This window comes from Papaver somniferum, chromosome 2 (assembly GCF_003573695.1).
Source record: "Papaver somniferum cultivar HN1 chromosome 2, ASM357369v1, whole genome shotgun sequence".
NCBI classification, from domain to species: Eukaryota; Viridiplantae; Streptophyta; class Magnoliopsida; order Ranunculales; family Papaveraceae; genus Papaver; species Papaver somniferum.
This window is the reverse complement of record NC_039359.1, coordinates 55377724-55449812: the sequence shown is the minus strand read 5'-3', so window position 1 is coordinate 55449812 and position 72089 is coordinate 55377724. Positions and strand designations below refer to the sequence as shown.

Genomic DNA, 72089 nt, shown 5'->3' with positions numbered 1-72089 from the left:
GACTGATGCAGGGCATACTACAATTCTAGAAGATTCCGCTTAGAGGTTTGGCTTCCATGGTTTCCTAGTTTCAGTCTTTCTTATTTTTAGGATTCTTTTAGATTTCCTTTTAGTTTTATATTTCCTAGTTTAGTTATTCTTCAAGCCTATATAAAGGCTAGATTAAGTCTTGTAAGATCCATCTATTACTCAATCAAATTATTAAACAAAAAACATATCTTTCTCTTCTTGCTTGAATTCTCTTCTCTTCTTGATTATAGCAATCTAGTATTGCTTTCTTTTACCTTGTTCCACATTAGGGATTCAACATGATGTTCTTTCCTGAACATGTATTACCCAAATCCACAAAAAGGGTCCAGGAAGAAACTCTTGTGGTTGTTCTACATAAACCTATTCATGGAGTTCTCCATTCAAAAATGCCGATTTGACATCAAGTTGATAAAGTAACCAACCTTTTTGGGAATCCATAGCAATCACGGCTCTAATGGTGTCAAGACGAGCAACCGGTGCAAAAGTATCATTGTAGACGATGTCGGGTTGTTACGAGTATCCTTCTGCCACCAAACTTGCTTTGTTCCTTTGAACCGATCCATCCACATTGTACTTCACCTTGTAGATCCACTTCACACCAATAACTTCTTTGTCACTTAGCCTTTCTACTTTCTCTCATGTGTCGTTATCATTAATGACAACAACTTCTTCTTCCATGGCTTTTATCCATAACGGTTCTTTTGATGCTTCTTCAAAATTTTCCGGTTCAACCGTACAATAGTTACATATTTCATACACTTCACTCAACTTATGAATCTTCCTTGGTACCGATGGTGGTAATGTTGATGCACTAGTACTTGGAGACATACTTGGAGATGCTCTAAACCTTGCATTTAGAGGTGTTTGAGGTAGTTCTTCACATTCTTCTTCATATTCTTATTCACATTCTCCAACTTCATTTGTTGCTGAATTTTCTTGTTCATCATCAAGAATAACGGTACTCTTCTCAATTTTACCTTCTTCCCAATTCCATGAAGCACCTTCATCGAATAAGACATCACCGCTTGTGATCATTGTGTTGTTTTTTCAAGCTAAACAACCTATAACCTTTTGATTGGAGGCTATATCCAAGAAATATACATTTCTAACTTGATTCATCAAGCTTTGTTCTCTCCACCTTTGGAATTTGAGAATAACACACACTACCAAAAACTTTGAGATGCCTTACCGATGGTCTTCTCCCACTCCATGATTCAAAAGGAGTTTGGTTCGATACGGATTTTTTGGACACCTATTCATCAAGTAGACGGAGGTGTTAACGACTTCGTCCCAAAACTCTTTAGGAATACCCTTCTCATGAAGCGTGGACTTCGCCATCTCCATGAAGGTTTGGTTCTTTCTCTCGGAAACACCATTTTGTTGAGGAGTATAACCCACGGTTAGTTGTCTTTCCAAGCCTTCATCTTCAAAAAAGTTATCAAACTCTTTGTTGTTGTACTCTTTGCCTCTATCACTTCTCAAAACTTTGATGTAGTGACCACTTTGCTTTTCAACAAGGCTTTTAAACTTTTTGAAGATGCTAAAAACTTCAGACTTTTGTTTCATGAAGTAGACCCAAGTCATACGAGTAAAGTCATCAATAAATAAAATGAAATATCTATTACCTCCATGAGTTGGTGCCTTCATTGGTCCTCACATGTCGGTATGTACCAAACCAAGAAGTTCTTTCGCCTCCATGCTACATTTTTTGGGAATGGTTGGCGATGTTTTTTCCCAAGTGCACAACCTTCACACACTCCATCTTTGTGGTTGATATGTTATGGAAGTCCTTGCACCATGTTCTTGTTGGAAAGCATCTTGAGTCTATTGAAATTCAAATTCCCAAGCCTTTTAAGCCATAACCATGTTTCATCAATGGTTTCCATCCTCAATGCAATATTTTTTTTCTTTTCAAACACAATTAGAAAGCTTCTATTTCTCTCCATCTTGATTCTCTTCATGGCTTGTCTCTTGTTGTTGTGCTTCTTATCATAAATAGTGCAATATCCATCTTCAAAATGGACCGCGTACCTAAGTTCCACAAGTTGTCTAACATTAAGCAAATTTTATGCCAAGTCCGGAACATATAACACATCTCTAATATATTTTTCTCCATTGACAGTTTGCACACAAATGGTACCTCTTCCGTTAGCTTGAACCATATTTCCACCCCCCATCTTCACGAGAGAATTTATGGATGTATTCATATCAACAAACAAGTCTTCTCGCCGGACATATGAGTTGTACAACCACTATCCACAAACCACACTTCACTTTTGGAAGTCTCTATAGCACTTTGACAAACATAAAACATTTTTTGTTTTTCTTCCGCTCTACCTGCTTGTTCTTCATCTTCTTTGTATCTACAATCTTTCTCCGAATGTCCATATTTCTTGCAATTGCGACATTATGGTTTTCCTTTGTTCCAACAATTCTTATCCAAGTGACCATTCTTCTTGCAAAAATTGCATCTTGGAACATGAGACGAATCACTCTTTATATAGTTGTTGGAATTAGATCCTCATTTCTTCCATTTTCCTTTTCCTTTGAAGTTTGATGTTGATTCATCCTTGTACTCATTTTTCTTTGTTGCTGAATTTTTTGAATCCGAGTTGAGTTTTGATCGAAATGCACTCTTAATTGACTTTTCGGAGTGTCTTAACAACCTTTGATCATACACATTCAAGGAAGCCCATAACTCTTGTGACTTTAATGTTGATAAATCTTTGGTCTCTTCCAAAACCTCCACAATGGGTTCGAATTTTTCCGGCAAGCACATAAATATCTTCTCACCACATATCATCATATTTTTAGAAACTTCAACTACTTTAAATGAAAAATATCATCATATTTTTAACATATCATCATATTTTCTCAAAATATCTTCAATATGAATGTAATTTTAATTCTCTTACCTTCTTATTGCCTTCATACTCTTGTTGTGAAGATCCCAAGCTTCTTTAGCTTTATAAGAATGGATTACTCTTGGTAGAATGGTGTCTTCAACTAAAGTTGATTTTTTTGCATTTTTCCTCCTACTCTCCTTAAGTAAATCATTTTGGGTTTCATCTAAAGTTGAAGTATCTTCAATTTCATCATACCCATCTTGAACAATCTCCCACACTTCTTGAGACATGAACACGGTTTTCATTTTAATTGCTCAAAAATCATAATTTTCTCCATGAAAAAGTGGAATTGAAGGTTGTTAAATGTATTGATTTGAGTAGATACTACTTGTCATTGATTTGGTTGATGATTGATTGAAGAAATTGGGTTTTTTTTTTCTAGATCTAGTTTTTGAAAACTTTGAATGTTACTGATTTTTGGATTTAATGGATATAAATTGATTTTTTTTTACTCACCAAGATCAAATCTAATATATCTAAGCTCTGATACCAATTGTTAGATATTTGGTTGAATTTATGATGAAAATTTGAAGGATTTTGATTGATAATGGAGTGGGAAACTAATAGTTTCTACTCACTCTCTTTTTTTTTTTGATTAAACTCTATCCATCATAATTTCTCTGTCTACACATGGTCAATATAAGACCATAGAGATAAGATGACATGTGGACATCTATTGTCCATACACTTCTACCACTACTTATATTCTTACACTCATATTACATTTTAACATTACATTAACACTCAACAAATCTTCAAATTTAATAAATTCATCATCTTGGATTTCACTTAGTGATGATGATGTTATTGAATCATAATCTATAAAGAAGATCACCTGTGGGTCAAGCAAAAAGAGACTACCACCCATAGATCTAGACTTAGCAGTAAAATCCAAGTGCTTCACTGGCAATCGTATAAGTATTTCAACTTGAATCTCTTCTGGAATCCTTATGCTAAACATTTTCTTCTTCATCTCTTCGTTGAAGAATAACATTAGGGTTTCGGTTCTGCTGATTTTTGGAAACAAAATGAACAAAAATGGAAACGAAACGAAATGAAATCCACTTGTGAGGTGGAGTCTGCGGCTTTAGTCCCATATGACTAGACCTAACCAAGCGACTGGTGGTCCATCCAGCATTTTCTAAAACCACGAGTCCTTAGAATACCATTCAGAACCTGATCATCAAACAGGGGTGTCTACCAGATTTTAAGTGGACTCTTTTCAAGTGTAAGGGGATCCTAATGGATGGAGTTACAAAAATTCCCTTTCTCATTATAATTAAAGCTGAACTTAATTCATTTTTTCATTTCATTTTAATTTCATATTCTCTTTTTCCCTCTTTTCATTTACCATACCAGCCAAAATTGGTCCCCTTTCATCAAAACCGATTGAAAACTTGCTGATTAATTAGTCGTAATCATCTATTCAAAAATTCCATCGTCGACCTATCTCTGCAAAAATGCATAAGCCGAAGTCTACTCGTGTGAAATAAACTCATAAAAACCTAATCGAGATGACCCTGGAATTCGAAGCTTAGTTCAACACAAACTGAAGATAAAAGAAACCGTTAAAGAAGAAGTCACTAAAACTGCTGAAACCAAAGAAATGACGCGATTGAGAAAGTAAATGACAACTTAAACTCGCTCTAGTACTTCAATTTTTTGTTTGCATGCCTAATTAGGTTAGAAAATTAGAATTTGTGAATATGCATTTGCGACGTCGTAAGGGTTTTGATGCACGACCTTGCCAGCTTTTCATATTTAGGATTAGTCGTTATCTTCTTAGGTTGAATATCATGCCGACTTTTCATATATAGAATTTCCATATACAGAGTCGTCATTGTATTCAACCTTAATACCTTTCCGACTATACGTAGTTTTATTAGTCGTTCTTCCTTGAAATTTGTAAGTAACATACCGACTAATGTAGTTTAGATTCTTGTATTTCCTAACTCCCATATAATTATAGTCTGGCATGTTTTTAAATATAACCCTTCCGACTTTTATTTGTCGGAATAATATAGATTATAGACCTTGCCGACTAATAGTTGCTGCCCAAAACCCAGTTTCTCTGTGTATCTTTTATCTATCCGTCCTTAATATTTATTTTGGCTAAGGTGACGACTACAGTTGGGTCGGCACCTAATGTTATTATTGTGATGGACCGTAAAATTACGCCTTTGGCGTGTTTCCATGAAGAGTTAGAGATGCATGCAATATGCATCATCCTTGGCCTTATGGCCGTAACTCTCCCGGTGTGCCATGATGAAGCTACGATATGGGCCTTAAAGCTAGGCAAATGCAGGTCCATTTGACCTTGCAAGCATGCTAGTGGAGCATGATGCAGCTAATTTAGCTTCCACACCGTTCCAAACTTATCCTTTTCCGCTAAAGGGTTTATGGCCATAAGGCCATGGCTGATGCATATTGCATGCATCTCTAACTCTGCCTCAACGTAGGGAATTCATCAATGAGTTTCCTATATAGCTGACCAACCGTCATACCGCCGAGTCTTGTCCAGGCGTGAGCCTTGGACTTTGGCATAGGCTGCACCAAGCCCTTGACATTCCCTACCTTATCTCGTTTACCAACTCTACGTAGCTTGATAGGAAGTATGAGCATCCACTTGCTGGAATGCACCTAAGCCTAATGAAGCATGGCCACAATTACCTCTTGCATCGATCTACCAAGCTTAGATGATATGAGGGGCCAACGTGCCGCAATCATCTCTCGAATAGATGATATGAGCGACAAAGTGCTGGACTGGAAATGCTGCAACTCATTGCGGCTGCCTACGTACCCTTCCCTACTCTAAAGGTATCAATAAAAGACCGTAGTTCATCCACGAAGGGACAGAAGCTTAACCAACTCGTTTGCAAGGTCGTAGCCTAGCAAAAATGATAAGGGCCTGGTCCGTAGGCCATTCCGTCAATATACACAATGATTATCCATCATCAGATCCGTGACATGGAACAGTGATTCCTAAGCATCAAATTCCCTCTTCGCAAGGTTATGCAACTGTAAATGAGCCTTAGGCATCATTTATACTCTTCCGGCTAAGCTATGAAGCTTACTTGGTACATAGTCCGCATATGCACCTTCAACCAAGTACCCTCCCTATATATGTCTTAATGGAATTTCTACAAGTATGGAAAGGGTACCAAAATGACATGCCTGCTTCACTGTTCATCGCAATGATTATGCACTATTCGTTCTGGTTATTCCACAATGATTGTGCAATACTGGTTCTTCCTGTCGCATAATGATTGTGCGACATTCTCTTTGGTGTATTGCGTAATGATTGTGCAATACTCTCTAGGACAGCCCTCTCTGGTGATGCACAATGATTTTGCAGTGTTGGCTTTAAGCCAATAGCCTTTATAATGCGCAATGATTGTGCCGAAATTTCGAGGCCACCTACCCAACTGGCCTAATACATCATTTGATGCGAGGATTTGTTCCTTAGCTAAATGCCAAACATAATGTACTATTTTGGCGCGATATTGGCCTTAATCTAATCTTCCTCTTACCAACCGACGGAAGCTTTGGATGAAGCTTCATCTCAGACCACGACGCATCTTTTAACATGCGCCGTGATAAAAACACAGGGTGTTACATTATTCACCTCTTTAAAGAATTTTGTCCCTGAAATTCAAAACAAAAACTATTGTGGACAAACGCTTTGGCTTGGATTTCCTGAGAAAAAGTCCCATACCAGATGCTCAAAAATCACAGGTTTCTTCAAGTTACCATGAACAACAATTTAGACCTTCTGAGCAACCGTCCAATACCGCCTGCCCAGAAATCCAAAAGTGCCCACAACAATACCAAGAATCGCAATTGGCGAGTGCCAAGAGGATATCTCGACCAGGTATCCTTGATGGCATCCCATACTACCACTCAGGGATCCCTAAGGTTCACAAGTTGAAAGGTGTCATCGAAATGAAAAAATTTTAGCATAGTACTGTGTGGAACAATTTCGAATTGCCCACCGGTTTCCACTCGTAAATGGGATGCTAGCCGGGCCTGACAATGCACACCCTTGGCCAGCACCAATGTGTGGGAATGATCAATCCCATTGTCTAACCACCGTCCTAGACGGTCTTCCGGATATCCACTCGTAAGTGGGGTGCCACTTAGTCAAGGAAAACTCACAACACCCGAACAAGCTCAACTCGATTCGCAAAAGTAACTGGCATTGCAGTTACAAACTCTTTCCATGCAAAAGATGGCATACTCTCCAACTTTATTTCCCTTTGAAGGAAAAATAGTCGTTTGACGAGTTCACTCCGCACAGTCCCTAATGTTTCCTTTGGCGTGTTGCCCCGCAGGCCGTAACTCCCCCGGTGCGCCATGATGAAGCTACGATCCATGCCTTAAAGCTATGAAAATGCACGTCCATTTTACCTTGCAATCATGCTCGTGGAGCATGATGTAGCTAATTTAGCTTCCACACCGTTCCAAACTTACCCTTGTCCGCTAAAGGGTCTAAGGCCATAAGGCCAAGGCTGATGTATATTGCATGCATCTCTAGCTCTTCCTCAACGTACGGAAATCATCACTGAGTTTCCTATGTAGCTGACCAACCGTCATACCGCCGAGTCTTGTCCAGGCGTGAGCTTTGGACTCTGGCATAGGTCGCACCAAGCCCTTGTCATTCCCTACCTTATCTCGTTTACCAACTCTACGTAGCTTGATAGGAAGTATGAGCATCCACTTGCTGGAATGCACCTAAGCCTAATGAAGCATGGCCACAATTACCTCTTGCATCGATCTACCAAGCTTAGATGATATGAGGGGTCCACGTGCCTGAATCATCTCTCGAATAGATGATATGAGCGACAAAGTGCTGGACCGGCAATGTTGCAACTCATTGCGGATGCCTATGTACCAGTCCCTACTCTAAAGGGATCAAGCACAGACCGTAATTCATCCACGAAGGGACAGAAGCTTAACCAACTTGTTTGCAAGGCCGTAGCTTAGAAAAAATGGTAATGTCCTGGTCCGTAGGCCATTCCGTCAAGCTGCACAATAATTATGCATCATCGGGTCCGTGACATGGCATAGTGATGCCTAAGCATCAAATGACCTCTTCGCAAGGATACAAAACTATAAATGAGCCTTAGGCATCATTTATACTCTTCCGACTTAGCTATGAAGCTTACTTGGTACATACACCGCATATGCACCTTCAACCAAGTACCCCTCCCTATATATGTCTTAATGGAACTTATACAAGTATGGAAAGGGGACCAAAATGACATGCCTGCTTCATTATTCATCGCAATAATTGCGCGCAATAGTTACGCGCCACTCGTTCTGGCTATTCGTACTGGCTGTTGCACAATGATTGTGAAACACTGGTTCTTCCTGTCGCATAATGATTGCGCGACATTCTCTTTGGTGTATTGCGTAATGATTGCGCAATACTCTCTGGGTCAGCTCTTCCTGGCCTGATGCACAATAATTTTACAGTATTGGCTTTAAGCCAATAGCCTTCATAATGCGCAATGATTGTGCCGCAATTTCGAGGCCATCTACCCAACTGGCCTAATGTATCATTTGATGCGAGATTTTGCCCTTAGCTGAATGCCAAACATAATACGCTATTTTGGCGCGATATTGGCCTTAAGAAAATTTACCTTTTACCAACCGACGGAAGCTTTGGATGAAGCTTCATCTCAGGCCATGTCGCATCTTTTAGCATGCCCCATGCTAAAAACCCGGGGTGTTACAATTATCATCCCTGACGACTAAGCCTATTTGTTACTTAGTCGTTTCCTGGTTCAAATATTAACCCTGACGACTAGTTGAAAATATTTTCATTATTCTTGTTTAGGATGCAAAAGGTCAAGCAAGGAAAGAAGAAACTTATTACTCCTTCTTAAAAAAAACCTCGCGTTGGTGAAAAACTATTGACTGCAACGCATCGACGGGTATTCCTTGAGCCTGGAACGCTCAATATCCGTGATCGAAATGATTCTTAACCACCACCAGAACCAAGTGATTCAGATGAAACTCCATATGAAAACCAATCAATTCCATCTGGTAGAAGAGGTAATGATGATGATGATGATGTTGAAGTAACTCAGGCTGCTGGAGGAGATAAAAGTGATGATGATGATGATCAAGACATGCCACCAGTTGGAGGAGTTAATGATAATGGTGATAAAAATTATAGAGATAAAGATAATGATGGAAAAGCTGAAATTGTTGAATAGGATAAAGAAAAGGAAGAAGAGGGTGGAGAATAAAAATTTAAGGGTGATCATGCAACAAATGTTGAGGTTTAACAAAAACCTCAAGATGCAACTGCAACCGAAAAGAAGAAGATGGTTTATTAATAAACCTATTGATTCTAAAATGTCTCCCCCTCACTTGAAGAAGCAATAGAAAGATGGTGAGCCTCCACTAGGGTTATCAGAAGATGGTGGATATGTTCTTTTTAGATACAAAGACTCATGGGAATATGAAATCTATTCTACTCTCGTAAGTAGTCTCAATCTCACTTTGTGTTTGTTTAAGACATTCTATCTTAAATTTGTTTCAAATGTTTGGTACTTAGGATCATAAGAATGCCATTCGTCTTTTGAGGCGCCAAGCTTCAAACACGGTGATGAAGAAATGACCACTTGACATGGAATGTGACGACTGAAAGATATTTTCAAGAACTCCGGGATGTGGACTGTGGTGAAAACTTCAGTTGTTTAGTATGACAAATTTTGTCATATCTTTATTATGTGAGAGGTACTACGGAGAGACTGATACAATGTTATTCGCATTCGGTGAGATGGCGGTAACTCCCGATTATGCAAATCAAATTCTAGTCCTCGGGGTTGAGGAAAAATCCATCAAAGATGGCTATGATGAGGACATTTCTTGGGAGAATCTCTTCAGATTTACCAAGATCTGGTTCAGTTTGGATGAGAAGCAGTCAGAGTCTATGTTTTTGATGAAGCATGGTTATAGAAGAAGTTGAGAGACACATACTCTGAGACCCAAGAAATATATTATAGCGAAGGAAGTGTGGACTTCGTGGGAATCAATGCTACTAGGTAAGCTTATTTTTTTATACATCCTGGCCAACTGTATCTTCCCCCGAGAGTTTCGGAAGCTTGGTCGACGACAAGTATCTTCAACTATTGCATCTTCTTGATCAGATACATATGTATTTTTGGGGTACTTCGGTGGTTGGTTTCTTGAATGCAGAGTTGACAAAATCTTCAAGGGCACTCACTAAGAAAGTTAATGGAAATATACGTCTCTTTAAGATAATTATATTTTCTAAATCGTTTATATTCGCAAAATGCTTATAAGATAAGATTTCACTAAAATTTATGTTTCCATAGGTTTGGGTATATGACCTTCAGCTTCTTTGGTGAAATACAACCCCAACATCAAAGTCAACACTAGTCTTGTGCAGCACAAGCCAAGAAGACGCCGATACACTTTTAGTGGTGCTCAGGAGAAGGATATGCCTCAGCAGATTATCAACATGCGAGTTTCCTTGGACAAAATATTTGCGGATGAGGTAATATTCGATCTGTATAGAGAATATACAAATTATAGAATACTCATAGGAGAAATGATGTTGCATTTTACTACGGCCCGTTAGTTTTATTCCCCGGGAATTTCAATATACGATACATACCGGGTAATGAGACAAGTGGGTTACGTCCAAGAAGCTCCCCATCCCGGTGATGAACCATTCTATAATATGGTAAGGAAGGAGTGCAGCACGTCCCAAAAAACTATTAACGTCATTTAAGCTCCACCATCAGAGATTTCTTATTGGGATGAAAGACATGCTCATAAAATCAATACGATTCTTTTGGACGAGGTGATAGAAGGTCATGAAGCTAATGAAAATTACATGTCGTGGTACTCCGGTTTTGCTCGTCCTACTGTAGTTAAGGAAGAAATTGTTGAACAACTGGCTCGTAAGATGAACACCGCGAAAGACACAATAACAAGTCTTAAGAATTTTATAAGTATGATAGATTTGCTCTTATTGTCTTAAGATTACAATATTGAATCAGGTTATTAATTGTTCATCTAGATTCCCACTGCACCAACAACTTACCATCACGTACAATGTGAGATCATCATAAGAACAATGAGCCTGTTAATCCAACTATTAATATGTCGATTAAAACCATGTGACATGTCACTAAAAATGCGACAAAACATGGCGTTTGATGGTTTTGGAACGCAGTGGAAGGAGCATAGCCGATACGATTTTCTTATGCCAGATGCAAGGTGTGGTGACAATTTTCGGTTGGATTTCATCAAAATACCTAGGCATTCCATATGTTCATGTTTGCTTTTCTTCGGATACGTGCTTTATTTTTATTTTTATTTTTCTTATTTCTTATTTCTTATTTCACATTTCTCAATTCTCAATTATTCAGTTAATTTAGGTGGTGAACTTAGTGTCTTAGACACACAACTTGAACCAACAACGGGTGTACAAGTTACTCCCTAATCATTATCGTTGAATAAACGGAACAAAGATTTAGAATCTTAATTGGACAGGAATGGTGGTTATTACAAAAACTAGGCCCGTTAGATGTAGAAATTGCAGTATCTCAAAAACAATTTACATAGACATACACACTACCAGAGTTCTTCCAAATTGGAGTATCTCAAAAGCAATTTACATAGATATACACACTACTAGAGTTCTTCCAAAACGACGACTTCAGAAACCTTAATTAATTAAGGGTGTCAAGTAGTTGTACTTTTCCATGTGATGTAATCGTTTATGTATCTGCTGCTTCTTATGTTACTGCAGGTGTTTGGTCGACCTGGGCGTACTATTTGGTGAGCTTGCAGGTTTATATTAACATTCTCGAGGTTATTAAAACAAAATATAATGTATATCATGTAACATAATGTATACAATATGTGTAAATGGATATATTTGATTGACAAATTATTGCATGAAAAGTTGGATTTTTACTTGAAATGGAACGACAAGCACATCACGCGTACGTGTTATACGAGTATATTTACGAAAAGGACCAAACTGATAGTTGACTAGGTCAACATGATCAAACCAACTCAATTATATATTATATCTAAGATCATATGGTAGTTTTTACTTATTTATATTCCGAAGAACACTGAATAAAAACTAAAAAGGATAAAATAAAATAAGAAATAAGTTATTTTATATAATTAAGGATAACTAAGTAATTTGCCTAGCTCTAGGACACCGTTTATCACCATTCTTAGGATATGTTATTTGTGGAACACAAAAGTTGGGCCCGGAAAGTGTTTGAAATCAACAAGTCACAGCCCATTTGGCTATCATTGATAGAAGTCACGGAACTGGCAAGGGCACTCGAACCCGAGAGTCGAGACTCTTTAAGCGTATGTAATGTTACCCGAGGCCGAGAGTCGAGACTCGTTAGTGTTATATACGCTAATTTTCTGCTGATGCATAAAGCAATTTTTAGTTTTTACAGGTACTTGGCTATCTGGCATAGTGACAGACCTGGGCAGATTTGGCTTCGATGCAGTACGAGCCATAGCTCCTACTACTACGTCCTCAGTAAATCGTGAAACCAGACTTTTAATTGACTGATTTACATCTTCATGAGTTTCTACGTTCCAAAACTAATCTTGGAGTTTTTTAATGGAATACATGAAGAACCGGCAAAAAAAATTCAATAACAAAAGCTATTATTGGAATACATGGGGTTATTTGCTAAAAACGGCGCCGTGTTTGTCCGAAAGGACTACAGTAACTGTTGTTGTGATGTAATGTTACATACACTAATTGGCATGAATGTCACATGAAACCAAAATCTAATCGAAAAACAAGTACTATCAGAAGCTGCAGAACACACAAACATCAAAACACTAAATTTTTAACTTTCTTGTGCACAAGAAACATGGTGTTGCAGGCTTTCAGCCAGTCAGTCTTTGTCACCTGGTAACACAACTCTGTTCCATCTCTACATAGCTCATACCGCCATCAAGGACCTACCCCTTATTTTTCCTTTTCATTCTCAAGGGAGCCAAGCTAGCTTGCTGTCATTCTCTCTCTTTCTGGCATTTTTATTGTTGAATTCCCCTGAGTAATAGTATTGGAAAATTAGGATCGTCCTGATCAATGCACTTGAGACAAAGCTGCTGCTCTTTTGACAAGTCAGTAATTGGTAACAGTTCTCGACGTCTACCACCACCATTAAAACCAGCAGAGCACCAAAATCTTTGATGGTGTTACATACTACTAGGACATGTGACAACCGAGAGACGTAATCTTGCTAGAAACATTGTTGAAGTACTTGTATCCGATCTCAAAACACACAAAAAGGAAGAAAAAAGAAAAGACATGGCAAAATAGAGAATTAGCTCTGTGTGACTCTTTAGCTACGAGATATCCTAGACCATGTGTTGTTTTCCACCAGATTTCTCCCGTAGTACGTTGTAATCTGTAGATATTGATCAAATAGATGGATTATAGTTGACTTTGGCTCTCACTTGCTGATTATAGGGGCCGACAGTTAATGTGAGTACAGGTTAACATACAGAATTCTGCGTGGGATATGATAATCATTAAAGCTATCCTTCACATGTACATATGTGCTAGCTAGAAGGTGTAGTTAAATTTCTTAGAAGAGTAAATTAATTCAGTTATACGCTACACGGAAAAAAAAATAAAAAAAAAAATAATCCACAGCATATTATGAGCTAATTTACATCTCTTTAGCTGTGGACTTGGATGGTTTAGCTCATAATATGTTGTGGACTTGGACACCTTAACTTCACTCGGATAGTTTTCTAAATAAGGTGTGTTGAGCCAGTGGAGTTCTTCAGCAGTGGACTTGAACATGTTAGGTTCAATCCAAGTGCAGTTTCTAAACCATCCTTTTGTGTCATTTAAATCCTTGGCAGAATGCTTGTTTCCAACAGAGTGATAACTACTTGTTTCCAGTGAATAGAACATGATCTCTCTGCCGTTCAGATGTAATCTAGGGAAATAGATTTTGTTCTTCATATAACTATTTGGAGAAACTGCCGATAGACATGAAGTGTTACTAATGAATAACATATGCTCTCCCAAACTTTCAACTTTTTCCCATTTCATCTCAGAAAAGTTCAGTTTAATAATCCTAATCGACCTCCCTTCACATCCCACATTCACTGAGAGCACTAATAAAAGATCTCCAACACACTCAGCATGAAAATCCTCATTAAATTGTTCCTGGGGTTTCTCACAGGAATTATCTTTTGCTGAAAAGACTCCCAAAGTTGCATTACGACTTACGCAAAAGAATTCCCCATGGTGAAACACTGCGGTGTTGAGGAATGGTTTGATTTTAGTATTATAAAAGATACGAGAACTCCAATGGGCTTCTCCCCTTCTGATGAAATGGATATAGACTCCATGAGACCATGGATCGCTCCTTTCATCCATAGCAAAAAACTATGCAGTTCGAAGAAGTGGGCAAAGAAGAAAAAGAGACAACCGAATAACAGTAACCCATATCCATATCTGGAAGTTTCATTGTCTCTAGTGTAAAGGGATTGTATAAAAATATATTTTCCTTCTTCGTCATTAGTAGCCAACCTTCCTTTTGAAAACGGACTGTATAATCTGCTAGATCAGAGAGAGTAGTTTTCATCATTATACATCGGGTTTACAACATTAGAGATAGTGTCACTGTGGTTGTTAGAGAACAACAGCCATGGAGATAGATATGATGTCGCTTGTATTTTAGGCATTATCGCTCTATTTTCTTTACACACTGAACGAAATTGCTTATAATCTGGTCCATGAAGTTGATTTGCTATCAACCTCACAACGTCTTCATTGAGATTATTCCAGTAACTTGGAATTTCCACTTCTCCTGCATTACTATTTTCACCTTGATTCTCACTCGTCTCGATTTCTAGTGACGTTAAGAAGCTATTTTCTTCATCTTTGCCTAGCACATTTTGAGGTAGTACTCTTCCATGTGTAGGACTGAAATATCGCACACTTATTATCTATGCGATATAATGATGATCTAGTATGAGCGAAGGGCATCGCTCATGGTTAAACTAAAATGACGTATCAAATGATGTCAGCACAGTCACGAGTAAAATGTGAAGAACCGTGCGAAGTCAAGAGTGCGTGCGAGAATGATCTATGTGAATGTGCAATAATAACGCACAGTATATCCGAAAATAGAGGGTTTATTAGTTGTACCCCATTATGTGTAATACCCTATATAAAGGGTAGATCAACCATATAAAGCGGGGGAATCTTTTGAGTGCTTAAATAAGAAATGTAGGAGAGATAATTTGTTTGGAGAATAAGTTAAGGTTTTCTTATTATCTTGTATCCAATTTTGAGATCTTAATGAATGATTATGAGATTTCCACCATGATTTCTTAGATTATTGTCTAGATTCTTAAATCCCACAACTACATCTGCACATTAACATGCATTATAACCCAGGAATCGCATGCAAATTGTTCCATTGGCTTTAGACACGGTAAATTAATATGCGTTCACCGTGTCCATTGTAAATTAAGCCAACCCTGAAAAGTTCATCATGATATTCCACATAATGCGACTCGCGATATTTTGATTTTCCTCCTACTGATGGAAACAAGAACTCTTTTTTTACATGGACTAACTTAACAGAGATAGTCAAATCGGTATCCTTGGTAAATTTTTCGATCTCTAGGTGATAATTTTGGTGATCATCTTCATAAATTCAATCCATACACATTACATATAACTTACCTTTAAACCAAAGGACCTCTGGAGACCCGCGCCGTTATATTAAATCTGCAATATGTGGATCCAACTTGTGTATTCTCCATTCTGTTTCTCCAGGGCGGAAAAATAAAAAAGTGTACTCATAGTAATCATACTCCACGCGGGTGTAATAAAAAAATAAAACTATTGAATCGTTATTAATATTATCAGGATTAGTGGTAAGGGTCGACTGAGGAGGTGAGGACAGAACACAGTCGAGAATACGTCCATGGTGGTGATCACCTTTACAAAAATTTAATAATGTAGGTAACTGAACTTTCCAAAGAAAACAATCACCATGTTTCGAACCTGATGGAGTGTAATCATATTCCTCGTTGTTGCAGAGAATGATTAACCAACCTGACATTTTTTGGCCGTTCCAAGAGACCTTCTATTTTGTAGTGAATTAATTCGGGTATGAATTTTCTAGGAGTTTCATAGTTTGGTTTACAAATATTATAGAGACTGCAGGTTTCTTGGCCATCTGTATTATAATAAAATTTCACAACACCTGGAACTGTACTTGATCCTGTGGGTGAACTACAATATTCACTTTTCTTCCCTGCTGCTGTCGATGATGCCTTTCCACCCATGAGGAAAATTCAGAGAAACCTAATTTTGTGCGAAGAGATGAAAGAACTATTATATGCATGGAGTAAAGATAATTGGTATAAAAAAAGGTGTACTTTGTCTCCTTGATCAAAAAGTCAAAGAGTGGGCAGGATTTACCGAAAATTATCATCCGGCGGTCGGGATCATCCCGATTGTGTTTGACTTGGACGGCTAGGAAAGACTCGTGGTAATGTTAACATGCGGCGCGTGGGTGAATAGTAAAGGGTTTGTTATATAGATTAATTAATGTCAATATATGGTATGGTCCAAAGAAAGAAAACTTTATTATGTGTTTATGGATTGCGTATTTCTTGCTCCCCTAAATCTTTTTCACGATTCTGAATAAAAAGAAGATCGGCTCGATCACGATTCCATTATCTTAAGAAACAATTTCATCCATTAAACAAATAATCAACAAAAACTTAGAGGTACGTGCCCCATTATCCCCATTTAAAACCCTAATTTTCATCATCAACTGAGATCAATTTTGTTTTACATTATTGCCTAATTTTGAAAAATAGATTAGTTCAGATTTATCAGTAAGAATTTTCATAGATTGGTCGACCAGATTTTGAGCTTCAATTCGTTGTAAGATTTTAATTATTTCTTTTTTTCTTTTCTTTTTGAGGTTTGAGATTATGTTGACAAAAGCAGAGAGGTTTGCTGTAGGTAGAAATTACTTGCGGGTTATTTGGTACTTGATACTTACATTTTGTCAAACTTTAGGCTTTGATCTAATTTTGTCCAAATTAGGGTTTGGTACTTGGAATTAACGTTGACCCGAGTTGACTTAGTTAAGTCTTAATTTCTGTTTAATAATTATAAATAAACAAAAAATAAAATCTGAAATTAAACGAGTTTATTATTGTGCCCCTCATTATACAAATATTTACATAATAACCTAAAACTATCTTTCCACACTCACTTCTTAATCTAACAATCAGCTGTAAGAAGATCCCCGATCCAGTTTCACCAACTATACACACAACCCAATCTCCAAATCTATCATAACAGTACTTTCACCATAAATTATAATTCTCATTCATCAAACCCTTAAGCAGTTGTTGTTTGTCTCCAAGTTCAAACAAAGATTCCATAGTGGTGCTGTTTTTCTTTACAGTCTCCTGGCTCTGTAGAAGGTGGTGGTGCTGATGACGAACAAGCAGTGATAGACGGAGGAGTACTGGTACATATTTTTAGGTTAGAGTTACTGACCGTATCAATTTGATTCCACACTAACCAAAATCATTAATTGACACTAGGTTTTCCAATTTCTAATCAAAAGAAAGAACTTCACAGTAATAGTGAATTCATACTAATCATCATGTCTTACATTTTTTATTAGATCTAACCATATTAGGATTTTACAGAGAATTGAGAATTGGATCTAGATTTTACACTACAAGAAAAACCGGATTAAGCGACCAGGCACTTTAAGTTGCAAAAGCCTATATTGAGTCGCTCTAACCCTTATAGCGATTTAATGTGGCACTCGCTCTAGAGTTGGTAAAGGTGGGATTTCTATAAATCTAGAGAAGCTAGGAAATCGCTTTAGTAATCAACCAACTATCATGTAGCGTCTCTTCTGTTAATTGCTCCACATCTAGACCGACCACCCTAGAGCAAGTAAGACACCAATCACTTAATGGCTAGACCAAGTCCCTGTGAGCAATTAAATACCTTGTCGGTATATACATCGAACAACTTGGGCTGAAGTGGGTTGTTTAAGTTTTCAAGCTACCAAATTTATTCAGATTGCTTCATCACTAGACCTGCCAACCAAGGAGCAATTAAGTATCTTCTTGATAGATACATGGAACGACTTGGCCTGAAGTGGGTCGCTTAATTTTTTAGGCAATCAAATTTCTGTATCCGAAAACGTAATTACAATATACAAATTAATACTGGACGTAATTACTAATTAAGATTCTATAATTATAAATAATCCACCTCTTAATTATAAAAACCTTCATTACATGTGGTATGTACTTCAATATTCCCACCCATGCAAAATACATTAACTTGTTACAAAAAGAAACCATCAAGTTAACGTACTGGTTTGCAATCCATCCCAAAAAAGACAAAAAAAAAACATGTCCAAAGAACAAAAAGCATACAAGTCCAAACAAAAAAATTGGACCTATATGTTTACCAAAATAACTGCACATTCAACATTCAGAGGTAAGAAAAAGAGCCGATGGAAGGCACTGGACCTGTAAGTTCACCAAAAAAAACTGCACATTCAGCATTCAGACTAATCATCCTCTCTAGAGGATTCATTCTCCTGATGATCATCAGCACATCCATCCTGCAAATCATCATCATCCCCAGCATAATCATTATCATCTTCTTGCAAATCATCCCAAGTAAATCCATTATCTTCAAGTCCACGTTCATCTTGGGACTCATCTTCTATATCATCTGGCACAGGTTGACAACCAAGGGTCATCAAAGCCTCATTCAAGTAATCCCTGAGATTACGCTCCCTCCTTTGAAGCTTTAAGATTTCTTTGTCTTGCTTAGCAACTTTCTTCTTTTCATAGTCCAGCTGTTCTTGGAGAGCAGCCAACTGTGCTTCATTTTTCTCATATAAACTGAAGCGGGCATCAACTTTCGACTTACGAGCACCCTTATCCCCAATACGGCGTGGATCAACAACCATTGCATATATTTCCTCGGGAGTGTAATTGACTTCCCCTCGACGAACCTGCTCACTAATCAGGTTCATTTCTGCCTGTATACCTATTGTAAAAACAAGCAACTAAGTCAAAATTCAAGTTTATGTAGCTACTATGAAGAAAAGACAAAACAACACAACAGTTATAGAACTATCCTTGTCTTTTAAGCAAACCTTTCATTCAAAATGCAGTAACTATAGTTAAAAAGCAAAAGATAGATTGATCAAATACTATCCTAAAACTACACTTAAACAAGTATGGTTCTATAAGTTCTTATGTATGATCAAAGAACCCAAAATCTGCAACAAAAAAATAGTTCATAACAAATCATATTTTGACAGCATAAAAACATGCAGACAATTAAAATATCAACAAACAAAGTATTAATGGATCTTAAACATGGAAAACTATGCGCGATCATCATATTTTATATCATAGTATCATACCAACAGTAAGAAATGCATAGTCAAAAATATAAACAAATTTGAACAACACATTGATATTATACCAACAGAAACAAATAACACATGTTGCGTATCTCGACCTTGTAGCTTGGGATGTTTAGTTCACATTTACACCAACAGTAAGTTGCAAGCATTATTAAATCTATTACTAGTGAGGAAATTTTTACCTGCCAATCTGCACACAGTTTACCAAGCTTACTAGCTTTGTGAGTTTCCATGAACATACTGAGTGGATCAATCGGGAGATTTTTGCGCGCCTAATTAAATTGAACTTGTAAGCTTACCACAATTTAAAATTTATTAAGACATGAAGAACAGGGATAAGACATCAATGAACAATTTAAGGCTTACCCTATCATACGCTTTTCTGGCGAAACTCTGTGTACCATTGGTATGGTTCAGAGCTAGTGCCTTTCGCGCAGCCCTTGCTTTTTCGGACGCAGCCTACCATTAAATATGAAAAATAAAAATGATAAGCACTACCGAATTCACCAATAATATAGATTTTTTTTGTTTCTTATGATAGAGAAACCATAATCGGTTTTATGAGCTCATAGCTGGACACCACTCCATGTTAAAAAGTCAAATCATCAAAGTACATTGCAAAGGGTAAGACCAGAAAAATTATATACCTTAAATTTTACATCAGTGTTAAAGAAGTCACACATATGAGCCCAATCATCAACATTGCGGATTCTTGGGGATGGATTTCGCAGGGCTTCCTCATGACTATCAAACGATCTGTAGTGCGATGCTAACTCAGATCGATATCTAACATAAGCCAGTCTCATCTGTGTTCTTATAGCCTCCTCAGCATTTTCATCATCAGGTACTAAGATATAGTAATCCTAGGAGAAAACTAATTTGTTAAACAATGACCAATGTTTAAAAAACTCAACGAAACTACAAAAAAAATAGAAAAGGTGAATTAAGTATTACCCTGACAAGTTTAGATACTCTTGATATCTTTTCTTCAGGCATGTTTCTAAACAAACGGACAGTCAAAGGGAAGTTGTCACCTTGGCGCACCCACATTCCTATCGCGAGAATACACTCAAGGCTGAATGTACCCACCAAGCTCTTTTCAAAAACTTCTACTTTCAGTTTATCCAAATCAGTATCTCTAATAGCAACTTTAGGAAGAGTGGTGATACCCCTAGTAGTCTCTGTGTAAGAAAGGACAGCAACCAACAAAATAAGTTATTAAGATAACCATGTTAACTATCAACTATGGCAGAAATAGATAATAACAGGTAAAAGACTTCACTTATAGCCGGTGGATTGGCAGAGTTAGATGCCAAAGGAGAATTCGAAGCCTCATGCGAAAAACCTCGACGGCTTAACTCTGGTGATATATCTTCATTATCATCTAACTGATTTTGTTGTCGACGAGACAATCGAGGACTTCTACGAGGTGTTGAATCATGTTCATCACGAGCCAACAAAGTATGCCGTAGAGGGCTCCTACGAGGTGCTGAATCACGTTCATTACGAGCCAACTGAGTTTGTCGTCGAGGAGACGCCCGTGGACAGCTGCGCTGCACAGATGTCGGATGACAAGCTGAAGTAGATCGTTGCCTACTGCAATCTCCAAATTCAACACGCTGTGGAAGAGATAACTGCCTAGAAGTAGAAAGTTTCCTGTGGTCATCTTCAACGTCATTATGTGGTGGAACAAATGATTGCTGCTTTTCTGCATCGTCCAACAACAATGATCGCTTTGCTTGAATCAAACTTTGGGGCCTTTGACGACTGGCTGCTTCTAATACTGTATCCATCACGGACTGTCTTCTCTTTAACGGCCTTTCAGGAGTTGTTAGTGCTGCAGCAGGTCTCTTTCTGGACTTTGATACATTTAAAGATGTACCACCTATCTCTTCAGTAAACAATACACGAAACAATTAGATATGAGACAATGAACAAAATAAGGGAGAAACTATGAGAAGGGGAAGGAATATCATTACCGTTTAAAGATCGCATATTAACTGGTGCCCTTCTCTTGTCGAAGGAGAAGAGTACTGCGGAGTGGTCATGGGATCCCCGCGGGGAAGTTGTTTTACACGACCACCTCTACTTCTAGCCATTTCTGAAAAAAATTTATCAGGAAAACAAAATCAATCACTGAACAAGATAAACAGCACAAGGTTACCAACACCCAAAACCACAACAAGGCTATAATGAACTTCACCAAAAAAAATACATAAAAATATGACTATTTACAACTACTAAATTACATCAAAACAAAAAATAATGATTAGCAGAAAATATTAAGTAAACATACATCAAATCTCTTTACCCTAAACAAAGTTTAAAGGGTTTTTCTTAATCTTAGAAAAAAAGATCTATTAAAAAAAACATCTGAGAAAAAGAGATCTTTAAAAAGGAAGACTGTTAAAGGACAAACTTATAGAGAAACCAAAAAAATTACATCTGGCATGGAAGATTCCATCGCAACCACTTTAAAAAAGAAAGAATTTTACGGGATAAAGTTACAGAGAAACAAATTTTTTTTACAGGGCATGAAAGATTGCATCCCAACCAAAAACGATTTTAAAAGAGAATCAAACAAAGCTTAAAGTGGTGAAAAAACAAAATCAAAAGAGAGAGAAAAAAATTAATTTTAATGAATCCCCATATTGAACCCTAGAAACTGCATCTAAAAACTTAAAATAAAAAACAATCAAATCCCTAAGCTACTTTAATCAAAAATTAAAGTAGCAAAAAGACAACATGGAAGACAAATAGAAAGCTTAAACAATTGATGAATCTTAAAATTAAACCTTAAAAACTGGATCTAAATCTTAAATAAAAGACTTGCATGCTCTCAAAGAAAACCCTAAGATTAAAATCAAAGTAATACCCTAAGATTAAAATCAAAGTAATAGATAATTTACCCAAGATTATAGTGTACGATTAAGGATTTTCAGAAATCCCTAAAGATCTTCCTAAACCGCCGCTACTGGACTTGAAAGAGAGTGAAAGAGAGAGAGTGTACTCGGAAGAATGAAGAATTAAAACCCTAGACTTTAGTATCATAAGGGCCCTGCGGGTGGAAACATAATTTACATCACAGTTTTTATTTACATGGGGCGGAAACAATGTTAAGTATTGTTTATTTCATTTTAAGAACAAAGACAGAGTGAGTTGTTGGCTGAAAAAATTCCACTTACACGAACCAAATGTTATTTGTGTCAGTGAGTGAGATGATGGAGGGAAAGTTTCCCGCTAGACGAAACTTAAAATTTCGAACCAAATATTATTTGGTCTGTGAGTGAGATGATGGAGGGAAAGTTTGCCGCTCCCTAAATTACCAAAATTCGAACCTATTATATACGGTAGGCATTAGAGATGTGGTTGATCCACCGATTGTGGTCAAGTGGACTCCGTCAAACCGTGTTACTACTCAACATATAAGATGGATTAAATTGTTCTTATCTAAATGTGTAATCATACTTAATTAAGAAAGGACACGTACTGTCCTAGGTGTCAAGTAAATGAACAATAGTTTCCATACTTTAGAAACTATATATATGAATCTATAGTCTTGTAACCATTAAGGACGTGAAAAAATGAAATAAAATTTCCACTTTTGTTCCCTTAATTTCCTTGTGTACTTCTACTGATTTTGTATAGTTCCCTGTGTACTTTCAATAGTTGTTTCTTCAAGTACTTGAGCTATGCACGAATCAATACACACATAAAAGAACCAACTTAATTTGGTTCTGTGAGTAAGATGGGGCAATTTTCCGCCCTGCAAATTTATTATGATTTGAACAAAATACATTTTTCCATGTGAGTCACATTTTGAAGGAGAATTTAGAACATTACAATAATACATTTTGTAAACAATTCCCTATTGTCAAAATGTGTGCATAAATTGGTTAAATGTGCAAAAATGCGTGTCGGCAAAAAAGTGGGCACAAATCGGATTTTACAATGTGAAATATTTATTGCACTCATTTCTGATAAGAGTGATATGGTCATTTCCAAAATCTGTAAGAACAACCACAGTCATCGACTATAACTAAAAATTTGGTCGAAAACCCAGACGCTACAGAGAGGAGTATCAATCAAATACCAGAGTATAACCAAAAACCAAACTATATTTGGTCGATAGTTTGGTTTTGGTCGGGCGTAATTTAAGACTACGCCCGACATCAGGCGCAAATATTAGTTGCGTTTCGAGCGAGGCGTAATTTTAATTTGCGCTTGGTAGTCAGGCGCAAATAATAGCTTCGTATGTTTCAAACGTAACTTTAATCTACACCCGATAGGACGTAGTTTACATTTGCGCCTGATATCGGGCGGTATGTTTCAATTGCATCTCAACCAGGCGGTATGTTTCAATTTCAATTGCGCCTCAAGTTACGCCTCTCCATCGGGCGGTTTTATATATTATGCCCCACACCAAACGCAATTTTAGGCTCCGCCCGACATCAGGCGTAAATTAAAGTTACGTCCCACCCCACCCAAGCGCATTTTATACCTATGCCCCATATCAGACGAACTCTTATACCTCGCTCCACCAAATTTACTCCAGCAGCGTAACTTCTCACCACGGACTAAAAGCATTCTTTTAGTTTTCATCTGGAATTTAGTCTTTATTAATATCTTTATCATAAAAATAAAACGAAAATTTCAAAACAAATTAATTTACAAATATATTAAGTGATTTTTTTATTTTTTTTATTAGTTAACAGTATTATTAGAATAAACTAGTTGAAAGCCTAACAAGCTAAGCTCCAACAGCGCACTACGTACTACATTAATTGAACAAGTTGTCGTGCTAGCCTACAAGCGAGTCTCATGGCCAGGAGCGGACTACTATAGGTCTGAAACTTCGTAAGAACGATGAATCACACCATTTACCGGTAAGATTCCATGGGAATATTCTCAGAAACCTTAAACATACACCAATTCGTCAACTTCGAGAAAGAAACTGGCTCCGAGATCGAAACTTAACCATATTTATCTAACACTTCTAGATCAAATATGATTATCAGTCAATCATGAAAGATAATCAGATGAATCTAATTGTGTCTCCAACTTTGCATTAAGCCATGGTTTGCAAACTTTCCATTCCTTAGATCAAAAATGTTTTAGTTCATGAGTATGAGAATCATACAATACCGGAGACAAACTCAGGTGCGAAATTTAATTCAGTTGCATTCAATTCAGGTGCAAAATCTTTTTATTTTTCAAACTGGGATGTTCAAATCTAACAAATTTCATCTTCAGTTCATCCGAGTGAAAAACTATATTCCAACTCTAATAATATTTGAACCTGGGATGTTTAACTCTGATAAATCTCTACCATCGAAAAGTGATGCATGTGACAATGCATCCATCGAAAAGAAGTTTTCTCTCACCGGGATCTGTTATTTTACTAACCTCAATTTTTGATGTTAAATCCGTAGTTTTTTCGAAATAAGAAGCAACAAGATCAAATTCTTCAATCCATGCAAAAGCAAACCAGTTTTGTATAAGAACGAAGCAGCTTTAAAGGGAAAATATTTGCGCCTGATGTCGGACGTAGTCTTAAATTACGCCCGACCAAAACCAAACTATCGATCAAATATGGTCTGGTTTTTGGATATAGTCTGGTATTTTGGGGGAAACACAATCCATATGAGCTTATCTGTAGCCATTAGATCAAAGTTTGGACAATCCCATTGGTTTAAAAAGTGCATACGGATTGAGAAATTTAGTTAAACCAAACACAGCTTCAAACCGTTAGATTGGCCATGATTTGATTTCCTTAAATTTGGTTCGTTGGATTAGAAATAATTACCATAAAACCATTGTAACACGCAATCTCTATGCGTTTTTTCCTCCTCTTTTGATTTCTTCGACTTTCTTCTAACTGTCGAGAGGAAAAAGAAAAACCCTTGGATCTCCTCTTCTATCCTCTCTTAGATTGTTTCTCCAGCACAAACACTTTTAATCTTAAGATCCATCTTCTTATTTTCACAATCTCAAGATTCAAGTGAAGATATCGATCTCCACGAAGACGAGATTTAGGGAAGCAAGATTGAAATGAAGAAGTTCTATTCCTGATTAGTTCGTATTTAGCTGTAGTAGAACAAAATTTTGTACGGTAAGAACCCCAATTTTGTTTGGTTTTACCTTAATTTTGCATTTGACACTTCAAACTTATAGATTCAAGCTTAGACATTCTGTAAAAAATAACCCTAGATTTGTTTCTTGTCGGTGATATTTAGGTGTTTCAATTTGATCTGTTTCCAAGTTAAATTCTATTGCTTTCTTCATATTTCTTGTTTCATTTGCAATTTATTTAGCTATATTTTCATACATTCGTAAGGGCATTGTTAATTGTGTTTATTCGTAGTTCAATATTATCCATGTAGTTTTTGTAACTTACATCAGTTTCGGCATTTCAACTTAATTATGCGTGTTTAGTACAGATATTATAGCATCAATGGATAAGAGTTGGATTAAAATGCATAGGAATGAGGAGGCGTTCCGCAAGGGAGTCAAAAGCTTCCTAGACTTTGCGTTTGAGCGTATACAACCTGGGATGGAGTCAATTCGTTGTCCTTGTGTTTACTGCAATAACAATTGCTATTTTTCTCGAGATGAAGTGCATCTACATATATTGCGTCATGGGTTCACGAAAGGATATACTAATTGGATATACCATGGGGAGGCAGAGGGAAGGGAACCTTTGGGTACTGCTAGAATAATTGAAGATGACTTGCCGGAAAACGACGATTGGGATGAGTTGCTAGGTGTTATTGGAGAATCTTCAAACTCCGATCCTGCTAATTTTTACCGGTTGTTGGAGGAGTCCGAGCAACCCCTTTATCCTGATTGTAAGAATTATTCAAGGTTATCCTTTACTGTGCACTTACTTCGTATTAAGACCCGTGGTGGATTGGCTAACAAATGGTTCGACGAGCTGTTGAGTCTTCTGATCAAGGCATTTCCAATTGCCCTAATACCGAAGAACTGTTATGAGGCTCTAAAATCCATAAGGGACTTGGGTCTTACCTATCAGAAGATCGATGCTTTCCCAAATGATTGCATATTGTTTCGGAAAGACTATTCTCTATTGGATAAGTGCCCGGTCTGTCATGCTTGTAGATGGAAAAATGATGGGTCATTGGGAGGCAATGAATTAGATATTAGTGCAAAAAGAAAACCTAAGAAGAAAGTTGCTGAAAAGATAGTACGATATTTTTCTTTAAAGGCAAGAATTCAGAGGTGGTTTATGTGTCCTAAGACCGCTCCTCACATGATATGGCATAAAGAACGTATTGATGATGGACTTTTGAGGCACCCGGCAGATTCTCAGAACTGGAAGAGCTTTGATGAGATGCACCCCACATTTGCAGCCGAGCCTCGTATTCTGAGACTTACATTAGCTACCGATGGGATGAATCCTTTTGGAAATATGACGAATCCTCATAGCACATGGCCAGTTGTTCTAATCAACAACAACATACCACCATGGATGTGTACGAAAGATTCTAATTTCATTTTGTCTATGATAATTTCAGGACCCAAATCACCAGGAAATGATATTGATGTCTATCTGCAATTATTAATAGAGGAATTGAAGGATTTATGGGAGCGCGGTATTCAAATTTTTGATGCTTCAAAGAAAGAGTTCTTTCTATGTCGTGCAGCACTATTAGGTACTATTAGCGATTTCCCTGCCCTAGCCATGCTTTCTGGATGGAGTACCAAGGTAAAATATGCATGTCCATGCTGCAATAATGACCCATGTTCACTTCGATTAAGCAATGGAGGTAACAACTGAACTATTACCTTTTTTTGGATTACTTTCCTTTTATGCCAAACTCTTATCATTTTGTCCAAATGTTATTTGTAAGTAAGTGGTGTTACATGTCCCAACGCCGCTTTTTGCCAATGGATCATAAATGAACACAAAGAATGTGACATTGTTTTCGTGCACATGTAATTTGAATGATTTTCTTATGGAAATATACAGTGAACACAAAGATATGCTTGAAGGAACTAGCCACGCACATAGAAAGCACACCCAAGAATTTCCTAGCTGGTTTGAACGTAAAGTTAGTCTCAATTCCAGACTATTAACATGCATGTTTTGTTCGCCGCAAAGGCTTCTTATGATTTTTGACTTCGGTGGGATTTTTTCTATAACAAACAGATTTACCAACAGCACAAAGACACCGGTCAGGTGAGTGAAGAACTATTATCATTGGCCGGAGGTCCTTGTCGTGAAGCTCTGTCTTTCAACATTTACACGGTCAACGGGTACCGCTTTCAGACAAAACTTTGGGAGCAGGGAAGAACGACACAAAACGCTGGAGTATGTGTAACTATCGAGAAGGATTATTTTGGAGTGCTAACTGATATTATAGAGTTGAGGTATGTGGGTGGATTCCGTGTTGTTCTTTTCAAATGTGATTGGAGGGATGTAGATAGTGATAGGGGATGCAGGAAAGATAGACATGGAGTTGTTACTGCTGTTAATAAAACCGTAAGTTGTTGGAAGGATGACCCTTATGTGTTACCATCTCAAGTATCCCAAGTTATGTATGTGAATGAAGGAGAGGAGTCCCAATGGCAGACGGTGATAAAACTAAAACCTCGGAACTGTTATGATATGCCGGTGCGTGATATTAATCCGGAGTTGAGTCCTAGTGAAGCAGCACAGGATTTGTACTCGGCTTTTTCTATGGAAGATGTACAACGTGAACCGCATCAGGATGATGATGACAATTTTGTTTGGGGTAGGTGTGATGTTCCGGAAGAAACCGTCACTTATGTTGCGCCAGAACAAGGTCGAGGGAAAGCTGTCGATGAAGATGATGCTGATATAGAAAGTGTTTATACTACTAGCGATGAAGATGATTTGCTCGAATTTGAAGATTCTGACAACGAGATGAACTTGGATTAATTTTAGTTTGTTTCCTTTCATACTGCGGTGAAACTGTAAAAGAAGCTTTTTAGCTTTGTAAAAGAAATTGGTATCTTTTTTTTAATGAACAAAAGAAGACTGATATCGTTAAAATCACGCAGACAATATTACTTTTAGTTCTTTAATATGATGAAAAGAGAATTCCATTTGAAAAATGCTCATTACATTGGACCCATTTTCAAATCAATATCTGAGAAAGGAACAAGAAATTTAACAAACCCATCCTATTGCATTCATTTATGCGTCCATTACAGAGTTTACTGGCACTATTCACTGGCCGGAGATCTGAATTGTGGATAATTGTTTACACCGATGAGTGCTGATTGATCACGTTTCTCATTCGATCAGTTGTTTTAATTGGGGGTTTTTCTTTCTTAATAATCTGCAAAACAAGACAATTCAACTAAATGAAGCTAATTTTAAAGAAAAAGTCATTTAATCACGGGTATGGGTAATCATGGAAAATCAAAATTGAAAATTGATCAACATCGCTTAATCGTGGACGACTCCTTTTCATTACAACTCCAGTTTGTGATTTTCCCGTAACCCTTCTAGTCGATGTTGGAGTTTCCATTGACAAAGAGAAGTTTTAATTTTGAATTTGGCCATTCATGTTTTACATCAATTGCTTCGGGCTTGAAGAAAAAGAGAAATTATTTCGAGATTTTGGTAACACATTGTTGGATAAATATTAAAATCTCATATAATCTCAGTAATGAACGGGTGGTGGTTAAACTTAGTCGCTCATATAGGTTTGATCAACCAAATACTTATTGAATCGCTGGTCATCCAAGCTCGAAGTAAATAGCTACCAAACCTACAACGGCGGTTGCTCTATTCTTACCGGGAAAAGCATTTGACCGACTAAACTACTCTATGTGGTCGCTCAAATTAGTGGATATATATTAGTACCGAGTCGCTAGTTTGATGGTCGCAAGTTTAGTGGCTTTATCCTTAAACCGACCAAAATTTTGGGTGCTCGCTAACATTTTAGTTGCTTAAGCCATGTTTTCTTGTAGTGTTACCTTGTAATGGGAGATTGAGACAATTGGATTTCATATAATAAATTATGTTTCTGCTCCACTTCGGTCGCATAAAAATGGACAAATTTTACTTCCCCTCGTAGAAAGAGAAGTAAATTTGGGGGTCATCATGTAAGGATGATTTTTCACCTTGGACGTATATCAATGGGAAACCCAATTATCAAATGCGTAGCAGTAGTCGCGGAGGAGCAAGAAGAATGAGTGGAAAATTAGGGCAAGTAAACCATCAAATCTGTACCGTAGACTTATTGGTTTTGTGAGAGTCGTGGGATCCTAGGCCCATGTCAAGGGTATATTTTTAAACTCGTATATTTAATTTTACAAAATTGATTAATGTCTGGTCAAAGACTGTCAACATAGGTCAACGTCAATTTCAAGTACCAAATTCTAACTTGGACAAAAATTAGACCAAATACTAATATTAGACAAAACGTAAGTATCAAACACCTACTAACCCATTACTTGCATATGGTAGAAGAAACATATAGAAAAAGATGAGCTAGAGATTTTTCATGTGAAGCAGGATTTTGAGTCATCGAAATTATACATTAGTAGTTTAGTTGATGACATTTTAGCTTAAACCGGCGAAGGGGCAGTTTCGATTGTAAGCTTCTCATATTAGATTTTTCTTTTAGGTGAAATTTTGTGGCAGAATTGTCAACAATTAACCAAATGCTATTAAGAACACCGAGTTCACTTTGGATTTATAAAGTGTTCTACTGAATGTCATGTAGGTGCTCACCAAGCATGACTACAGAGGACAAGTTCTTAAATAGCTAAGCATTTTAGTTTTTGGTTCTTATGCAAGTACTTGCAAAAAAAACCCATTGATGTCTACCATTACTTTGTTAAGGATTTACGGGGAATTAAACATGGCAGTTCTTTATCTGTCACCTATTTTTTATAGGTTTTAGTTTGTCTGAGTAAAGTCTGATTAGTAGATAACTTCCTTGCGTTTCTAATAACTTGATTATCTCTTTTTACTATTCATATTGATTTCCAATTAATATAGAGTCTGTAGTGGAATTGCAGGATATTGACTTTAACAAGCGAAAATGAAAATTATCAGCAAGTTAATTAGAAGGGAAAACAGCTTTAAGAACATTACAGATAGTAGCTTCCCAGCTATCTTTTTTTCTCCCTTGTGTCTATGAGTAAGTGTCTTTATGCTATAGTATGCTATTACAATTACTCTCTTACATAAGACATCTATGTAAATCTTTTAAAAAAAATTGGTGCAGATATGACAAAAATTTATGTAAATCCCATGTTTTCCTCACTAGAAATTGAGCAATCTAATCTATCTCAGTGATCTTTGCAGGCAATGTATGATGGTAACGGGAGTGGATATAGAAGGGCGCAACTATCTATGGATATTTTGCATCAAAGACTTATTGACCTAGCATTGATATATGCATCCTCCATGTTACCCCGTGCCCATTATTTGTTGACATATGATTTATGATGTTTCTGAATTTATTTGGTGGTATGGTGGATTTATGGTGTTAATAACCACCAAAGGTACCGATTAAGGTTCTCAAGGTACTCTTTCGTTAACCTATTCAAATCGTTGCATTATCACATTCATGTTTTAGATCTATTATGCTTATCGTTCCATATTTTGCACATCAATTTAGTTTAGTTTATATGGAAAAATAAACCACGATTTGTGCACCAACTTTGTTGAGCGAAATGAGCAAAACTATTTTGGCTTTGGGAAAGTAATTTGATGGGGTCCCAAAGTTATGGTTCCATCTGAAAGAATGTTAAGTTACAACTTTACTTAAACAGTATTGCTCCTGTTTTTATGTTCCAAATGGTAATTCAAATCAGATCAGATGGAATATAAAACCTTTTTTTTGTGGCTTCTTTTCATTATTGTCCAGCTTTGCTGTAACGGTTAGTGTACTCTGTTTTGGTCACATGTGATGCTGACTTACATATCATTTTGACAATTTGTAATCTCACTTTTATTTTCTTTTTTAGGAAATACAAAGTTGTCACCCAGAAGTGAACAAAATCCAACATCATTTAGAGAAAAACACCACTGCTCCATCCACATCAACCCTGCCACCAACACTTGAAGACTGTTTATAGAACTTTTCCTATGACTGCAACAGAGGTATGATTGTCGGTTACTTATGTCTCACTCTCTCCTTCTTTGTTTTATGCTATGTTGTATCTTCCATGTTCATCATTCTGGCAAACTACACTGTTAACCTTTGCGTTAGTGGTTCAATACAATGGACCCCTCTTCGAAACAAATAACACCATAATTAGGATTTTTAGATGGAAAATTTTCACTTATCATTATTTCCAAAGGAAATTGGGGTTCGTCACCCCTAACCTATGAGCCCAAATGCTCTCTTCTCTTTGCATCTTACTTTTCAAATGCACAACATCTCCAATTATGTACAGCTTCTCTATAACGCACTTTGGAGTGATCGATGGGGTATGTGAATATCATTTTATGTACGGTACTTTCATTACTTTATGCATATATAACTTTTCTTATCCATTCTTCTTCAGGCTCCCAAAAAATTGTCATGAAATTGGATGCAATGATTTTTTGCGGTATTTTAATCTCTCCAGCTAAGAGATCTTTGGAAAAAATGTTTGAAGGATATCTATTGGAGGAGACCTACTGGGAGTTGATGATCAAGAGTTGCTAATTTGGTGGACGATTGTAGTCGGTAAGGACGCTCAATGACTATTGCGTTTTTCGTGAAACAAGATACTATACTGATTATTGTTTGAGTGATACAGTTAGAGTCATCCTCTTGGACATTTTCAACTTGATATTTTAGAGAACTCTATAAAAATATGATTACTATTTCGTCGCACATCAAGAATGGAGAGTCATCAAAGATATTTGATTACCCCTATCACAGGTATAACTTACATTCACTCTAGAAAAGTTAAAAATACTAAAAAGAAAGAGGAACTACACGTGAGACATCACTAACAAAGTAAATAGCACAACAAGACATACTGATACAATCACTTAGATAAATACCAGTAATTAAGCTAGACTTCGCCCAAAGAATAGAGAGCATACGCGTAGAAAATGATTATTAAGAGTGACTTTTTTGTAAGTGAATTCTTTAACCAAGATGATTTCCTGCTATTCGATGTAATTTGCTTCTAAATTGCATATTAACCCGAAGATAACTTCAAAGTTTTTACCATCTCTATAACAAACGTCATGTCAGAGCCATGTCATATTTAAATAGTTCTGTGCACTTGACATCCTGTCCGCTGCCGACGAAATAATGTTTTTTCTATTTAGGGGGGCCTATTATGTTTTTTCATACACCTGGCGGTATTCTTATTTTCACTGTTAATGATAGTGGTGCTATTTTTCTAGCCATTACGGTTATGTTTTTCAATTTCTGAGCACCTGAAGACTTTTTAAATTATGTATGCCTCTGAATTGCTCGAATTTTTGAATCTGTATTTAACTGGTATAAATGTGATGACAGGATCATCAAATTGTATTGGGGCTGAGAATTCGCATGGTCTCCAATGCATGCAGTTCAATTAGGCATGCAGTGAAGAATATGGCTACGGGTATGGTTGTAAAAGAAGAAGATTGAGAAAGTCTGCCTCATAATTCAAGTATTTTGATCTTCCACTCATCCACTGAACATCTTTATGTTTATGTGAGTATCTAAGAATTTAAGAAGTTTATTATCGTTATCCTTTCGCATTTTATACTTTCTTATGGAGCTATTGTTGGACATGATATGCTATTTTTGGCACATGTAGTAACTGAATAAAGATCCCAAAACTTTGTAATTTCTTTAGTGATTCCGCGTTGCTAGGTGATCACCTACATAAGTAAAATGGTATAGATAAATCTTTATTGTCTTTGCAGAGGAACTCTGAAGCGCTGGTTGAATGTTCATGGGCACGTTATAGGGTGAATTGAACACAGAACTCAGCAAATCTTGCTGTTGAACATGGCAAGTTGGAGAAAGCATACAAGTAAATGTCCCAGTTATCTTCATAATGCATGTCTCATTCATCTTGCTTGGTTTGACTATCTGCTTGAGTTTTCATTCATCTTTCTTGAGTTTGACTATCTGCTATGAAAGTGGTGCATGTTTATTTTTTTAATGATCTGATGTAAGAGAAATCAGCATGAACTGCAATTTCTATGTACACTTCTGTGTAGAGGACTGTATTTGGGTTCGTTGTGAACGAGAGCCTTTTTATTTTCACCAGTTTCAGTTGTCTCACTTATTAGAGGTAGGCTTTCTAAGTTATTGGGGATTGTGATACTGCGTTATTGTTAGAGATAGTTGATAGTTGATTTACGAGGAAACATGAAATTAAATTTGGATAACATTCATGAATAGACAAATATTTGGTGCACTTAGAAAACATGAAGCTATAAAACTTCCAACCGTCATTGAATCCACATTCGAGAGTATGAAGTAGGAAAAGGATAATATCCAAATGGTTCCATGGTAAACTTACAATACAGTCGGAATGTATGTGACTATAACTTTTTTCTTTAGGCATCTTTAACTGTAAACGACCTAGAATTTGTTGTTGTCTTCTAATCTCTGAGATATTATATGTGAATGAATATTTCCGGAGATGGGAAGAAAGAATATATGTCAAACTCCTTTTGCTGAGGTGTCTACATGATTGAAAGATTTTGAATGCATTGTTGCTGGCCAGGTCTTGGAAGGTACCCATATTTTTTTGGCGAGACCTCTTGAAATGTCTTGCATTATCGACACTTTCTTTTATAAAGTTTAAATATTGTATACTGTATTAGAGTTAAGGAATTAGGGTTCCATTTCTGATTGATTAATATTGATCTACGATTTTTGAAATTAGTATGAGAATATGAAGAGAAAAGGAAAGAAGAAAACGTGACAATGCGACAATGATCTTAACAGGTCATCTTAGAGGACCCTAACTTATCATTTAGTTTACTCTAATAAACCCCTTTCTTTCATATAAATGTGTGATTTCTTCTTTTCCTTTTAAATTTCATCTTCTTAAATTTATCAGCTTAAGTTTAGCGATATTTGTAAGTTCAAATCATTTCAAATTCTTCTTCTTAGGTTTAAATTTTTATGCGCTTTTTAGGTTTTACATGGCCATTAGAGGTGAGGTATCTGCATTTTTTCTCTGTTATTTTGGGTAAGCCTAAGGCCCTCAACCTACTGCCTTTATAGTGGCTGCCTTAATTTGTCACATTTAATAACCAGTCAAATGGTACACCAAGCAGTTCGGGTATAGTTCTCGAGCAGTTCAGGTACTTCATTAGAGGTTTTAACTTATTGTCTACTCTGCATTTGGGCACCAAAACAACTTTTATACTCATTACAGGCAACCATATTGATGACTTACATAAGTGATACTTGCTCGGACAACTTAACACTTCAAATATAACGCTGCATTATATGCCCTAAGTCATTTTCAAATACAAAGAATTGATGTTATTGAAAGTGATTGAATTTCCGGTGAAATGTTTGGATGAACTGGGAAGTTTCCAGTGAAAAGTTTGGATGGACTGGGAATGTGTGCTAAAACAGAAAATTAAGCACATTCAACCAAAATGTGAGCACCAAATTCAGAGATGTGAGAAATGATGTGAAAACTATTAGTGCAGGGGTTAGTTGCTGACCAGTTTATAGTTACAATGATTAGTTGTTTTGTTGTCAATATTTGAGTTTTAATTCCATAGTCATGTATGATTTTGTTAATTGATTTTGCTTTTGATATGGGTGGTTTCCGCTCACATGGCTCATCATCCACAATGTTTCCTATGGTGATCCTACAAACACAACGGTGAGGTAGACTCTTCTCTATGTTAAGTATTCCTACTCACAAAGAAGTAATGCGGAAGGTCATGATATGAACCAATTTATTGTGTACATCACAGACTTACATTGCAATATCGATTATTAATTATCATGTTGAACAATAATCTGCACCTTGGAACTGTACTGCATCAGTTACATTAGTTACTATGTCTTTTGTATACTGATTTTCTTTCTCTCTGTCCATGTGCTGGCTGTTAAAAGGTTTCGTGTGACCCATTTGCTTAAAGTAGTATTGTGCCATAAATAATTGCTTATTATAGCGAGAACTTATAAGGTACTGCAACAATGTCTGAAGATATTATTATAGTCCTATGTGTTTGCAAGTCAGTATTTTATTCATTGTTGATGCATTGAGTTTGAACAAAATTGTGTGTTTCCCTGATCATTTACTTCTTTTTTCTTTTTCAACCTATATGTGAGAGAAATATGCATTGATGTTTACCTCTCTCTATTCTCTTTAGGAGTGCAGTTCATATGCTAGAGGCGGTAGTAACATATGCACGTACCATTTTTCTCGAACAAAATGCATTAGTGCACCAATCACATATCTCCTGCAGACAAGGTACTCAGAATGGTTCAGTAACTTCGCAAATGTATTTGGGTTATTTTTGCTTTAAATTTGTCCATCTGTATTCATAAATCATATAATGGGCAACACCAGCAGTATTGTTATTGATGAGGGCCTCGCATCTCCAAGATTCACTTGGACGATTAAGGACTTTTTTAGGTTCGACAATAACAAACATCACTCCAATGTTTTAATTGTTTGTGCTTCTAAATCTTATGCCTGTTGTATCCCCTTTTGTGTCTATTTATTATCGTCATATCCAATTTCATCTTGAAATTTGCATCATTGTTATTTTTCTGAAGGGAAATAATGTGAATTACTTATCTATATGCTCCAACGTGCATATAAGCTTATTTGTCATGAGTGGAGTATGTATGTGCACTGGGTCATCCTTAATCAAATGTTGCACTATTATAAGTGCCTTCACTTAAAAATCACAATATAAACTGAAGTTTGTGGCATCTCTTTGTCTTCCTGTAATGAAAATTATTACTACAGTCCATAATTTTTTTATCTCCTTTAAATCTTTAGAGCATCTCCAACAGTGGGTGATACAAATCTTATGTGAAATTTTTATTTAGATCCTTATTTGTGAGGTTATATATATATATAACACAAAGAATAATGTTTTTCACATGAACCATCTCCAGTAGTGTGCGGTGTTAGTTATAGGATTTGTTTTTTGGAAAAAGATAAAAGTGATATCCTTTTCCTATTGGTTTAGAAAAATTTATTTAAAAAGAATAATTATAAAAATAGTGAAAAAGATGACATGGAGGTCATTCCCAAGGTCTAAACAAGACTTTCTCTAAGACCTTCATATTTATTTTGACACCCTTCCTACTTTAAAGGACCTATTGTTGGAGATGGATTTAACCTATATGAGGGTTTAAAATCCTATGTGTCAAAAGAAAATAAAACTTTCACCCTCTGTTGGAGATGCTCTTAGTGTTGGTATTTTATGCTAAGCATATTTTACTTTTGCTAAAATTCGTAGCTAAAATTCTACTTACTTTTGCAATATTAATGAGCTTTTTCTTATCCAAACGTAAAAGTAAACATGGAAAGGTGAGAGGTTAAGCTTGGTTTCTTGAATTGAATTTTTATTTGAATATAATATTTACTTGATAATCACTGGATTCAGTTCTAGAAATTAATAAATGACTGAAAATTTTGAATAAATAAAAGGCAATATGTAAAGATAAAAAGTTGAGTTGGGTTCTATATAAGCATTTTAAGGATACCTTAATTTTTCACTATTCGTGAGTTGAATTTTTATTTGAATCTAAATACTGTACTTGCTTTCAATTTTATCTTTTTCAAGGAAGAGAGAACCAGATGATATTGTTGATCATGTTTCTCATGATGTCGTTGATCGATGGGGGTGGATGAAAGTGGTGACATAAATTATGTTTTTGGTGATTTTGTGAATGTGTGTAGTTACCGGTTTAGTAGGAATTTGACAACTGAAATTGGGGATGAACATCTCATATTCATGTGTTAGTTAATGAACGAATTTATGGATTCTTATGATCATGTAAATCCAAACATGTACATTGTTTTACATTGTTATCGATATTAGTAGTTACACGAATGAATTCTAGAAGTTTCATTTAACGTTAGAAAGTTGATTCAGTTGTTCAAGAAAATTTATCAACGTGCAACTGTTCGGAAAGGTGAGAGGTTAAGCTTGGTTTCTTGAATTGAATTTTTATTTGAATATAATATTTACTTGATAATCACTGGATTCAGTTCTAGAAATTAATAAATGACTGAAAATTTTGAATAAATAAAAGGCAATATGTAAAGATAAAAAGTTGAGTTGGGTTCTATATAAGCATTTTAAGGATACCTTAATTTTTCACTATTCGTGAGTTGAATTTTTATTTGAATCTAAATACTGTACCTGCTTTCAATTTTATCTTTTTCAAGGAAGAGAGAACCAGATGATATTGTTGATCATGTTTCTCATGATGTCGTTGATCGATGGGGGTGGATGAAAGTGGTGACATAAATTATGTTTTTGGTGATTTTGTGAATGTGTGTAGTTACCGGTTTAGTAGGAATTTGACAACTGAAATTGGGGATGAACATCTCATATTCATGTGTTAGTTAATGAACGAATTTATGGATTCTTATGATCATGTAAATCCAAACATGTACATTGTTTTACATTGTTATCGATATTAGTAGTTACACGAATGAATTCTAGAAGTTTCATTTAACGTTAGAAAGTTGATTCAGTTGTTCAAGAAAATTTATCAACGTGCAACTGTTCGGAAAGTTTGTAATCTTATCTGCTAAAAAATATCGTTTACCAAACTGAGCAGGCTTATACCATTTATTTTAACCAAATTGATGCTTTAGTATCACGTTGTTGTAGCTCTTACCCTCATTACATGTACTTTGTTAAGTAAAAGACTAACATACTGTACTTTCAAAGTAAATTACTAGCAATTTAATCTTTCATGGAGTTGACCCAATTTGAGCACTTTTGTTCTGTATCATTCTCTAAATATATTGAAATATTTTTTGTGGAGAAAAAAGACATCTCGTTTTTTGTTCTCTCATCGTTATCATCATTACATTCTAAAGTAAACTAAGTTGCTCCTGAAGAGTCTTCCTATTTTCACTGTGATCATCCGGTTGTGGCATGCTGGTCATTGTGACTACGTTGTCCCTGGATTTGAGCCCGTGAAATTTATGTCGTGGTTTTAGCAGTCAAAAAAAAGATATGGTACTAATTTTCTTTCTGAGCACTTGCTTCTTCTTGAATTCATTGACTCATACCTCCAGATTGATCAATACTCTAGAGGCATTGGTAGTTTCCAATGCAAGTGCACCTGTTGCAAGGTATAATGGTTTGTCAGGTAATAAAAAAATATAATTTTCGGCACATGTCTTGGTTAATTAGAAACGAACCACTAACCTCGAAACTCGCCTACAAACGTTCCAGTAATGATAACAATTATTGGAGTATTGATGAAATTAAATCAAGTGATTGATTTTTTTTTTTTTTGCCAGAAATGAGTGCCTAAATGCAGACTGAGTCGATTAATACTGATATTATTAGGTGTTTACTATTGTTATATAATTATAAGTACCCTATAATGAGAAAGAAATAAATTATATAAACTGACACTAACATGGGAAGTTAAGCCGGGGCCGTAAGGCCCCGGTGAAACCTAGTATAATATAAAAAAAAAGAGACTTCTCTATGGAGGATTTTAAATCCTGGCCGGTTAAGGACACACTATGTATCCTAAGATTACTCGGTTTTTCTTGTAACTAACCTAGGCTGTTTGTCCTGGAAAAAAAGAATGGTGACTAAAATATAACTCACAGTTAACTTATTCAACTTTAATTTTTCCAACAACTCTTAAATGATTATTGTTAAAGAGAGTTAAAAACCTTTAGGGAAAACTAAACCCCTCTCTGGTCAGTAGTAAATCTTCACCAGTCAGCTTTAATTCCCACTTGCAGTATTCGATTTCTTCCCTGACAAAGGAAAGTATACAGAATATGTAGAACAATCTTCACCAGTCAGCTTGCTTCTAATAGGAACTCGACCTGTAATTATCCCATACCACCACCCATCCTTGCAGAAAACATCAACTGGATCACTTATATTGAAATATGATGCTTTAAAATTAGGGGGCATGTGTCTAATTTCACTGCGAGGCACACCTTCTCTGAGCAAGCACTTCTCATTATCTTCTTCGTATAATTTGGTGTATTCAACTAAGAACTCATCTTTTTCCGTTTGCTTGATTATTCTTGCTTCGAAATACGAACCCAAGAATCCTTCTTCTGTACTGCTTACTTCTACTAAATCACCATGACGAAACCCACCCATTGCTGTCAACTTCTAGCGAGAGGAAGAGAGAATCTAGTTTTTTTAGACAGAGAATGAATGAATGAATGGTAAAACTGAGTATAGAAGTTAATATTTATAGACAGCAGGAACGGTGAAAAAGACTAATAGAAGTAGAGGCGGATTGGGAAACTGAACTTAGAAGGAGGGAATGGCCACTGCCAAAGAAATTGTTAATAGGAAGCAAGAAATTTTTAAGGGGGAGCCGGTTTGACCATTAAGTTGCCTAACCTTAAACCTCCCTTTAAAGACATTATCTCCCCATTTAGAATTATTCAGCTGCCTAAATAAAGAGTGCTTGAATTAGAGAGTACAGGAGGAGAATTTCTAAACAACGGCTAGTTTTTCTAATTAAAAGAAAAAAAAAAGAGAACAATAATAAACCACAATGTTCCAAACGTTTACACGGGATCCTTCAAATTTGAGAATTCAATTGTGTACATTCCAAAATAAAAATAAATGGCACCAACAGAGTTCTGGATCACAACACTTGAGAGTAAGGAAAAATCATTTCCAGGACATGAGGTTCAACCGTCTCTGCACTTCCTCGACAACACTATCCCTGTCAACCGACTCCTCCTTGTTGGATTGCATTTCTATAATTCTAACTTGGTTGGCACTTCTTTCTCGGTCACCGGCACTTCTTTCTCGGTCATCAACAATCACCATCAACGGTATCCTAGACCCCTCAGCTAGTTTCTTATGTTTGTCGAATCTTTTATTGACAAGGAATTCTGCTTTTATTTTAGCACCCCATAGTTCACTAACTAACGCAGCAGCTTGCCTCAAATCTTCTCCCAAAATACTAACCAAAACTTCTGTTTCTGTGGCGCGAATCCACTGGTTAGCAGCAAGATTCTCCATTATGCAAAAAACCCTTTCAATTCCAAGGCTGACACCAACTGCTGGGACATGATTATTACCTAGCGTTCCAATAAGATTGTCATAACGCCCTCCAGCTGCGATTGAACCAACCTGATCAGTGCCTGATTTTAAAGCAGCTTCAAATATAACCCCAGTATAATAGTCAAGACCTCTTGCAAGACTCAAGTCAAAAACCACTCTATCTATGCATTTTGAATCTCCTAATAAGTCGAAAAGAATCTCTAACTCGTTCAGTGCAACACTAGATCCATTATTTTCTAGGAACTGGTTGTTTTGTTTCAACTCAGATAGCAACTCCAAAGGAGGTCCACGTTTCATGAAAAGACCACCAATTTTATCTGCAACTTCAGCAGTTAAGCCCTTCTTTTCCACTATTTCATTTTTGATAGCCTCAAACGGTTGCTCATCTAACACATGCTTGTCAAGCTTATCAATGCTTGAGCATATGGTTCTGAACTTTTCTGGTGGAACTCCACAAATTTCCAACATTCCATCCAGCAACTTTCGGTGATTCAGTTTTATCTAAAGTAAGAAAAACAGTGATTAAACGTGTAAGGATTATAAGAAACCATTAACAATGAACAGGCATAGCAGTACTGAACAAATTTGCATAATCCACCATAGTTGCAACGCTGGAGAACTCTTTATAAAAACATGAGAACACAAGAGAATTAAAAGAAATACCTCATATTCCCCAATGTTTAATTCATCCAGCAGCTCGGTCAGAACTTTAACAACCTCAAAATCTGGCCCCATTGCGCTATATATACCAGCAATATCGAAGTCACACTGGTAGAATTCACGGAATCGTCCCTTTGATGGGTTGTCCCTTCGATATACCTTTCCGATCTGGTACCTTTTAAAGGAAGTGATGCGGCTATTCATAGCTAAATATCTAGCAAAGGGTACAGTCAGATCATACCGTAGAGAGCACAGCTCACCGCCCTGTAAGCATTTCCAGCATCCTCAAATCAACATCCTCAACTAAATGCTTAAATAAAAGGAAAAAGAACTTTTGCAACTGCGGGCGCACATAGTGCATATCAAGATTGTTCCGAGGAACAATATGTAACACTATATCACACTAACCGGGGAAAAGAAAGACCAACGTACTAGGTTCTCAATTACATTAGAAGTCTAGGGGTTTTCGTAAAAGCCAGAGCTCAACAAAGAAAAGGAGTGGCCTGTATCACAACCAAAGAAGAAAATTGTTATCACCTGGTCAGCAAGGTCAAACACCAGCTTTGAGTCATCTCCATATTTTCCCATGAGAGTCTCTTTCAATTCAAAAACTGGAGTATCAAGGGCCGTTGCGCCATGCCTTTTAAACACCCCTTCTATGATTTTAAATGCTATCTCCCTAATGGCCATTTTCTCTTCTGCAAAATCTTGAGTCCCCTAATAAACCAGAAAACAAAATCGAAGTATACCAGAGTCAGCCAAAGAAAAAATTGAATATTAAAGACCACAATCCAAAAGATATTGTTTCTTCTCACCTTGGGGCGCTTAACACTGTTCAACTCATTAGACTCTACTATCTCCCTCACTTTCTTCAAAAACATATGAAGATCAGCATCCTTTGGCTCAAAAAACAAAGAAAGACCACCGACACATTCATTCAAGAGGGCTGGATCACCAACAGTCTTCAACCTATTCTCAAGAAGCTGCCTTATTACCACAGTTCCCTTACCCAAAACCACCTTTTTTCCCTTCACTTTTTTGGTTTCAACACTTGAAGATGCAACCGGAACCTCTTGACTTCTCCCCATTGACTCCACCCTTGCAATTGAAAGAATTGTCAATACCGCTTCCCAAGCAAAAATAATTCTAACAACGGCCACTAACTTGCTTATATCATGAAACAATATAAGATAATTTCGTTTATATGCAGCTAGTGTTCTCAACATAGACTCATCAATATTAGGGCAGCCGCTTTGAAATATCTCCCCCACCTCGGAGCCAGCAACATCTGCCAATAATCCAGCTCGATAGAAACTACTCTCACCTAGCTGCAGGAGCGACATAGCAAAAGAATAAAATGTCTTCACTAATAGATTCTCGCTCCCTACACTACTCAACGAACAACCCTTACTAATTTTTAAACTATCATTCAGTGCAACGCGTGTTATCGAGTGTATCTGCTTAACACTTTCTCTAAAACTTGCATGAACCTCAGTTATCTCAGTTATCAACTTACAACCCTTAGTTTTACCCTCAAATCCCTTAAGTAAAACCTTGAAATCCCTAGCAACAGATACCACATCATTAATCAAAATCCCGTCACCGGAGTCCACTGATCTGACTCCTAACACAGATGTATCAGCCTTTAAAGCCTCACAAGATAACGCCGCAACAGAATCCGCAATAGTTGATAAACAAGACGAACAACAATCCAAAAGTGCACAAATTCCAGCACCACAACCAGATTGCTCTAGAACATTCAATTCCCCAAGAGTATATCCTGTGTTTTCTAGAGTTCTACCATTTAATCTAAAAAAAAGAATCTAAAAACCCTAAAGCAGACGAAAAATTCAAAGCTTCAAAATCAAAACTATCTTGGTTTAGGGTTTTGCAAATCAAATCAGGAATTATAAAACGAATATCATTCTGATTAGTGAGTATAAATCTGTTGAGAAGTATAACAATACATGCACGAGTTTCTACTAATGTAAGAAAATTCTGACCAGGCTTTAAATCATCACTTAAGGAGTTTCTAATAAGTTTGAGTTTTTCATCAGAAGAAGAATCTAATCTCTTTAAATTCTTGGATACTGAAGAATCAATATCTACCTTACTGAGACTGTTAGCAATGGCGTACACAGATGATGAAGAAAGAGATGAACCCTTTCCTCCAATTAATACCTCTGAAAATAGAGATTGCCCGTCCATTGTTGATGGACTGCCTCAAATCGTTTTCTGTGTGGTGTGAGTATTGAGAATCCGAGACTGGAAGTAGAGAATCCTTATATATTGATTGGATGTGAACCGCCTCAATCCTTTCAAGGAATAAAAACCCTAGAAGAGGAAGTCTGAAGAAAATAAGGAAACTGAGAGAAAAAAAGACCTAAAATGTGAACTTGGTTTCCGAAAAGATAATTTAACGGGGATGTCAAACTTCTCAAGGTCAGCTGGGGTGTTTGGATCACGAGAAATCATTTCTGGACTTATTTTATGCGGTCCAAAAGTCTAAAAGTAAAAAATTGAAGTTTTTGTGAAGTAATTTTCTTCGGATTTCCGATTATAACTTTTTACGGCGTGTTTGGATGTGCATATAAAAGTAACTTTTAGAAATCTAAAAGCAAGAAGTCAGTTTGGGTAGAGAATTTTAAAACGACTTTTAGAAATCGAATAATTAACTTTCTCCTAAGAAAAATAATTTTGTTTCGGGCGAAGTAGAAGTATTTCTGCTTCTGATATCCAAACGTGTTATATTGAATACTTCTATTTCATATATTCGAAGCGAGCGCCTGTGCTGACAAAGATTCAAGGAAAAAAAGGGTTAATTTTTTTTTCCGAAAAGGAGAATGATAGCTTTTAGTAGTATCTTAGGTACTTCGAAAGTGCTTGCTGAAATAGTTTTTAAAACAAAGGATTTTTGCTTCATAAGAATCTTGCTTTTTGACTTCAAAAGGTCATAATGTAAATTTGTTTCCCAAACAAATCTTAACTTTTCTAATTGATTAAGTAGAAAAGCTATTTTTATGTAGTATCGGGGCACCCTCTAAGAGCTAGGGTTATCAAAATGAGTATCAAAATCATTTATTCACTGTCAGACCGAATGAGAGATTTGCTTGAAGAGTGAAATTCTGATCATGTGAGAGTAAAATCAGGGACTAAGAGTTTGATGTTCAGCTGCTTGAAGAGAATTTTCTCTCCAAATGGCTGAACACGTGCCTCCAAGATTATTATTTTTTTGATTAGAAGAGAGATTTTATTAGAAAAGGAGAATGTACAAGAGTCTACAGTAGGTAGACTAAAGAAAACAAAACAAAAAAGTTACAAATCAGTGAAAGACTGTATCCCAGTTTTGGACAGAGTTAGAAAAATTGATGTGAAGTCGTTCTCCAAAACTTGCTGCCCAGATAAGTACCAATGATTTAGCATCTGAACTCAAGTCTGCATCCGTCTTAAAGATGTATTTATCTTCAAAAATCCGACAATTTCTTTCTTTCTAGATGACCCAGATGACAGCATCCGGTATAAGTCTCCAAGCCTCCAATATATATACCGTATTTTGTCCTTTCATTAATAAAATCCCTATGGGACCTGGTGAAAGAGTTGAAAGAGTGTCTGAAAGAATTTTTCTTAATGATTGATCATTCGTATTGAATGAAAAATCTCACCCCATAGCCCTTGTCTAAACGGCGCATAAGCATAACCCTAATAAAATGAGGTTGCAATTGCTGGGGGACATCTGCGTGTTAGGGAGCATTGCAATTAATGGGTGGTGCTTGTCCGATATCAAGGTGCTATCAACAACCGAGTTTGTGAAGTTTCCTATGTCGCTGAAAGCAGGAGTTCAAGCCAATGTTAAAAAAAATCCCATGCGTTGGAACAAGCAATCCGATAGAAAAAAAAAATACTACAAGTCTTTGTTTACTCAATAGGTGGAGATCTTAAATATGTAAACGTGAAGATTGATGCATTATGAATTTACTGCTTTCGAGTGGTAGGACGTGTGGTTTGGAGCATTTTCAAGCTCAACATTATATAGGGTCATTCTAAAGTTCTGTATATGAGAGGGGAATTTGTATTATCCGTCTCTTGTCATTTTAAACACATTATGTCAGACGCTGTATTTTTGTTTCGGCTAAGCATTCTCAAGGACTCATTCGTATGTATATAACAGATTTAAAATTGTGGTTCCTAGAACATCCTGCCATGGTTTGTTTCACCTTAAATTAACCAACTGCAATATAAGTAGTACGATTGTGGGAGTTGACACTTGAAACTCACTCTATTAATCATCAGTTGGCAAAGACATTATTGGAGAAACACTTGTGGTCGATGGAGGAGACTGGTTCAACCGGACATATGTAGCACGACCCAATGACCAGGGAAAACGCCTCTCTCCTTCTTCTGGGGTCACATGAGCCTAAGATTAACCGGACATTTGTAACCTTAAAAAGTGTTTTCATCATAAGTATCTCATTTAGAACTAACGGAAAATATAAACTTAATCATCAATACAAAGATAACAACAACAAGTCCATCCATCTTGAATCAAACATGAAAATTAAACTCATTATTTGCATTTCAGAAGATCACAAAGGGTCTAGAAAAGAAATAACTGCTGGGTCACTTGTTGGCATGTCGTTAAAATGTTCCCGCTTAAGATAAGAAGTCTTCTTATATTCCTCCAGTACTTCTCTTGTGTTTCCTTCGCCCGTCTTGGTTGCAAAATGCTTTAATGAAAGAAAGTTTTCTGCGTGGCTGGAAATGCAATACTCATAATCATTACCATAGCATTCATTAGGAATTTGAACTTCCTTTAATTTATTTGAATGCAAATTATAGATGGCATGACAATCCTGTTGTTTTTCGTGCAACCTCCAATATAGAATCACTTGGTTAAAAAAAATCACAATACCGGCACTAGCAGGAAGAGCATGATTGTCTAGCTCTTTTGGAAGAACGAACTTGATAGTTTTCTTAACCCAAACGTGTTGAACTGTGTCTTTCAATATACAAAGTACCACCTTGCCTCTATAAGGATCGAATTTCTCCATACTTGAATAACAGAAACATCCTTCATATTCAAGCTGAGAAAAACCACCATTATTAAAAATGGTAACAAATTCATCATCACTAGGAAGTCTAATCATTTGAAACTTCTCACCCTGGAAATCGAAAGATACCAAAGTGAAACGTTTATATTTTTCTTCTTCTGCTTCATTTTTTACCGCCTCGTAAAAGAGAGTTCCATTGCAAAAGATTGGCGGTACCCTTCTTCTACTACTAGATGGAAAACAATTCGTCGGACGTTGTTTCGGCCATGGGTTGTTGATCTTTCTCCATGGGTTAGTACTACCTAGTGTAAAGATGTAATATTCATATTCATCCTCGTATTTCATGATACACATCACCTTATACTCGTCACTTAACTGGTTGTATCCAATTCGGAAGCCGCAGATTTGTTCATCCACCCTACTCTTGAAACGGGAGACAATGATTAGCTTCTCAATCCTACTAGGATTACAAATTTCAAGTGAGAAATAAACCCATTCACCATTATAAGATTCTCGACGTACGCCATAGTTCCAATAACAACCTAAACCATTACAATACCCCATCATATACTCGAGACCCCTATAACCATTGTCTTTTTGATAAGCAATGAGCTCGGCATTACTAGTATTACCATGTTCCTCATTCTCTACATAGTAGAATCTCTTCTTTTTGTAAGTATCTTGGAAAGTAGATATGAGAGTTGGCTGCTTTTGAGATTCAACCATGTGAAACTTGTGGAATTGTTGTTGATCATTGTTGATTAAGTAAAACCATAACTTAGATACACAACTGAATCTGATCAAAGATTTAACAGGTAGTTTGTGGAATATTTGTAGAAGTATGTCTAGAGGAATATCATTAGAATCGCCATTGACTTCCATCAAGAAAGTTAGGGAAAGAAAAATAGTAATGAAAACATGGACTTTCGATAAGCAGTACTTATGCGAATTAGAGAACCACCAGCACGGCTGAGAAGAAACCGAAAACTGGAAAAGAAATTTTTGATTTGTGAAGATTCAAATTAGATGTTAAAATTATTTGTGTAAATTTATCAAACAAAAAATTAATTTGACAGTTTATTTTAATGAAAATTTTGCATTATTGTGTGCACGTCTCAAATATTCGATTATCCAAAAGATTCCCCAAAGGAGCATAATTAAACTTAAAATATACCAAGTCTTCTACAAATTTGAGCTGACCCTGGGCTCCCAAATTTTTAATTAAATCTATTGTTTAATAACATCCTTCACCTGTTTTTGTATGTGTTTTTACTTGATCATTTGTTTCCCTTTCGGCCAATATTTGTTTGAAAGGTGAAAAAGCTTATTTTGTATAAACCAAGTTTATTTACTAAGATGCTCTGGGTGTCTAAGTTTAGGATTTATATATTTTGGACACCAAGACTTTTATCTATATAAATAGGAGGAACGATTCCCTCACACTTTTATAATCACACTATGTCACATGTAAGGTGTCATTTTTGTGAATAAAAATCAAATCGTAACGGATTTGAGGCTAATATTTTGGGGATATGTTCCTCGTACCAAACTCTACATACCTACCAAAAATGAGCGCATTCCAAAATATAAAACCTCACAATCTACCGGTACTAATTTCGACGTCTAGAAATCCGTTGATTTTCGATGGCTCATTTTCAAAGTAGTAGATGGTAGTGTTATATGTATCGGAATACGCTCATTTTTTAGTAGGAATGTAGAACTTGGTAAGAGGAACATGTCCCCAAAATGTAGAACTTCAAATCCATTACGGTTTGATTTTTATTCGCAAAAATAACGTCTAACGTGTGAGATAGTGTGATAATAAAAATATGAGGGGATCCTTCCTCTATAAATACAGGCTTAAACATTGTATTTTACGGACATAATAATGAGAATCTTTCCCTTCTTTTTTCCCTATTTTCTGTCTCCTTCTCCTTTTACAAGACGTTATCACGCACGTAGTTCTCACGGAGCAATCACATCTATCCCATTGAAGCAAAGCCAAGTACGACATCATCAAATATATACTTTTCCATAGATTTAACCTTTTTTTTTTTTTACTTCTTAAATCATTCGTTAATTTAAAGTTATCATATATACAAATCAACCTAACTTTAGTTTTGATTTTTGTATTTTCATGTACCCACGTTACTCATCTCGGTTGGACCGATTGGGTGCTTTTCATGAACGCTCAAGGACTGCAGACTGCAAGGGTAAACGGTGCAAAGAATCTTCAAGCACTAATAGAGTAATTAATCGGCTACGCAATAGTCATATATCTAGTAATTAATTGGCTACGCAATAGTCATATATCAACATGCTCGTATATTAGTTGGACCTAAATCGTTAGCATCTAAAGCTGTAGCCCATAAAAACTAATTAATATTTCGTTGTTTTGATTTTTATTTTCGTTACATACATCTACATTTTCTGCTCTGTTATGTATTTACTTTAATCTTTTCCGGTTTTTTTTTCCTAATTCTTTTCATAGAGAAAGAAAAAAAAATCCATCAATAGATGGTTTATAATTTCTATCCTTCTAAAAGAAACTACAATCACAAAAATTGATGTTGTCCCAATTGAGATACCTTTACGGTTATTAATCACGTGCATGATTTGAAAAATCTACGGCCAATTGAGTTTAGTATCTTCTTTCATTGGAGGAAGATCATGTGATTTTTATATATTATTTCTTTTCATTTACAAGAAACTATCCGTAACCATAAAATGGATTTTCCATATGCGATGACTAAAACGGCATTTTTTTACCTGTTGTCATTTAAACGATTTTTATATATCGTATAAACCAATTATTGTTGATTTCCTCTCTTCTTTCAATTCTAGGAGATGAGATGTGAATAAATTTGCAGTCTAAACTATTTTTAGTCCGGTATGGTTCCATTTCTTGCAAGGAACATTGATTGGTTTCTATTATTCTTTATAAGAAACCATCATTAATCAACCACTGAGTGGATGTTTTTCCACATATAAACCAACTAGATTTTATTTTTCCCTATGGATCCTAAAGGGACAAAATATCGTTATTATGGTATTCTGAATTGCAAACACCGACGAAACAAGGAATTGCTGCATTCTTGAGAGATATCAAGCAATTTTTATTTTATTTTTCCTCGGTAATAATCTCCAAAATTTGGGTTTATTCCATTTATAGATGGAATATTCTAGGACACTAAAGGCCAATGGGTGCGCACCCGGCTTATTAGCCAATATTACTAGTCATGGTGACTATATTGATCTTAATTTGATTTTCTTTTGATAAAGAAAGTGTCCACAATTTTTTTTCCGGAAACTTGATTTATTTGCATATTTTATATATCTTTGGTTGTAACTAATAAAATCCATGGTTGATGTTAAATTTGTATGTCAAGTAGACTACAATTTTATTTTTATTTTGAGGACAATTTTTTTCATGGCCTTTGAAGTCATTTTTACAGTCCAACTGGTGTTGTTGAAATCCAGAAATTCTTATGAGTATATATCTCGAATTAATCGAATAATATTTTATGAAGTTTTCTTTTGTCTATGTGATAAAAATATTTCCGTCATAATCAGGGGGAGACTATACACCACTTGGAGTCAGTGTTCATTAACTTTAAAAGTTATATTTCTCGCCCATCATAATCAAATTGAAAAAGGTTGCCATCTCAAATAGGCGCAAAAATACTCCCTTCGTCCCACTATTAGATGACCTACTTGGTTCAAAATTTTGTCCCAATATTAGTTGACCTATTTCATTAAATAAAGGGATATTTCTTAAACTTTCCTTTTGATTGATTATCGTTTGTATAAAAATATGTTTAATTTGGTATCCATGTTTATATTCGCTAAGTAGGTGTTTTAAAATGCCTTCCAATGATACAAAGTTTACGAAAATCCATGTTATAGTTTGTGAGATAAATCATTTGTAAATTTGACAAGTTATTATCCATAAGGGTATATTTGTAAAAAATACCTAAGAATACTCCTTTCCATTGGTTGCCCTTAAGAATTGTGCAAACTTCAACTAGGTCATCTAATAGTGGGACGGAGGGAGTTTTTCATTTTGCTTTATTAATCTTTTTCCTCTTGTAGAGGATAATCCAGTCACATCAAGCAAGTGTGTAGCTTTATAGTACATGTTACAGATAATGCTCCAATAGAGTACATCAAAACACCATCCACATTCTTCAAGCCAATTATCTTTTTATTTGTCCGTGAAGGGCACTGGTACCAGTAACAGATTGAATTTTTCAAGATACATGTACACTTGAAATTCAGTGGGATCGTACTAAGCTAATATTATTGTCGGATATTCATTTATAGTAGCTACTGAAATAAATGATGGTGGTTGTGAACCCCTCTGCAGAGATATATCGATATATGTGATTGGTTGGCGTACAATCCATATTAGATTGGACTCTTATAATTTCTCGATTAACGTAATTTTGGATCCAAGACTTCACAACTTAAAATTTTCAAGCCTATTACTTACAGGTTGGTTTAGTCATAATGCGTTATAGGAGAAATAAGTTCGTTGTATAAACGATTTGAGGGTTTTTCTTTTTGCTCAATAAAAGTTCTTCTTAATATGACACATTTGGCGTGGTAGTCCTTGGAAGACTCGTATGTGTTCGGGGAACATATTTAAATTTGTGAGCCTTGGAATATTCAAGTTATATTCAGGCAGCCACCTGACTTGATTATGTCAGGGTTAGTAATCCTTAATGTATTTTTAAAAAATTTGTACAAAACCAAAAATCCGGATTAGTTGATTGATGAGATCAACTTTATAGGTCTCTTGAGAAGTTCTTAAAAACACAAAAATCTACGCTTTAGTAGTATAAATTCTATTTATTTATTATTTTTCTTTCTTAAATCTACAGTTAGAATTATGCTAGCTTAAACTCTTCTTTGAGATAGACTAGAGTTATTATTTTGATGCTTATCTTTTGTAAAACCCATATAGTTGGGTTAGCATCCATATTTACGTCAAAAGTTGTACTCTTTTTCCTTTGTTTCAGGTTTTATCCCATGTGATTTTCCTGATAAGGTTTTAACGAGGCAACATCTTGTTGACGTTTAATTTTCTTTCAAAATGTTGATATTTGTGTTCTTTTTCCTTCGTCCAAATTTTTTCTCATTGGGTTTTACTGGAAAGATTTTAGGGAGGGAATTTATTCAACATGGTGGTCATCCAAGGGGGAGTTGTATAATTTATGTTATTTGGTGGATTTCCACCATTAACTAGGTCATTTTGTTAGGCTAAATCAACATAACAAGCCCTTAGTAATTTGGATGTCATCCGATCCACATAAGGTATGACCACAAGTTCAGTTTTGTTCACTTATGATAATTTATCTACATCTTGGCTCTATGTTGAAGAAACTACATCAACAACTTCTGCAAATCATCTCGGGAAGCTAGCAATCCATGACACAAGTTTTCAATGCGTTGAAGAAGAATGTAGACTCCCAAAAGTATTATCTAAGGAATTACTGCTTGTGCAACATAAATGAAGACTTCATCAACTATCCGACATTTTAGTGAAAGCACAGTCCTCTTCTGCATTCAAGAAATTCGTTCTTCTTAATTGGAAAGTCTCAACTCAAAGATTTGCATGCCAAGATTTGACAGAAGTATTTATCAGGGGGAGCGCCATCATCAAATTAAGGTGCATTCACTGGACTTTATCTTGTTGTACTCTTTTTCTTTCGTCAAGGTTTTGTCCCACTGGGTTTTCCTTGTCAAGGTTTAATGAGGCAACATTTGCGTGTCCAACACTGTTTTGAGTCTTTACATGCTTATGCAATTTCAGGTTTTTCTCTTTTGAGTTTTCCTGGTATATTTGTAATGACTTAGCCACAATGATCATCAGGGGGAGTGTTATAAACCAAGTTTAGTTACTTAGATGCCCTCCGTGTCTAAGTTTAGGGTTTACATATATTGGACACCAAGTCTTCTATCTACATAAATAGAGGCTTCAACATTGTATTCTACAGACATAATAATGAGAATTTTTCCCTTCTTGTTCCCCCTATTTTCTGTCTCCTTCTCCTTTTACAAAATATTTCTTGTTTTATTTAATAATACGAACTTGCTATACCATGTTGTTTTGAAACGCAACAAACCTTTTCTCTGAGTGCACTTTCGCGTCTGCTCTTTGGAACTGGATTGGTAGCATTTTTGATGTCTCCTTGAACGCCACTTCGATTCGTGGTATGTTTGTTATTATTCGCAACTACAATAGAAGCTTGCAGATCAAAAATTTAATTTGGGAGGCTATAATAAATTGTATTTGGCTTATATGGTCAATAAAAAACAAGATTCGCTTCGACTTTGTGCTTACTCCAATTCATGAAGTTGCTGCAAAATTGAAATTACTAATTTTTGAATCAGGTAGGCCGAGTATGGGTCATATATATAGTCAAATGTGTTGGGGTATATATTTAAAAACATTTTTTTGTAATATAACGCCAAATTAGAGAGATATATTGTGGTAGTATTATTTTGGACTCCCATACTATGGGCATGGGTTCAAGTCCCATCCCATACAATTTCACTAGGGTATATACTATATACTATAATGCTGATCCAGAAATCTATTTTTTGTTGTTTTTAACTCGGCTTTTCAAAACGTATTAAGGTATTAATTACAATTATAATTGAAATTATATTATGGCCGCTTTCTTTCTGTTACAGAGAAACTTGATTGGGAATTTAATTGAAACGGATTTTTCATTAGTTCTGTTGATTTTCTTTGGTTATAAAACTGGTTTCTAGAAGAGATGAGAATGTGTACTTTTCATCAGTCTTGTGATTATGAGCAAGTGTTATTTTGAGAGAGTAGTTGTTAGTTCGATTTCTCATAGTGCAGAGAAATCGAACAAGAGAGTTATCAGTTGTTTTATCCCATAGGGTTTTCGACAGAATTGAATATTAAGCACAATCAAGAGGAAGAGTCGCGAAACACCTTAATGAGAGCGACCTAGTCCGCGACTCAGCTGTTTGAGGTTTGATTTTTATATTGTTTCCAACATAATATTTGAGTTGTGAATTCTTAGGGTTTTTAGGATCGATGGTAAGGCAGTTAAGGCACTAAATTCACTACGGTAAAAATCATCATTGACGACATTGTATTAGCGTTGTAGTACACCTACGACAACTCCATTTTATGCATTGTGGAGTGGGGGTATTGTAGAAAGTCCAAGCTTTTCTACAATACTTGACTAAGAGTTGTAAAGGGTGATGTAATTCATGGTTCGACAATATTTTGCCAAAGTTGTAATTTTCTTTCGATTTTTTTTGAAAGCCCAACACAACTCTTACTTGTGTTGTAGGATTATTTTACACAACAAAGGATGCGTATCGTAGAAATATGTAACACAACACTTGTATAAGTTGAAGGACTATCTTAGACAACCTAGGATGTGTATTGTAGAAATATGTAACAACTCATATTACTATTATGAATAAGATTTGCACGACACTTGTTAGAGTTGTAGAACTATGTTGGACAACACCTAGTTATCTCGTAAAGACATTCTTTCACAACCACTGGTTTGTGTAGTTGAAATACGGAACATAACTCTTATTTGAAGTTGTGTGCATAAAACTTTTTTGAAAAATATTTTTATAGCTGAAACCGAATTGCTAAGCTGCCAGTGTAACACATTTACATTCATTCAAAGTTAACCTTCCAGTGTTAAATACACACATCCAAAAAATGGCAGCATCACTATGATACTTGAAGATTAAGATGTCTATGATCACAGTATTCGATCCTTGGGCCATGTAATAAAACATAACAGCATCACTAACATATTTGAACTCGGAAGTCGGCCTTCCAAAGATCCTAAACCCCTGCAAATGCAAACCAAAATGTATAAGTATATATAGTCAAAAGGGATATAGTAACTCGACATATAATAAAATGCGAGAAGAGACGGTTAACAAGCGAGTGCCTAATTATTTTTGTGGAATAATCCTTGTACCTATGTACAATGTCAAAAGATAGCACTGATGTTTAATAAGCACATGTTGTACATAAAATGATCCAAATTCGGAGCATGGCTAGTAACACAGGAAACAGCCTTTCATCGTACTGAACTTAGTGAAACGCGGAAAAAAAAATCAACAATTCATTGCAAATTTACGTTTATCATGTGCCTAATACAGGTTTATGGGCCTCTGGTGGCACCACGATCACCTTCACCCCTGTCACGTCGACCACCTCCACCACTGTCGCGTCGACCACCTCCATACCTATAGTTTCTCCTTTCACCCTCAGCTGGTTTCAGGAACTCAATGATGCTAACAGACTGTCAAGAAAAAGAGAAGTCATGGTCATATAAGTTACCAACATGACGGATAACTATCTAAGAGAACAGATGAGTAAAGAGTACGAGTAAAGACATATTAGGGTAGTCATGTTGGTGTCATTACAGTTGCTGGATATGAAAAACTGGGTTTATGTAGTGTCAATATAATTGCTGGATAAGAAAACATAAAGGGTATTATAACAAAAACAACAGGGAGTACCTTTTTGACTTTCTCCTTGCAATCACCATCTTCTCTTCGTTTTCCTGAATTCTTGTCAGAGGCCTAATAGAGCCAATTATGCATATCAGAAACCAAAATGAACCACTAAATAAGTAAAGTTATAGCCACGCATATCATATAGCTCATCGAAGATAATCTTACCAGTTTGACGAAAATTTCTTCTTTTCCTTTCTTAAGCAGCTTCATAGACTCAAACGACTTGTACAACTCAACTTTCCTCTCTTAATCCTTCATTGCAACTAAAACTTTTCTCTTCTCTTCAAGTACCTTTTCATACTCCTGTAGTGTCATCTTCTACATGACAATCTAAATGCTAAATGGCTGAATGCCTTCTCTATTCATTTCATTCTCTGTAAATAAGATCATTGTACAGCCTATAACAGGCAACAAAATATAGAACTAATGGTATATCCTATTTGGCTAACTATTCTAAGTAATATATACAATTACATGCAAAGAAGAATAATCCAAATTTGAGCCACAATATATCTGCAAAGAATCCTGAATTAACTACCAGTGATATCCCCCCTCAAATTGATGCTGGATGATTGTGAAGCATCAATTTGTCAACCAAGAACTGATGACGTTTTCTTGAAAGAGCCTTCGTGAAAACATCAGCTGTTTGAAGAGAAGTATTGATATGAGGAAGTGAAATAACACGACTATCATATGCATCACGAATAGAATGACAATCCACTTCAATGTGTTTTGTACGTTCATGAAATACTGTATTTGCGACAATTTGGATGGCACTGGTATTATCTGCATGAAGTTGAGTAGGCTCGGCTTGAGAGAAGCCAAGTTCACCCAAGAGACCACGAAGCCAAATAATTTCTGAGCATGCAGAGGACATAGCACGATACTCAGACTCAGTTGAAGATTTAGATATTCGTTGCTGCTTTTTGCTCTTCCATGATACAAGAGAGTCACCAAGAAACATACACCAGCCGGTAATAGAACATCGAGTATCTGAACAACCAGCCCAGTCTGCATCACTATATGCATCTAAACGAATGTAAGTACCCACAGGAAAGAAGAGACCTTTATCAGAAGTGCCTTGCAAATAGCGAATAATGCGACGAACAGCAGCTAGATGGATGTGTGTAGGTGCTTGCATAAATTGACTAACTTGTTGAACAGCAAATGAAATATCTGGCCTTGTAATCGTCAAATAATTGAGGCTTCCCACCAATCTAAGATACAAAGAAGGATCAGAAAGAAAATCACCATCATCCCGACGATATTTGACATTTACCTCTAAAGGAGTGTCAACTGAGCGACCATCTTGTAGTCCAGCCAAAGAAATAAGATCTCGAGTATATTTATGTTGGTGTAAAAAAAGACCAGTGTCTGTCGACTGAACTTCAAGACCCAAAAAATATTGCAAAGGACCTAAATCCTTCATATGAAAGGACTGACAAAGATGCTCTTTAAGTTTGGAAATCAAAGTAGAGTCTGTACCCGTAATAACGATATCATCAACATAAATCAAGAGTAAAACAATGCCATTTAAAGTTTTGCAAAGGAACAGAGAAGAATCATACTGACTCTGGACAAAGGAGAAGTTGATAAGTGTAGTGCGAAACTTGTCAAACCAGGCTCGTGGTGCCTGTTTCAAGCCATAAAGTGATCGTTTGAGCTTACAAACATCTGTCGATGGAGTGGAGAAGAATCCAGGTGGTGGAGTCATATAGATTTCTTCCTTAAGATCCCCATGTAAGAAAGCATTCTTAACGTCCATTTGACTCAATGGCCAACCTTGAGAGGCTGCAATAGCAAGAATAAGTCTTACAGTAGTCATTTTTGCGACAGGTGCAAATGTTTCTTCGTAGTCAACTCCATGCTGTTGCCGATTACCAAGTGCCACCAACCTTGCTTTATATCTGTCAAGAGACCCATCAGAGCGTAGCTTAATGGAATATACCCATTTACATCCAATGTGTTTTACACCCGCAGGACATGGGACAATATCCCAAGTATGATTCTCCTGAAGAGCAAGAAGCTCTTCTTGCCTGGCTTTCGTCCAACATGCAAGTTTAGCTGCTTTAGAATCACATGTGGGAATTTCAGTGTTAGCTAAAGTGGCAGAGAAACCATACCGAGTGGGGGGATGAGTGGTACGATGTGACCTGCGGAGAACCACTGGAGCAATCACCGGATCAGGGTCGGGAAGGATTTGTGAAGAAAGGGGCCGTCTTCGCTGATAAACATGATTGCGTTTAAAACGCTCAATGAGTGGTGACGGATCATCGATATGCTCAAAAGTAGGAATACAAACATTATCAAGATGAGAGACATGCTGCTGAAAAAAATACTCATTTTCAAAGAAAATCACATTTCTAGAAATACGCATGCGATTAGCAACACTATCATAGCACAGATATCCTTTCTGAGTAGTACTATACCCCATAAAAACACATTTTACTGATTGAGCCATAAGTTTGTGACGCTCATGAGAAGGCAGATGAATGAAACAAACACACTCAAAAGTGTGCAACCTGTCGTACTGAGGATATGTGCTGAAGAGGCGATAATAAGGAGAGTCAAACCTCAATTGTTGAGAGGGTAAGCGATTGATCAAATATACAGCCGTAGATAAATCTTCCACCCAAAACTTTGCTGGAACAGAGGACTCCAAAAGCAATGTTCGAACCATATCCAACAAGTGACGGTTCTTACGTTCAGCCACCCCGTTTTGTTGAGGTGTATTAGGACAAGATCTCTGAGATATAATACCTTTTTGTTGCAAGAATCCCTGAAATTCATGTGACATGTATTCAGCAAAATTATCAGATCGCAAAATTTTAATACATGTAGAGAACTGTGTTTCAATATAGGCTAGAAAAGCTTGAAACACAGTGAATACTTCAGCCTTGGTGCGCAGGAAATAAATCCATGTAAAACGGCTGTAGTCATCAATAAACGTAACAAAATATTTATATTGAGCATGTGAGATAACAGGATTAATACCCCAAACATCAGAATGTATAATCTCAAAACATGTAGTAGCATGACTACCAGATGTAGGAAAAGGTAAAACTTTACTCTTCCCCAACTTACAGGTAGAACAATCAAAATTGAAACTTTTATCTTTGTTACCAAGAAAACCACGATTCATTAATGTTGATAAAATCTCATTATTCGGATGACCTAAGTGTTTATGCCAAATGGAAGCCTTATTCTCAACTAAAATAGAAGCTAAAGACAAAGTTCTAGGAACCGAAAATTGCAGCGGAAAAATTCTGCCCACTTTAGGCCCCTTCGCGATCACCTTCCCCGACACCTGATCCTGTACAACACAACCATTACGAGAAAAGTGCACATCACAGTTATTATCCACCATTTGACCAACTGAAATAAGGCTAGTAGATAATCCAGGGGAAATAAATACATGACGAAAAGAGGGTGTAATATCTCCAACAGCTGTAATTGGAAGTTTACTGCCATTAGCAATTTCAATATTTTGTGTACCAGTATATTCCCGTACATTGTGTAATAAATCAGATGAGCCAGTCATATGATTGGACGCTCCAGAATCAACAATCCAAGGAAAGGTAATTGACTTACTATTACCTTGAAGTCCAAGCGCAGAGAAAGCTGAAAGAATCATTTGTTGTATCATTTCTGGAGTAATTGTTGACTGACTAACAGTAGAGGATGAAGCAACAGCTTGAAATGCTTGGGCTTTTCTATTTTCTGGACGTGTAGGACACTCTTTGATAATGTGGCCTTGTTGTTTGCAATAGTTGCAGAATTTCTTATTGCAATTGCGTGCAATATGCCCAAATTCTTTGCAACTATAGCATTGTGATTGCCCTTTCCCATGATTCCTCCCTTGAGCAGCATAGGCCAGATTGACCAAATCAGCCGTTTCTTTCTGCCCACTTATAGCAGCTTGTGTAGCCATCCTTTGTTCCTCACGCAATAATTCACCAACACATATATCTAATGAGGGAACCGGATTTCTGTTCAACAATCCGGCTCGCGCAGTCTCAAACTCTGGTCTCAATTTCATCAAGAATTGATCCCGCTGGGTTTCCTCATGCACTGCCTGAAGACCTTCCAACATCTCTTGAGAGACCTTAGAATAAATAATACCAGAATACTCGCTCCAGAGGTTAATAAAATCAGAATAATATTGCTCAATGGAAAGATTACCTTGACTGAATTGACTGATTTCAAGTTCAAGTTGAAAGCGCCGCGCAGTATTTTCTTGGTGATAAATACGTCTCAGGTAATCCCACATTTGTTTTGCTGTATGAAAAGAACGCAGATTATTGACCATACGTGGCTCAATAGTTGCTAAAATCCAAGAAATGATGCGAGCATCTTTGGTTTCCCATTGCGCAAGTTCCTCAACGTCTGTAGGCTTTGAAGAACTGCCGTCGATATGATTCCAAAGTGTCTTCCCTTTCAAGAACATTCTGAACTGAAACTCCCAGGCAACATAGTTCTTACCTGTAAGCCTGATTGCAAATGTCTCCGAGGATTTGCCAGAAAAATGTTCCATAGACATCTCTAAAAAATAAAACCAAAATTGTTGAAAATCAACCTAAAACCAAGACGAGACGAAAAGACAGCCCAAAGAGAAAAAAAATCAGAAACTGATTGTTGGCTCTGATGCCATGACAATCTAAATGCTAAATGGCTGAATGCCTTCTCTATTCATTTCATTCTCTATAAATAAGATCATTGTACAACCTATAACAGGCAACAAAATATAGAACTAATGGTATATCCTATTTGGCTAACTATTCTAAGTAATATATACAATTACATGCAAAGAAGAATAATCCTAATTTGAGCCACAATATATCTGCAAAGAATCCTGAATTAACTACCAGTGATACTACAAACAGGAAATCAAAACAGCTACATAATTTAGAATCAATGCTTATTTCCTCAGACAAACAATGTCTCTAGTATCTTGTAAATTTCACTGCTTTGCAGAGTGAGAAGAGTGAACATAAAAATCAAAAAACATGCGAGTAGTAAAATATACACAGGAAAATGTGATCAACCAGGTACCTTTTCCTCCTCAGCTCTCTTGGCCTCTTCCTCGGCTTGGTTGGCCTCCTCTTCGGCTTTCTTGGAAGCTTCCTCCTCGGTTTTCTTGGCCTCTTCCTCAGCTTTCTTGGTCTCGGCTTCCTTCTCCTCATTAGTTTTGGACTCATACCAGTCATTAATTGCTTCAGATGCTGGTGCATCACTCTGCTCCACCTCATCAGAAATAATTCCTTCATTTCCGCAACAAGTTCCTCATGTTTTCTGATCCATCAAACTCTCCTCATGTAAGTTTCTACGCATGCATCCATAGTTTTAAAAAAAGTAATTTCCAAAACGAGGATAAAGTATAAATTACGTTACTAATTGTTTCGAGTCCTACTACTAGAATCTAGCATCTAGAAACGAGGATAAAGTATAAACTGGGTGAGCATATAAATTCACTATCAGTACTCAGACTCTTTTAAACAACCCAAAAATCTTACATATTTCTACATTCCTTCATTTCTTAAACTAGTAAACTGTATCGGATCACAAACAAGACAATCTTCCAGATTTAAAACACAGTTTCAGTGTATATCAGATATATGTATAAAAATAATAATTATGAATTAGAGAATGGACTCACTCTTCAGACTCACTCTTCAACCCAAAAACCCATTTCGAATCAGACCCTTTTATCCTCAAGAACACCAACACATTTTTTCGACCTCAAGAGAGAGCAATTTCTGCATCTTCTTCTTCCCTGGCCCTCTATTCATCAGCGTCAATTCATCCTCCAACCTCGATTAACAAATACCCATCTTATATTCAACAGCAGAAGGTTCATTACCTTCTTCAATTAATTTCTTATTCTTCCAATTCGTAAACACCCTATCTTCGATTCAGTTGTATTCTGCCATCTAAAATAGCAAAATTCCCTTTTTCTTCTTGGCTGCAACATAGATCCAGATTTAAACCAAAACCCTAATCAACCACCATCAGTGGTTCGAATCAAACTCTCTCTATCTTTTTCTCCCTCGATCTCTTGTTTTCTATCTCGATCTTTTTTTTTTTTTCTGTCGGCAACAATATTACACCGCCGGTAACTGTGGAGGAGGGGAGAGGAGAGGGGAGGAGAGGGTTTGGTGAATAAACAAATGCTTCGAGAGAAAAAAAAAAGTGAATCCGAATGAAAATGATGGACGGATCACGTTTCGCTTGATCCACTTATGCGGATTAGGAAAAGATCTTGATGGTTGAGATTGTATTTTGGATGCTCATACGGATCAAGAAGCATTTGTGTTTCTTTTTGTGCTAATACGAACTCATGTATTAGGTTTAATTATGAACTTTCGACACGAAAAGAAATCCAACAAAAAAAAATTAATAAATTTAGGACATTGTTATCGACATTCTGATATAAAAAAATCCAAAAAATACATAAGAATGAATCGGGAAAATGAAAAATGAATCGATAATTGGTGTGTTTCTTTGTGCTTTTGTGCTTTCTCTTTGTGCTTCTGGTTTGAATTTCAACTAGTTACATAGGTCATGAAGTAATTTCGACTAGTCATACAGGTCATGAAATAACTTTAAACTTAGCAGGATACATCATCGAAATCGACAAATATGAAACTCAAGTGTTGATTTGAACTTCAAATATGGTACAAAGGTATACAAAATATGAACAAAGAAGCTCTGGGAGGGTTCTGATTTCAAACTCAGCATGATACATCATCGAAACTGATGAATATGAAGCTTAGTGTCGATTCAAACTTCAAATGTGGTATAACGACATACAAACTATGAACCAAGAAGATTTGAGAGGGTTCTGACTTAAAACTTAACAGGATGTATCATCAAAATCGATAAATATGAAGCTCAATGTCGATTCGAACTTCAAACTTGGTATAATGGCATATAATCTATGAACCACGAAGCTCTGAGATGGTCCTGACTTCAAACTTAGCATGATACATCATAAAAATTGATGAATATGAAGCTTAGTGTCGATTCGAACTTCAAATGTGGTATAACGACATACAAACTATGAACCAAGAAGCTCTGAGAGGGTTCTGACTTCAAACTTAGCATGATACATCATCAAAATCGATAAATATGAAGCTCAATGTCGATTCGAACTTCAAACTTGGTATTATTGCATATAACATATGAAACTTGAAGCTCTAAGAGGGTTCTAAAATTCAAACATAGCATGATACATCATCGAAATTGATGAATATGAAGCTCAGTGTCGATTCAAACTTCAAGTTCGGTATAACGACTTACAAACTATGAACCAAGAAGTCTGAAAATTCACAAAAACGATGAATCCAACCATTTACGGGTAAACTTCCATGGAAATATTTTCATAAACCTTAAACACACACAAATTCGTCAACTTCGAGAAAGAAACTGGCTCTGAGATAGAAACCTGGCCAGGAGCAGACTACTATATAAGTCTGAGAGATCGCAAAAAAGATGAATCCAACCATTTACGGGTAAGATTCCATGGAAATATTCTCAGAAACCTTAAACACACACAAATTCTTCAACTTCGAGAAAGAAACTGGCTCCGAGATCGAAACTTAGCCAGGAGCGGACTACTATATAAGTCTGAGAGTTCATAAAAAAGATGAATGCAATCATTTACGGGTAAGATTCAATGGGAATATTCTCAGAAACCTTCAACACACACAAATTCATCAACTTCGAGAAAGAAATTGGCTCTGAGATAGAAACCTGGCCAGGAGCGGACTACTATATAAGTATGAAACTTTGCAAAAACGATGAATCCAACCATTTACGGGTAAGATACCTTGAGAATATTCTCTGAAACCTTAAACACACACAAATTCGTCAACTTCGAGAAATAAACTAGTTCCGAGATCGAAACCTGGGTAGGAGCGGACTACTATAAGTATGAGATTTATTAAATCCAACCATTTACTGGTAAGATTCCATCGAAATATTCTCAGAAACGTTATACACACACAATTTCGTCAACTTCGAGAAATAAACTGGCTCCGAGATCGAAACTTTGCCAGGAGCGGACTACTATAAGTATGAGAGTCCGCAAAAACGATGAATCCAACCATTTATGGGTAAGATTCCATCGGAATATTCTGAGAAACCTTAAACACACACAAATTTGTCAACTTCGAGAAAGAAACCGGCTCCTATATAGATCGAAACCTGGCCAGGAGCGGACTACTATATAAGTATAAGAGTTCGCAAAAAAGATAAATCCAACCATTTACGGGTAAGATTCCATGGAAATATTCTCAGAAACCTTAAACACACACAAATTCGTCAACTTCGAGAAAGAAACTGGCTCTGAGATAGAAACCTGGACAGGAGCGGACTACTATATAAGTCTGAGAGATCGCAAAAAAGATGAATCCAACCATTTACGGGTAAGATTCCATGGAAATATTCTCAGAAACCTTAAACACACACAAATTCTTCAACTTCGAGAAAGAAACTGGCTCCGAGATCGAAACTTAGCCAGGAGCGGACTACTATATAAGTCTGAGAGTTCGTAAAAAAGATGAATCCAATCATTTACGGGTAAGATTCAATGGGAATATTCTCAGAAACCTTCAACACACACAAATTCGTCAACTTCGAGAAAGAAATTGGCTCTGAGATAGAAACCTGGCCAGGAGCGGACTACTATATAAGTATGAAACTTTGCAAAAACGATGAATCCAACCATTTACGGGTAAGATACCTTGAGAATATTCTCTGAAACCTTAAACACACACAAATTCGTCAACTTCGAGAAATAAACTAGTTCCGAGATCGAAACCTGGGTAGGAGAGGACTAATATAAGTATGAGATTTATTAAATCCAATCATTTACGGGTAAGATTCCATAGAAATATTCTCAGAAACGTTATACACACACAATTTCGTCAACTTCGAGAAATAAACTGGCTCCGAGATCAAAACTTGGCCAGGAGCGGACTACTATAAGTATGAGAGTCCGCAAAAACGATGAATCCAACCATTTACGGGTAAGATTCCATCGGAATATTCTCAGAAACCTTAAACACACACAAATTTGTCAACTTCGAGAAAGAAACCGGCTCCTATATAGATCGAAACCTGGCCAGGAGCGGACTACTATATAAGTATGAAAGTTCACAAAAACTATGAATCCAACTATTTACGGGTAAACTTCCATGGAAATTTTCTCAGAAACCTTAAACACACACAAATTCGTCAACTTCGAGAAAGAAACGGGCTCTGAGATTGAAACCTGGCCAGGAGCGGACTATTATATAAGTCTGAGAGTTCTCAGAAAAGATGAATCCAACCATTTAAGGGTAAGATTCCATGGAAATATTCTCAGAAACCTTAAACACACACAAATTATTCAACTTCGAGAAAGAAACCGGATCTTATATAGATCGAAACCTGGCCAGGAGCGGACTACTATATAAGTATGAAAGTTCACAAAAACTATGAACCCAACCATTTACGGGTAAACTTCCATGGAAATATTCTGAGAAACCTTAAACACACACAAATTCGTCAACTTCGAGAAAGAAACTGGCTGTGAGATTGAAACCTGGCCAGGAGCGGACTACTATATAAGTCTGAGAGTTCGCAAAAAAGATGAATCCAACCATTTAAGGGTAAGATTCCATGGAAATATTCTCAGAAACCTTAAACACACACAAATTATTCAACTTCGAGAAAAAAACTGGCTCCGAGATCGAAACTTAGCCAAGAGCAGACCACTATATAAGTCTGAGAGTTCGTAAAAAAGATGAATCCAACCATTTACGGGTAAGATTTCATGGGAATATTCTCAGAAACTTTCAACACACACAAATTCGTCAACTTCGATAAATAAACTGGCTCTGAGATCGAAACCTTTCCAGGAGAGGACTACTATATAAGTCTGAAACTTCGCAAAAACTGTGAATCGAACCATTTACTGATAAGATTCCATGAGAATATTCTCTGAAACCTTAAACACACAAAAATTCGTCAACTTTGAGAAATAAACTAGTTCCGAGATCTAAACCTGGGTAGGAGAGGCCTACTATAAGTATGAGAGTTAGTGAATCCAACGATTTACGGGTAAATTCCATCGAAATATTCTCAGAAACCTTAAACACACACAATTTCGTCAACTTGGAGAAGTAAACTGGCTCCGAGATCGAAACCTGGCCAGAAGCGGACTACTATAAGTATGAGAGTCCGCAAAAACGATGAATCCAACCATTTACGGGTAAGAATCCATCAGAATATAATAAGAAACCTTAAACACACACACATTTATCAACTTCAAGAAAGAAACTGGCTCCTATAGATCGAAACCTGGCCAGGAGCGGACTACTATATAAGTATGAAAGTTCGCAAAGAAAGATGAATCCAACCATTTACGGGTAAGATTCCATGGGAATATTCTTCGAACCTTAAACACACACAAATTCGTCAATTCGAGAAAGAAACTGGCTCCGAGATCGAAACCTCGCCAGGAGCGGACTACTATATAAGTCCGAGAGTTGGCAAAAAAGATGAATCCAACCATTTACGGGTAAGCTTCCATGGAAATATTTTCATAAACCTTAAACACACACAAATTCGTCAACTTCGAGAAAGAAACTGGCTCTGAGATAGAAACCTGGCCAGGAGCGGACTACTATATAAGTCTGAGAGTTCGCAAAGAAAGATGAATCCAACCATTTACGGGTAAGATTCCATGGGAATATTCTTCGAACCTTAAACACACACAAATTCGTCAACTTCGAGAAAGAAACTGGCTCCGAGATCAAAACTTAGCCAGGAGCGGACTACTATATAAGTCTGAGAGTTCGTAAAAAAGATGAATCCAACCATTTACGGGTAAGATTTCATGGGAATATTCTCAGAAACTTTCAACACACACAAATTCGTCAACTTTGATAAAGAAACTGGCTCTGAGATCGAAACCTGGCCAGAAGAGGACTACTATATAAGTCTGAAACTTTGCAAAAACGATGAATCCAACCATTTACGGATAAGATTCCATGAGAATATTCTCTGAAACCTTAAACACACAAAAATTCGTCAACTTTGAGAAATAAACTAGTTCCGAGATCTAAACCTGGGTAGGAGAGGCCTACTATAAGTATGAGAGTTAGTGAATCTAACGATTTACGGGTAAATTCCATCGAAATATTCTCAGAAACCTTAAACACACACAATTTCGTCAACTTGGAGAAGTAAACTAGCTCCGAGATCGAAACCTGTCCAGGAGCGGACTACTATAAGTATGAGAGTCCGCAAAAACGATGAATCCAACCATTTACGGGTAAGATTCCATCAGAATATAATAAGAAACCTTAAACACACACACATTTATCAACTTCAAGAAAGAAACTGTCTCCTATAGATCGAAACCTGGCCAGGAGCGGACTACTATATAAGTATGAAAGTTCGCGAAGAAAGATGAATCCAACCATTTACGGGTAAGATTCCATGGGAATATTCTTCGAACCTTAAACACACACAAATTCGTCAATTCGAGAAAGAAACTGGCTCCGAGATCGAAACCTCGCCAGGAGCGGACTACTATATAAGTCCGAGAGTAGGCAAAAAAGATGAATCCAACCATTTACGGGTAAGCTTCCATGGAAATATTTTCAGAAACCTTAAACACACACAAATTCGTCAACTTCGAGAAAGAAACTGGCTCTGAGATAGAAACCTGGCCAGGAGCGGACTACTATATAAGTCTGAGAGTTCGCAAAAAAGATGAATCCAACCATTTAAGGGTAAGATTCCATGGAAATATTCTCAAAAACCTTAAACACACACAAATTCGTCAACTTCGAGAAATAAACTGGCTCCAGATCGAAACTTAGCCAGGAGCGGACTACTATATAAGTCTGAGAGTTCGTAAAAAAGATGAATCCAACCATTTACGGGTAAGATTTCATGGGAATATTCTCAGAAACTTTCAACACACACAAATTCGTCAACTTTGATAAAGAAACTGGCTCTGAGATCGAAATCTGGCCAGAAGAGGACTACTATATAAGTCTGAAACTTTGCAAAAACGATGAATCCAACCATTTACGGATAAGATTCCATGAGAATATTCTCTGAAACCTTAAACACACAAAAATTCGTCAACTTCGAGAAATAAACTAGTTCCGAGTTTTAAACCTGGGTAGGAGAGGCCTACTATAAGTATGATAGTTAGTGAATCCAACGATTTACGGGTAAATTCCATCAAAATATTCTCAGAAACCTTAAACACACACAATTTCGTCAACTTGGAGAAGTAAACTGGATCCGAGATCGAAACCTGGCCAGGAGCGGACTACTATAAGTATGAGAGTCCGCAAAAACGATGAATCCAACCATTTACGGGTAAGATTCCATCGGAATATTATAAGAAACCTTAAACACCCACACATTTGTCAACTTCAAGAAAGAATCTGTCTCCTATAGATCGAAACCTGGCCAGGAGCGGACTACTATATAAGTATGAAAGTTCGCAAAGAAAGATGAATCCAACCATTTACGGGTAAGATTCCATGGGAATATTCTCCGAACCTTAAACACACACAAATTCGTCAATTCGAGAAAGAAACTGGCTCCGAGATCGAAACCTCGCCAGGAGCGGACTACTATATAAGTACGAGAGTTGGCAAAAAAGATGAATCCAACCATTTACGGGTAAGCTTCCATGGAAATATTTTCAGAAACCTTAAACACACACAAATTCGTCAACTTCGAGAAAGAAACTGGCTCTGAGATAGAAACCTTGACAGGAGCGGACTACTATATAAGTCTGAGAGTTCGCAAAAAAGATGAATCCAACCATTTACGGTAAGATTCCATGGAAATATTCTCAGAATCCTTAAACACACACAAATTCGTCAACTTCGAGAAAGAAACTGGCTCCGAGATCGAAACTTAGCCAAGGAGCGGACTACTATATAAGTCTGAGAGTCGTAAAAAAGATGAATCCAACCATTTACGGGTAAGATTCAATGGGAATTTCTCAGAAACCTTCAACACACACAAATTCGTCAATTCCAGAAGATTGGCTCTAAGATCGAAACCATGGCCAGGAGCGGACTACTACATAAGTTGAAACTTCGCAAAAACGATGAATCTAACCATTTACGGGAAATATTGCATGAGAATATTCTCTGAAACCTTAAACACACACAAATTCGTCAATTCGAGAAATAAACTAGTCTCGAGATCGAAACCTCGGTAGGAGCGGACTACTATAAGTATGAGAGTAATTGAATCCAACCTTACGGGTAAGATTCCGTCGAAAATATTTTCAGAAACCTTATACACATACAATTTCGTCAACTTCGAGAAATAAACGTCTCCGAGATCGAAACTGGCCAGAGCGGACTACTATAATATGAGAGTACGCAAAAACGATGAATCCAATCATTTACAGGTAGATTCCATCGGAAATTCTCAAAAACCAAACACAACACAAATTTGTCAACTTCGAGAAAGAAACTGGCTCCTAATAAGATCGAAACCTGGCCAGGAGCGGACTACTATATAAGTATGAAACTTCACAAAAACTATGAATCCAACTATTTACGGGTAAACTTACATGGAAATATCTCAGAAACCTTAAAACACACACAATTCGTCAACTTCGAGAAAGAAACTGGCTCTGAGATTGAAACCTGGCCAGGAGGACTATTATATAAGTCTGAGAGTTCGCAAAAAAGATGAATCCAACGATTTACGGGTAAGAGTCCATGGATATTCTCAGAAACCTTAAACACACACAAATTTGTCAACTTCGAGAAAGAAACTGGCTCCTATATAGATAGAAAACCTGGCCAGGAGAGGACTACTATATAAGTATGAAAGTTCACAAAAACTATGAACCCAATCATTTACGGGTAAACTTCCATGGAAATATTCTGAGAAACCTTAAACACACAAATTTGTCAAACTTCGATAAAGAAATGGCTCTGAGATCGAAACCTGGCCAGGAGAGGACTACTATATAAGTCTGAAACTTCGCAAAAAACGATGAATCCAACCATTTACGGAGAAGATTCCATGAGAATATTCTCTGAAACCTTAAACACACAAAAATTCGTCAACTTCGAGAAATAAACTAGTTCCGAGATCTAAACCTGGGTAGGAGAGGCCTACTATAAGTATGAGAGTTAGTGAATCCAACGATTTAGGGGTAAATTCCATCGAAATTTCTCAGAAACCTTAAACACACACAATTTCGTCAACTTGGAGAAGTAAACTGGCTCCGAGATCGAAACCTGGCCAGGAACGGACTATAAGTATGAGAGTCCGCAAAAATGATGAATCCACCATTTACGGGTAAGATTCCATCGAAATATTATAAGAAACCTTAAACACACACATTTGTCAACTTCAAGAAAGAAACTGGCTCCTATAGATCGAAACCTGACCAGGAGGGACTACTATATAAGTATGAAAGTTCGCAAAGAAAGATGAATCCAACCATTTACGGGTAAGATTCCAATGGGAATATTCTTCGAACCTTAAACACACACAATTCGTCAATTCGAGAAAGAAACTGGCTCCGAGATCGAAACCACGCAAGGACGGACTACTATAAGTCCGAGAGTTGGCAAAAAAGATGAATCAACCATTTACGGGTAAGCTTCCATGGAAATATTTCAGAAACCTTAAAACACACAAATTCGTCAACTTCGAGAAGAAACTGGCTCTGAGATAGAAACCTGGCCAGGAGCGGACTACTATATAAGTCTGAGAGTTCGCAAAAAATAAATCCAACCATTTACGGGTAAGATTCCATGGAATATCTCAGAAACCTTAAACACACACAAATTCGTCACTTCGAGAAAGAAACTGGCTCCAAGATCGAAACTTAGCCAGGAGCGGACTACTATATAAGTCTAGAGTTCGTAAAAAAGATGAATTCAACCATTTACGGTAAGATTCAATGGGAATATTCTCGAAACCTTCAACACACACAAATTCGTCAAACTTCGAGAAAGAAACTGGCTCCGAGATCGAAACTTAGCCAGGAGCGGACACTTATATAAGTCTGAGAGTTCGTAAAAAAGACGAATCCAACCATTTACGGGTAAGATTTCATGGGAATATTCTCAGAAACTTTCAACACACACAAATTCGTCAACTTTGATAAAGAAACTGGCTCTGAGATCGAAACCTGGCCAGAAGAGGACTACTATATAAGTCTGAAACTTCGCAAATAAGATGAATCCAACCATTTACGGATAAGATTCCATGAGAATATTCTCTGAAACCTTAAACACACAAAAATTCGTCAACTTCGAGAAATAAACTAGTTCCGAGATCTAAACCTGGGTAGGAGAGGCCTACTATAAGTATGAGAGTTAGTGAATCCAACGATTTACGGGTAAATTCCATCAAAATATTCTCAGAAACCTTAAACACACACAATTTCGTCAACTTGGAGAAGTAAACTGGCTACGAGATTGAAACCTGGCCAGGAGCGGACTACTATAAGTATGAGAGTCCGCAAAAACGATGAATCCAACCATTTACGGGTAAGATTCCATCGGAATATTATAAGAAACCTTAAACACCCACACATTTGTCCACTTCGAGAAAGAAACTGGCTTTGAGATGGAAACCTGGCCAAGAGCGGACTACAATATAAGTCTGAAACTTCGCAAAAACGATGAATCCAACCATTTACGGGTAAGATTCCATGAGAATATTCTCTAAAACCTTAAACACACACAAATTCATCAACTTCGAGAAAGAAACTGGCTTTGAGATCGAAACCTGGCCAGGAGCAGACTACTATATAAGTCTGAACTTCAAAAAAACGATGAATCCAACCATTTACGGGTAAGATTCAATGGGAATATTCTCAGAAACCTTCAACACACACAAATTCGTCAACTTCGAGAAAGAAACTGGCTCCGAGATCGAAACTTAGCCAGGAGGACTACTATATAAGTCTGGGAGGTCGTAACAAAGATGAACCAACCATTTACGGGTAAGATTCATGGAATATTCTCAGAAACTTTCAACACACACAATTCGTCACTTGATAAAGAAACTGGCTCTGAGATCGAAACCTGGCCAGAAGAGGACTACTATATAGTGTTGAAACTTCGCAAAAACGATGATCCACCATTTACGGATAATTCCATGAAAATATTCTCTGAAACCTTAAACAACAAAATTCGCACTTCGGAAATAAACTAGTTCCGAGATCTAAACCTGGGTAGGAGAGGCATATTATAGGAGTTAGTGAATCCAACGATTTACGGGTAATTCCATCAAAAATATTCCAGAAACCTTAAACACACACAATTTCGTCACTTGGAGAAGTAAACTGGCTCCGAGATCGAAACCTGGCCAGGAGCGGACTACTATAAGTATGAGAGTCCGCAAAAAAGATGAACCAACCATTTACGGGTAAGTTTCCACGGAATATTATAAAGAATCTTAAACACCCACACATTTGTCAACTTCAGAAAGAAACTGGCTCTATAGATCGAACCTGGCCAGGAGCGACGACTATATAAGTATGAAATTCGCAAAGAAGAAGATGAATCCACCATTTACGGGTAAGATTCCATGGGAATATTCTCCGAACCTTAAACACACACAAATTCTCAATTTGAGAATGAAACTGGCTCCGAGATCGAAACCTCGCCAGTCGCGACTACTATATAAGGAGAGTTGGAAAAAAGATGAATCCAACCATTTACGGGTAAGCTTCCATGGAAAGATTTCAGAACCTTAAACCCAGAAATTCGTCAACTTTGATAAAGAAACTGGCTCTGAGATAGAAACCTGGCCAGGAGCGGACTACTATATAAGTCTGAGAGTTCGCAAAAAGATGAATCCAACCATTTACGGGTAAGATTCCATGGAAATATTCTCAGAAACTTTAAACACCCACAAATTCGTCAACTTCGAGAAGAAACTGGCTCCGAGATCGAAACTTAGCCAGAGCGTCTACTATATAAGTCTGAGAGTTCGTAAAAAAAGATGAATCCAACCATTTACGGGTAAAGATTCGATGAGAATATTCTCTGAAACCTTAAACACACACAATTCGTCAACTTCGAGAAATAAACTAGTTCCGAGATCGAAACCTGGGTAGAGCGGACTACTATAAGTATGAGAGTAATTGAATCCAACCATTTACGGGTAAGATCCATCGAAATATTCTTAGAAACCTTATACATAAAATTTCGTCAACTTCGAAATA

General features: G+C 36.6%; 4 protein-coding genes across 4 annotated transcripts; all 4 read right to left on the bottom strand.

Annotated features, from left to right (window-relative positions):
• Positions 1–39302: 39302 nt before the first annotated feature.
• Positions 39303–39692, bottom strand: LOC113351071. Its single transcript, XM_026595136.1, has one exon. It carries the CDS (start codon positions 39690–39692, stop codon positions 39303–39305), a length of 390 nt encoding a protein of 129 aa, XP_026450921.1.
• A 475-nt stretch (positions 39693–40167) lies between these two features.
• Positions 40168–43484, bottom strand: LOC113351070 (histidine--tRNA ligase, cytoplasmic-like). The gene is made up of 5 exons (XM_026595135.1): positions 43120–43484; positions 42092–43073; positions 41814–41993; positions 41280–41540; positions 40168–41117 (listed from the first exon to the last, which is right to left on the bottom strand). The coding sequence occupies exons 1-5, from the start codon at positions 43482–43484 to the stop codon at positions 40218–40220; spliced, it is 2688 nt and encodes an 895-aa protein (XP_026450920.1). The 3' UTR covers positions 40168–40217.
• Positions 43485–45859: 2375 nt separating this feature from the next.
• LOC113351069 (F-box protein At1g47810-like) lies at positions 45860–47206 on the bottom strand. Its single transcript, XM_026595134.1, has one exon. It carries the CDS (start codon positions 47204–47206, stop codon positions 45860–45862), a length of 1347 nt encoding a protein of 448 aa, XP_026450919.1.
• Positions 47207–58111: 10905 nt separating this feature from the next.
• On the bottom strand, positions 58112–59370 carry LOC113353320. The gene is made up of 3 exons (XM_026596964.1): positions 59042–59370; positions 58457–58934; positions 58112–58172 (listed from the first exon to the last, which is right to left on the bottom strand). Exons 2-3 carry the CDS (start codon positions 58896–58898, stop codon positions 58135–58137), a joined length of 480 nt encoding a protein of 159 aa, XP_026452749.1. The 5' UTR covers positions 58899–58934; positions 59042–59370; the 3' UTR covers positions 58112–58134.
• Positions 59371–72089: the final 12719 nt, after the last annotated feature.

Coding starts and splice junctions, on each gene's coding strand:
- LOC113351070 (XM_026595135.1), bottom strand. CDS start 43,484: ATGGACGGGCAATCTCTATTTTCAGAGGTATTAATTGGAGGAAAGGGT. Junction 41,541..41,813: donor TGTTTGACCTTGCTGACCAG/GTGATAACAATT, acceptor AAATGCTTACAG/GGCGGTGAGCTGTGCTCTCT. Junction 41,118..41,279: donor TAAACATTGGGGAATATGAG/GTATTTCTTTTA, acceptor TTCTTACTTTAG/ATAAAACTGAATCACCGAAA.
- LOC113353320 (XM_026596964.1), bottom strand. CDS start 58,898: ATGAAATTGAGACCAGAGTTTGAGACTGCGCGAGCCGGATTGTTGAAC. Junction 58,173..58,456: donor CTCTGCGCTTGGACTTCAAG/GTAATAGTAAGT, acceptor TGTGTTGTACAG/GATCAGGTGTCGGGGAAGGT.
- LOC113351071 (XM_026595136.1), bottom strand. CDS start 39,692: ATGGGTGGGTTTCGTCATGGTGATTTAGTAGAAGTAAGCAGTACAGAA.
- LOC113351069 (XM_026595134.1), bottom strand. CDS start 47,206: ATGGAAGTCAATGGCGATTCTAATGATATTCCTCTAGACATACTTCTA.